The sequence below is a fragment of the Oryctolagus cuniculus genome, chromosome 1, assembly GCF_051225735.1.
Source record: "Oryctolagus cuniculus isolate XC-2025 breed Fujian yellow rabbit chromosome 1, ASM5122573v1, whole genome shotgun sequence".
Lineage (NCBI taxonomy): Eukaryota > Metazoa > Chordata > Mammalia > Lagomorpha > Leporidae > Oryctolagus > Oryctolagus cuniculus.
The window spans coordinates 12,712,629-12,784,717 of record NC_142867.1 but is presented as its reverse complement, the minus strand read 5'-3'; the positions used below and the strand labels follow the sequence as shown (position 1 = coordinate 12,784,717).

Genomic DNA, 72,089 nt, shown 5'->3' with positions numbered 1-72,089 from the left:
AGCTGGCCTGGAAGAGAGGCAACCGGGACAGAATCCGGCGCCCCGACCGGGACTAGAACCCGGTGTGCCGGCGCCGCAAGGCGGAGGATTAGCCTAGTGAGCCGCGGCGCCAGCTACACAAATTCTTTAGACAGTTCTCCCATCAAGAGGTGGGATTTTTTTTTAAAGATTTATTTATTTGAAAATTAGAGTTACACAGAGAGAGGAGAGGCAGAGAGAGAGGTCTTTCATCCGCTGGTTCACTCTCCAATTGGCCGCAACAGCTGGAGCTGCGCCGATCCGAAGCCAGGAGCTTCTTCAGGTCTCCCACACGGGTGCAGGGGCCCTAGGATTTGGGCCATTTTCTACTGCCTCCCCAGGCCACAACAGAGAGCTGGATCAGAAGAGGAGCAGCCAAGACTACAACCGGTGCCCATATGGGATGCTGGTGCTTCAGGCCAGGGCGTTAACGAGCTATACCACAACGCCAGCCCCGAGGTGGGATTTATTTCCCCTTTTCCATCACTGTTTTGACCAAAGATGAATGGGAGAGCAGAGCTATTCCAGTTCTGGATCTAGTCTTTGAGAGTCGATAGCCTAAATCCATTTATGATATCCAGCTGCCCTGTTGCCGAGATCACGTGGAAAGGGCCGAGACTACACGGAGAGGAAGAGGGGTCCGGCTGTATTCAGCTTACTAGCCTTTCCCAGTCAGGGCACCGGCTATGTGAAGCAGCTGTTTGGAATCTCCATACTGACTTGTCTATCAAGCAAATATTAAGTAGCTTCACTCAGTATCATGTGGAGCAGAAAAATCAACAAAGCCTTCCCCAAATTCATGACCTCTAAAACTGTGATATATAATAAAATGGTTGTAGTTTTAAGCCATAAAATTTTGCCGTACTTTATTACTGAAAGGTAACTGGGACCAGTCTGTTTAGAAAAAATTTACGAAACTTGAAAATAAGGGAAAAGGATCATTTTTATGCCTTTTGAATGTTACATGGAGAGCATCATCTAACAACTCTGCCTATGGGTCATTTGAAGTTTTGTGGACAATAACTTAGACTTATTAATTACTATTTGTGAGGTCCCAGACTCAATAGATTTAGGTGTTAATTTATAGAAGGTTAATAAGTTGCAAATTATCTTTATCCAGTGATTTCATTGTGTTGGGAAAGATAATCTCAAAGGGGGCAATTTTATTACCTGTAAGACATTTATCCATATTACATTAAAGCTCGAGTCTTATTCTTGCATGTTTTTCCATTATGGTAGCTCTAAATTTCTTGTATCCTCCTTTGAATCAGCTTCACTATCATGCTAGTTCTCTCTTTAATGAGGTAAAAAAATTTTTTGTTTGTTTGTTTTTTGACAGGCAGAGTGGACAGTGAGAGAGAGAGAGACATAGACTTCCTTTTTGCCGTTGGTTCACCCTCCAATGGCCGCCGCGGCCGGCACGCTGCGGCCGGCGCATTGCGCTGATCCGAAGCCAGGAGCCAGGTGCTTCTCCTGGTCTCCCATGGGGTGCAGGGCCCAAGCACCTGGGCCATCCTCCACTGCACTCCCTGGCCACAGCAGAGAGCTGGCCTGGAAGAGGAGCAACGGGGACAGAATCCAGTGCCCCGACCGGGACTAGAACCCGGTGTGCCGGAGCCACAAGGCGGAGGATTAGCCTAGTGAGCCGCGGCGCCGGCCTGTAAATAAAATTTTGATACATGCTCAAAATATATTTGGAAGAGAATATGTTTTAAGCTTTTTGAAAATTATATCTGGGCAAGATATTATTTATATTAAACATGAATTTTGTAGGGAATTCAATTCTATACATAGATCTATGGAAACAATGTTTTATAAGGAAAGTCATGAGCAAGGTCTGAGTAGTTTATTAGATAAATGTTAAGTGCTAATCGTGGTGTATTAGGTTTCTGTGGCTGCTGCATCAAACCACCACAAATTCTCTTACAGTTCAGGAGGTAGGAGTCTAAAATGGGTTGTAGTACTACATCTCTTCTGGAGGCTCTAGGGGAGAATCTGGTTTTTGTTGTTACTGTTGTTTTTTGGTTTTCATTTTTGTTACTTTCTAGACAAGAGACTGCTTGCATCCTTTAACTTGGGGCCCCACTCTCTGCAAGGCCAGCTATAAAAATCTTCCAATTTCTCTGCATCTGTTGTCACATTTTTCTCTCCCTCCTGCATCCCTCCTTTAAAAACTATGATGGCATTGGGCGCACCAGGATCATCAAGATAGTCTTCTCATCTAAGGAGCCTTAACTTAAACACATCTGCAATCCTTTTGCCAAGTCTTGGGAATTAGGATGTGGATTTTTTTTTTTTTTTTTTTTTGAGGAGTGATTTTTTTCAGCCTGCCACATGTGCAGTGTATGAGTCTTGGAGGTATACAAAATGACTGTTGATAGTATGATGAGAAAACATTTTAAAGTTTAAGTATTTGTTTTATGTACTACTTAAAGATGAAAAAATGAAAAATAGGAGCTGTCAGTGGGTCAACTATGAAGTGTAATTAAAAGGAGAAGCAGCAGTGAAAGTGAGAAATTTAAGGCTCATGCTGTCAGAGTTCCACAGAATAGGTACTTAGGTCTTGACAGTAAGAATGAGTTGTTGGATGGGGCTGATGTTGCTGTGTAGCAGGTTAAGCCACCACCTGCGGCACTGACATCCCATAAGGGCACCTGTTTGAGTCCTGGATGTTCCACTTCTAATCCAGCTCCCTGCTAATGTGCCTGGGGAAGCAGCAGAGGATGGGAAAAGTCCTTGGGCCCCTGCACCAATGTGGGAGACCTGGAAGAAGCTCCTGGTTCCTGGCTTCTGCCTGGCCCAGCTCCAGCTATTGAGGCCATTTAGGGGGTGAACCAGCGGATGGAAGATCTATCTCCATAATTTCCATAAATCTTAAAAAAATGGATTAATTTTACCTTTTTGAAAGGCAGTGATAGAGAGAGAAAGAGAGAGAGAGAGCTTTCATCTGCTGGTTCACTTCCCTAATGGCCACAACTGCTAGAGTTGGAGCAGGCCAAAGCCAGGAGCCTGGAACTCCATCTTGGTCTCCTTAAAGGGTGGCCGGGATCCAAGTACTTGGGCAATCTGTCACTGCCTTCTCAAGTGCATTAGCAGGGAACTGGATTGGAAGCAGAGCAGCCAGGACTTGAACCAGCACTCTGATATGGGGATGCTGGTGTTACAGGTGGCAGCTTAACCTGCTGCACCACAATATTGACTCCTAAGTTGTTCTTTTAATCATAAACCAATATATAGAGACAGAAATGGTGAAATAAAAAGAATTACAAACTAGACATAGGAAATATTATCTTGTCCGCCTGGGTTCTGTTCAAGGAACCTTTAGTATCTGCTTATTTTGATTTCCTGTAGGATCACCAGAACAACCTTGGGGTGGCATCATTCCATTCAAAAATATATCCTTGCTATATGTAATACATTATTGTTAACTCTAGTCACCTTATATATTTACATATATCTAGTCACATTGTGTGTTTTAAAACAGCTAGAAGAGAGGTTTTGGGAATGTTCTCATCACAAATGATGAATGTTTAAATTGATGACTGTGCTAATTACCCTGACTTGGTCATTGTACAATGTGTACACAATGCATACATCTGACAAAAATCATGTTTATAGCCCAGCAGTATGTCTAATGTGTCAACCATAAGCTTCTGGCTATTACTGCTGCTAAGGAAGTGGGGTGAGACAGGAGGGTGAGGAAAATAAGGTCAGTAGTATTGAAGCAAATCCTGGGCAACAGCAGGTACTGCTTAACTCCTTGATCAGGCCCTTGGTCTGAGGCTTACTCAAGTGTGTTTATGGCATAAATTGATCGCCTGTCTTTCCCCTCACCTGTAGTTTATCTTCCAATTTCTAACTTTTTGAGGGGCACTTGGGAAAGCAAAGAGAGATTAAGACTGCTGTAAACTGCTGTACTGGATGGACCTTTGCTGTCTCTCCTTTGAGCAAATCTTGCAAAAAGAAGAAAGACTTGGCTGAACAATTTGTTTTTGTTTTTGTTTTTTAACTTTTGTTTAATAAATATAAATTTCCAAAGTACAACTTTTGGATTATAGCTGCTTTTCCCCCCCATAACCTCCCTCCCACCCACAACCATCCCATCTCCCACTCCCTCTCCCATCCCATTCACATCAAGATTCATTTTCAATTATCTTTATATACAGAAGACCTACTTAGTATTTACCAAGATTTCAACAGTTTGCACCCACACACACAAAGTACAGAGTACTGTTTTAGTAGTAGTAGTTTTACCGTTAATTCACATAGTACAACACACCAAGGACAGAGATCCTACTTGGGGAGTAAGTGCACAGTGACTCCTGTTGTTGATTTAACAATTGACACTCTTATTTATGACGTCAGTAATCACCCAAGGCTCTTGTCATGAGCTGCCAAGGCTATGGAAGCCTCTTGAGTTCACCAACTCCAGTCTTATTTAGACAAGGCCATAGTCAAAGTGGAAGTTCTCTTCTCCCTTCAGAAAAAGATACCTCCTTCTTTGATGGCCCATTTGGCTGAACAATTTGTCCAAATTCCATGAAAAAAAGTTTTGAGGCATCCCATTAACAATGATATAGATGCCTGATGGGATGTTTGAGAACTCAGACACTATTGTTTCCCTCACCATTAGCTGAAATTTAAGTTGGGAAATTTTTGGTTTAGGGTACATGTTTATTATGGGTTTCTTTTGTTCACTCCCTATTGAGTTATGATACTTATAACATAAAACACAAGATCTTTAACTTTCGGGGAGGCTGTAGTTGTCTAATGTGTGAATCAAACCATCCTATGTTTAGCGAGTGAAAACAATAATGATGTATTTTACTAATGAACCAGCAGTTTGGCCAGGACACAATGGAAACAGCTAATTTCCGCTTTGTGAAGCCTTGGAGTGACTCAGTGGTTGGGAGCTAGGATCATCTGAAATTTCATTCACTATCTGGCAGCTGGAGCTACCTGTCAGCAGGAACTCTGTGGACTTTTCTGCCAGACAATGTGTACATGGGCTCTATATGGTTTCTTGCTTTCCACATAGCACAATGGTTAGGTTCCAAGAGCAAGTGTCCCTGAGGGCCCAGTTGCAATGGGTGGGAGGACTATCAACATCACAATGTGAGGAGACTATGTGGAAAGGGATATGCCATTTTTTTGGAAAATACAATGTGACACAGGAGCCAAAATAGGAGACATAGCTTATTAAATTAAGCTAAGAAGCCCCTTGAAACAAAGGGCAAATCTTAGAAGGAAGTATATTTTTACTCCTCCTAAAAACTCACCATGACCAGCAACACCATTGCCTGTGTTCATTATAATGTATGAAGGTAGGACAGAATTGGGATGACTTGGAATCTTTTTGTAATTTGGGAGCTTAAAAATCTTTTGTGAGGATATACCTTGATTTTCATTCTAGCCTCTACCTCCTTGCCCCCAAACCTCCATTCAGCTTGTTGGTGGTTTCTTTTTTTTTTTTTTTTTTAAGATTTATTTTATTTATTTGAAAGACAGAGTTACAGAGAGAGGTAGAGACAGAGAGAGGCCTTCCATCCACTGGTTCACTCCTCAGATGGCCAAGACAGCCAGAGCTGAGCTGATCCAAAGTCAGGAACCAGGAGCTTATTATAGGTCTCCCATGTGGGTGTAGAGGCCCAAGGACTTGGGCCATCTTCTACTGCTTCCCAAGGCCATAACAGAGATCTGGATCAGAAGAGGAGCAGCCAGGACTAGAACTGACACCCATATGGGATGCCAGCGCTTTAGGCCAGGGCTTTTAACCTGCTGTGCCACAGCACCGGCCCTGTGGTTTCTATGCTTATGTCATTCACTCCCAGGAAAATGGTAGCTAAATGTCCATATCTCATGGCTTTGAGGGTAATGATCTAGAAACAGCTTAGCTGGGTAAGGGTGTTTCAGAAGGTTGCATTCACAATATTTGCTGGAGCTCCAGTCATCTGAAAGCTTGGAGGATCTGTGCCCAAGAGGATTCACTTGCATGGCCATTAGCAAGAGGTATCAGTTTTTCTGAGACCTCAGTTTCTTTTCACATGGACATCTCCATTGGGTTTCTTGATTGTGCTCAGACATGGTAACTTCCCATAGTTATCTGAAGAAAGGTTAAAATCACAATGTCTTCTGTGATCTAGCTTCAAAAATCGTGGCTACTTCCTTCCCATTCTATTTGCTAGAAATAAATTTTTAAATGCAGCTCATATTCACAGGGACAAGAATTAGGCTCCACCATATGAAGGGAGGGATATGAAAGAATCTGTGGACTTATTTTAAAACTACTATAGCCTACTTGAAAGCAAACTGCAGACATTTAAACCATGCAATTTTCTGGAAGGATAAGTAGATTCTAATATTATGACACAAATGATTATAAAATACCAGTGATAAAGATAATGTGGTATTGATGTAGGAATATACAGATTGATGTATGGACAGAGTAAGCAGCTAAGCAATAGACCTTAGTATAAATGTGTGTTCAGATGTGATACAGATAACCCCTCAATTCAGTAGATGAAACAAGATTTGAAACAAATTTGTGCTACAGCAGTTGGTTACTTCTTTTGGCAGAAGATTTAAAGAGCTTTATATCATAGTATGTAACAGAAGAAATTCCAGAATGATAAATAGATTTTGTAAAATTTTAACTTATACAGCAGCAAGAATGGGGTAGGCCATAGTGGCATAGGGGGTTAAGCTACCACTTGAGATGTCTACGTCTCATATTCAGGTGACTGGCACTGAGTCCTACCTCTGCTTCTGGTCTACCTTCCTGCTAATGTGACTGGAAGATAGCAGATGATGGTCCAAGTGCTCTGCCACCCACATGGAAGACCAGGATGATGCATTTCATGATTCTTGCCTTTAACCAGGCCTAGCCTTGGCTGTTGTAGGCATTTGGGGAGTGAACCAGTGGATGGAAGACCTCTCTCTCTCCTCCCCTCTGTCTCTGTCACTCTGCCTTTCAAATAAATAAATCCTTTTTTTAAAAAAAAGTGAATATTTGCATGACAGGATGAAATTTCAGAGCTTACATTATAAAATGGAAAAATTACAAAGCAAAAAGTTGAATATTGATTTCCACAATAATAACATATAAGTAAAGTCATTAATAAAGTTTCAAAAATTTTTTTAAATTAATTTGAAAGGCAAAGTTACAGAGGGAAGAGAAACAGAGAAAGAGATATTCTATCCACTGGTTCGCCCCACAGTGGCCATAATGGCTTGGGCTGGGCAAAACTGAAGCGAGAAACCAGGTGCTTCATCTGGGTCTCCTACATGGGTGACAGGGGCCCAAGCACTTGGGCCATCCTCTACTGCTTTTCCAGGCACATTAGCAGAGAGTCAGATCGACAGTGGAGCAGCTGACACTGGAACCAGTACCCATATAGGATGCCGACATTGTAGGCAACAGCTTAACTTGCTGTATCATAGTGCTGGCCCCACAGATTAAAGTGCTGACATAATTACAAAGACTTAAGAATCAACCTTAAAATTCTTTAGCTGTTTTAGGATAATCCATAGAAAATTACAAATGGCTATACAGTGTGTGAAAAGATTAATTTAATAAATGCAAACACAAACCATTGCCAGGTAGAAACCATCAAATTGACAAAGAAGAAAAGAAGATAGCAGGATAAAGAATGAAAAAGGAAAGAAAGAACAAAGATGGGAGGAAAGGAGGAAAAAGAAAGTAGCCAGCCTATGTTGTTGGACATGCTATTATAAGGTTTAAGTTTTTTAAATAGTTTGTGGGAGTATAAATTAATTGTCTGAAATGCCATTTGGCAATGTTTATGTAGAAGTTTAAACTATTTTAACCCTAAGAAAATTATAGTGAATTACATATAAGTATATTTATCACAGTGATACTTCCCCATACCATTGGAAAATTGGTAAGTATCAATAAAGAGAAATGGATGTGGTGTGACAAAATCATGTTCTAAAGGCTGCTTTAGCTTGGCAGAAGACCATGCTACAAGTCAGAGAATGAAGCAGGGAGTGAAGACTCTGCATAATGTAATATGCGCTGTGTCGGCCTGCAGCACAAAGAACCGGGTTTCCTGAAGCAGAGAGTGGGAATGCAGGGACAAGGACGCAAAAAATGGAGCCAAGACAAGTCCTGATCAAGGCTCATTTATTCAACAAATCCAGTAGTATTTAAACATGACCAGTTGTTTACAAGAAGGAGCACAAAAGATTTACATATCAAAAAGGCTTTTAAGATTACAAAGAGTTCTCGATAAGGTGATAAGGTTCTTAATTATTGATTACAAGGGTACAATAAAACACTTAGGTGATAAATGCAGGTTTCAGGTGTGACTGATTATCTATATCATCTCTTGTGAGAGGTTTAGCAGTGAGATAAGGTTCTTCCTGCCTCTTCCAGGAATCTCCTTAGTCTAATTGTCTGTCTCCATCCATATATTTAAGTATAAACAAAGGGAGCCTACCTGTGGCTGCCCACAATGAGCAATGTATAAACTACCCAAATATTATCTGAGGTTTGTTTTAATTGGTGGGGTTAGAGATAATTTTTAACAGTTTGGTTTCTGTATACTTTTATATATTTTATACAATTTTTCTAAAAAGGACATGTGCTCTGTAAATACAAATATGTTATAAATTTAAAGCTATAATGATACATTCGCAAGAATGGAGGAAGGAAGTTCTAACAGTTATGCTAAATCACCATTAATCATCCCTTGTTGAGATTTTTCTACCCTGAATGAGAATACAGTGGAATGAAGATCCATGATTTTGAAGCATCATCAATTACATTTTGAAAAATTACAGTATTTAACAGGTATTTAGGTATTATGGCTCTATAACTTCTCTACTGTAATCTTTCTCACAATAAACATTTTCCAAGACCCAGTTTCTGTAAGAAAGAAAAAGAAGACTTTATGAGTGAAAACGAACAACATCAGTATCTTACAGGAGCTATGTTTGTTATTCTGTGAATATTTGGTGAATGTCTAATATCTGCAAGCTGTATTTAGTTTCATGGAAAGATAACAAAGTTTTTAGACCTCATTGGAATGGATTCATTAATGACTATATTGAGTGTCCGCCTTAGTGAGACACTGTTTTAGGGAGGATAGATTAGTGAATAAAAAATTCAAAAATTCCCATCATGAGTTTAGTCACAAATGATAATTAAATATTTTTAAAAATAATTTTATTTTAAACATAATTATTTTAATTTAAAATAAAATTTCTACTTTCAGTTGCTTACATTGCAGTTTAGAGCTAGAAAGAGGAACTTGGGTATGAGGAAGTAGGAAATTCAGTTTTCAATGGTTTAGCATCAAATCCCTGAGTTTATAATTTTCTAAAGAATGCTTTTCTGTCATTATCATGAGCACAGAAATCCCCACATTTCCTAGTTCAGTAAATGTCCTCTCACTACCCTGTTTAGTGCATCTTTCAGCTTCCTGTTTCTCATGCTGTAGATCAAGGGGTTTAAGACAGGTGACAAAGGTATAAAAGATACCACACAACCCATTTCTGAGTTGTGGCTGGAGCTGGGATGTAGACAGATAAGAACACAACAGCCATATTGGACTAAAACCACAGTCAGAAGAGAAGAGTGGGTATAGAAGGCTCTGTGCTGTCCCTCTGCTGAGTGAATCCTCAAATGGCAGATGCAATACAGATGTGTGAGATGGAGATCAGGGAAGAGTGTATGGGAAGAATAATGAGACTGATGATGAAGATCATGGCTCCTTGCATTCAAGTATCTACACATGCCAACCACAAGAAAGGGAATACTTCAAAATAGAGGTGAGTGATTCTACTGTAGCCACAAAATGGCAGATGGAAAATCAGAAGGATAATCAGAAGTAAGGATAGAATGAAACCAAGGACCAGGACCCATACCAGTTGAGCGCAGAACTGCCATCTCATGATGAGGAATCTGATTGCTACAAACTGATCATAAGCCATGATTCCCAAGAAGATGCTGTCAGTATTGCCTTGAAAGACAAAGAACATCTGTGTGCCACAACCAATGAAAGAGATGGGTATTCTTATAGTTAGGAGATTAACGAATGCTAAGTAAATATTTCAACAGTTTGCACCCATACACACACATACCACATATAAAGTACAGTTTGAGAACAAGTTTTGCAGTTAATTCTCATAGTACAACTCATTAACAGAGGGCCTACATGGGGGGTAAGTGCACAGTGACTTCTGTTGTTCATTTAATAATTAACACTCTTATTTATGACATCAATATAGAAGCCTTTTGTGGCCACAAACTCCATCAGTATTTAGACAAGGCCATAAACAAAGTAGAAGTTCTCTCCTCCCTTCAGAGAAAAGTAAATCCTTCTTTCATGGCCCCTTCTTTCTAGTGGAGTCTCACTCACAGAGATCCTTCTTGTAGGATATTTTCTGCCACAGTATTTGGCTTTCCATGCCTTAATTGCTTTCATGGGCTTTTCAGCCAGACCAGAATGCCTGTGTTACTTAAAGCGACTGTCAGATTCTATGAGTCTGCTGTGTGGATTGCTTCTCATGTTGGACATTCCCTCCTTTTTAATTCTGTCTATTATTACCAGGCACTTGATGCTATTTATGACACTTTAACACTTAATCCTATCTATATGTTCATTTTAACACTTAATATGATCACTTTAACAATTACAATGGCATTTTACAGCTTTACAGTTACAAACTTCCTCCTTCTTATTCCCTCTCATTTTTTACTGTGATCTATTTGCAATTGACTTTATATACAGATGATTAACTCCATTTTAGTAAAGAGTTCAACATATAGTATTGTGGGGAGCAACCGAGACTAGACTAAATTACTGGAACTGCTAAGACTAATTCTATGCATCTGATCTCCCATCATATGGTGCTGAGAGAGAATAAACAAATTCTACACAGCTGCCTCACCAATTCAACTAACAAGCTGCAGGAGCTGATCCTGCGCCTGATTGGAGCAGAGCAGTGTGCTCGGCGTGTGGGCAGCAGAGTTGGAATTGGTGGAAGAGGACTACAAAGGAGGAGAGAGACAACATGCACCAGGAACATCTGAGGAACATCTGAGCAACCCCTGAGAGAGCCGGCCGGCGGTGTGCCGCTCCTCCGCGGAAGCAGGGGGCCGGCAGCAAACCCGGGAGAGCGTCATTCCTCTGCAAGTGGGGGAGCGGCAGCAAACCCGGGAAGGGCCGGGCAAAGAGAACAGCGCAGGGTCCGGTGTCGTTCCTCCGCGAGTTGGGGAGCGACATAGTATGAAGAAAAGAAAAAAAAAAAAAAACTTTGACAGTCAAGATGAGGGCTGTTCAAGTCATTGTTTTTCAAAGTGTTAATTTCACTTCTACAGCTTTCATTTTAGGTGCGCTATTAGTTCTCACAGATCAGGGAGAACATAAGGTATTTGTCCCTTTCGGATTAGCTTATTTCACTAGGTATGATGCTTCGCATTTTTATGCATTTTGTTGCAAATAACCAGATTTCATTTTTAACTGCTGTGTAGTATTCCATGGTGTATATATATCCCATAATTTCTTTATCCTGTCTTCAGTTGATGGGCATTTTGGTTGACTATGTCTTAGCTATTGTGAATTTAGCTGCAATAAACATGGGGGTACAGATAACTCTTTCATATGCTAATTTCATTCCTTTTTGGTAAATTCTCAGCAGTGGGATTGCTGGGTCACATGGTAGGTCTATATTCATATTTCTGAGGTATCTGCATACTGTCTTCCATAGTGGCTTTTATCAGTTTACATTCCCACCAACAGTAGGTTAGGGTACTTTTCCCCCCACATCCTTTTCTGTATGAAAGTCATTCTAACTGGGGTGAGGTGAAATCTTCTTGTGGTTTTGAGTTGCATTTCCCTGATGGCTAGTGATCCTGAACATTTTTTCATGTGTCTGTTGGCCATTTGGATTTCCTCTTTTGAAAAATGTCTGTTTAAGTCCTTTGCCCATTTCTTAACTGGATTGTTTGTTTTGTTGTTGTGGAGATTCTTGATCTCTTTATAGATTCTGGTTATTAATCCTTTATCAGTTGCATAGTATCCAAGTAATTTCTCCCATTCTGTTGGTTGCCTCTTCACTTTCCTGAATGTTTCTTTTGCCATACAGAAGCTTCTCAATTTGATGTAATCCCAATTGTTCATTTTGGCTTTGACTACCTGTGCCTCTGGGGTCTTTTCCAGGAATTCTTTGCATGTGCCAATGCCTTGAAGAGTTTCCCCAAGGTTCTCAATTAATTTGATGGTGTCAGTTGGTAGATTTAGGTCTATAATCCATGTTGAGTGGATTTTTGTGTAAGATGTAAGGTGGGGTCTTGCTTCATACTTTGGCATGTGCAAATCCAATTTTCCCAGCACCATTTGTTGAAGAGACTGTCCTTGCTCCAGGGATGGTTTTAGCTCCTTGGTCAAATATAAGTTGGTGTAAATGCTTGGATCGATTTCTTGTGTTTCTATTCTGTTAAATTTGTTTATCCATCTATTTTTGTACCAGTACCAGGCTATTTTGATTCTAACTGCCTTGTAGCAAGTCTTAAAATCTGTTATTGTGATGCCTCCAGGTTTGTTTTTGTTGTGGAAGATGCTTTAGCTATTTGAGATCTCCTGTGCCTCCAGATGAATTTCAGCATCATTTTTTCTAGATCTGAGAAGAATGTTTTTGGTATTTTGATTGGTATCTAATTGAATATGTAAATTGCTTTCAGAAGAATGGACATTTTGATCATGTTGATTCTTCCAATCCATGAACATGGATGATTTTTCCATTTTTTGGTATATTCTTCTATTTCTTTCTTTAATGTTTGTAATTCTCATCGTAGAGATCTTTGACATCCTTGGTTAAATTTATTCCAAAGTATTTGATTTTTTTTGGTAGCTGTTGAGAATGGGATTCAGCTTAGAAGTTCTTTTTCAGTTGTAGCATTGTCTGTGTATCAAAGGCTGTTGATTTTTGTGTATTGACTTTATATCCTGCTACTTTACCAAACTAGATTCAGTTGAAAGATCCACTGTTCTTGTGTTATCAGCTCACATATGCAGGAGATTTGGCTCAAGTTAGTATAGAGTTAATCTTATGTGTACTAAGCTAATTGAGAATAGAATGGGGCCATCGCTGTGGCATAGTGGGTAAAACTGCCACCTGTGGTGCAAGCATCCCATATGGGTGCTGGTTCAATTCCTGGTTCCACTTCCCATCCAGCTCTCTGCTATGGCCTGGGAAGGCAGCAGAAGATGGCCCAAGTCCTTGAGCCCCTGCACCCATGTGGGAGACCTGGAAAAAGCTCCTGGACCCTGTGTTCAGATTGGCACAGCTCTGGTCATTGCAGCCATTTGGGGAATGAACCAGTGGATGAAAGACCTCTCTCTCTCTCGCTCTCTCTTTCTCGCTCTGTTTCTGCCTCTCTGTAAATCTGCCTTTCAAATAAATAAATAAGTAATTCTTAAAAAAAAAATAGCACTTAGTAAAAAATAAGAATGGGAATTGGGGGGAGGAAGAAGGGTGGGAAGATGGGTACAGTGGGAAGAATCACTATGTTACTAAAGTTGTATTTATGAAATGCATGAAGTGTGTATACCTTAAATAAAAGATTTCTGAGAAAAAAGAAAATGAAGTGTTGGGGCTGGCATTGTACGTAGCAGTAAAGGCACTGCCTTCCACACCAGCATCTCATATAGGCGTTGGTTCAAGACTCAGCTGTTTCACTTCCAATCCAGTTCCCTGCTAATGTGCCTCAGAAAGGAGTGGAAGATGGCCCAAGTGGGAGATCTGGAAGAAGCTCTTGACTCCTGATTTTGGCCTGGCTTAGCCATGGCCAATGAGGCCATCTGGGAAGTGAACCAGCAGGTAGATGATCTCTCTCTGTCTTCCTTTCTCTGTGTAACTCTTTGAAATTAATACATAATTTTTTAAAATGAAGTCTCTTGCCATGAATAAAAGCAAAATTAATTGGTGCCATGTGGGAATTGAGCTCTGGACCTTGATTTTATTTTGTTTTTCAAGAACCATCTAAACTGATAATTCTGGACATCTGAACTTACACATTACCTAACAATAATCTACTGGCCATCAATTGTGAAGTCATAATAATCCTGATTCTATGACTGATAATATTTATTGGCATCAAATTATCTGATATATGGGATATTACATTTTTTCAATAAAAGTAAACCTTTCTGAGGTTTAATTTTTTAAGCATTTTTTGGAGAAATTTAATTTACTTTGAAGAATAACCCAAGAATGATACATACCTTTTGCAAACACTTCAACATAACTATAGCTTATGAGACATTAATAACTAAAGTGAAGTAAATCTTTGAGAGCAAGTTTTACTATTAACTCTCATAATACAACTCTTTGAGGGCAAAGGTCCTGTATGGGAAGTTAGTGCACAGCAACTCCTGTTGTTAATTTAACAATTAACATTCTTATGTATGATGTCAGTGATCACCCAACGCTCTTGACATGAGCTGACTAGGCTATGGAAGCCTTTTGAATCCACGAACTCCTTTAGTATTAGACAAGGCCATAAGCAAATTAGAAGTTCTCTCCTCCCTTCAGAGAAAAGTACATCCTTCTTTGATGGCCACTTCTTTCCACTGGGGTCTCACACACAGAGGTCCTTCATGTAGGACGCTTTTTGCCACAGTGTCTTGGCTTTCCATGCCTGAAATGCTCTCGTGGGCTTTTCAGCCAGATCAGAATGCTGTAAGGGCTGATTCTGAAGTCAGAGTGCTACTTTAAGCAATTGTCATTCTATGAGTCTGCTGTGTGGAATGCTTCCCATGTCGGAGCATTTGCTCTTTTTTAATTCTATCTATTATTATTACCAAACACTTAATCCTATTTTTATGATCACTTTAAAAACTCAATCCTATCCATATGCTCACTTTAACACTTAAAATGCTATTTTTACCACCCAGCTTAAGGGGACTTGGGGTCCCATGGCAAGTTTTTAAACTGTACCCTTAGAAATAAATCCATAGGAATGTATGTAGAGCTATACTGTTTTAATGTTACAAACTTCATACATTTCACAATTACAACTTTAGGAACATGGTGATTCTTCCCACGTGCAGCCCTCCCACCCACTCTCTCAGCCCCCTTCCTCCTCCCTCTCATTCCTACTCTTTTTACTAAAAACATTTTCAATTAACTTTATATACATATGATTATCTCTATGTTAAGTAAAGAGTTCAACAAATGGTATGAAAAAAAATTGTTCCTCTATAGTAAAGACAAGGGCTGTTCAAGTCGTTGCTTCTCAAAATGTTAAATTCATAGATTGCCTTTTAGATGCTCTATTAGTTATCACAGGTCAGGGAGGACATATGGTGTTTGTCCCTTTGGGACTGGCTTATTTCACTAGGTATGATGCTTTGCATTTCCATCCATTTTGTTGCAAATGACCAGATTTCATTTTTAATTGCTGGATGGGAAGTGCAGCAGCTGAGACACTAAGCAGCATTCATATGGGATGCCAGTCACGGACAGAAGCTTTACTGGTTAAACCACAACACCAGCCTCTACATAAGTGTTTCTGTTTTCTTGTGATTTAGTCTTGGTAGGTTGTGTGTTTCTAAGAATTTATCCATTTATTTTATATCGTCCAGTTTGTTGGCATATAACTGTTCATAGTAGTTTCTTGTGATCATTTGTATTTCTGCAATATCAGTTGTAATAGTTTTTGACTGTATGAGTCTTTTGCTTTACCATGATGAAATACCTGAGGCTGAGTAATGTCTAAAGAAAATCAGTTTATTTAGCTCAGAATTCTGGAGGTTCAAGTGGATAGTGCTGTCTTCTGTTGGCTCTGATGAAGGCCTTTGGCTGGATCACAGTGTGGTAGATTCCATCATGGTGGAACGTATGAGAAGAGAAAGCAGTCATATGGCGAGGAGGAAGCAAAAGAGATTCAGGAGTCAGCTTTGCTCCTCTTCTTTTTTAAAGATTTATTTATTTTATTTGAAAGGCAGAGTTACAGAGAGGCAGAGGCAGAGAGAGAGAAAGGTCTTCTGTCTGCTGGTTCACTCACCAAATGGCCACAATGGCCAGAGCCATGCCAATCCAGGAGCCACTGTTCATTTAGCAAGAGCTCTGGTATTTCTCATAGTCTTCCATCTATACCATGCCATTATCATTATCAACTTTCAACATCTAGCTAGGAATTTGGCCCCAGAAATAATGCATTACAACTGTACAACAAATTTTTATTTATCAGATGTTTTCACATGTACTTGATTCTCAGTGCCAAGGTGATTGTCATTTGGTATTATACTACCCTCATTTGGCAACCGAGAATTACTCTTAGGTTCTGATAATTTGAGGGCTGTGCATAAGGTCCTTTGATGTTGAGTATATTGCTCTATTCACTTCTGATGGCTTGGCTTGGGTTCTAGGTCTTCGGTTGCAACTAAATAGTCTCGTGACTATTTTTTTCTAAGATCGATTTTTATTTATTTATTTATTTATTTATTTGACAGGAAGAGTTAGAGAGAGAGAGAGAGAGAGAAAGAAGGGTCTTCGTTCTGTTAGTTCACCCCCCAAATGGCTGCTATGGCTGGCGAGCTGTGCCAATCCGAAGCCAGAAGCCAGGTGCTTCCTCCTGGTCTCCCATGCGGGTGCAGGGCCCAAGCACTTGGGCCGTGCCATCCTCCACTGCCTTCCCGGGCCACAGCAGAGAGCTGGACTGGAAGAGGAGCAACCGGGACAGAACGCCCTGACTGGGACTAGAACCCAGGGTGTTGGCGCCGTAGGTGGAGGATTAGCCTAGTGAGCCGTGGCACAGGCCCAAGATCGATTTATTTATGTGGAAGTCAGAGTAACAGAAAGAGAGGGAAAGAGAGAGAGAGAGAGAGAGAGAGAGAGAGAGAGAGAGAGAAATCTTCCATCTTCTGGTTCACTCCCCAAATGAGCGCAACAGCAGTGGTTGGTCCAGGCTGAAGCCAGGGAAGCCAAAGACAGGAGCCAGGAGTTTCTTCTGGATCTCCCACATGGGTGACAGAGGCTCAAGTACTTGAGCCATCTTCCATCTTCCACTGCTTTCCCCAGGCCAGTAGCAGGGAATTAGAGTCCAAGTGGAGCAGCTGGGGCAAGAACCCTATATGAGATGCCACAGTTGCAGCAACAGGTTTACGTGCTGTGCCACAATGCCAGCCCTAGTCTTGTGACTTTATAAGAGTTCTCCTTACTTTTTCTTTTTCCAAAAATAAGGAAATCAGATCATTATCTTGAAAGGTCCTCTATCTATGACAAGCAGTAAATGGCAAATGACTGATATAAAACTTTGGAAAAAATATTTTATTTTCGATACAAGGCATAATGCCAGCATTTACTGTCAGGTTGATTTGCTTACTGTCTCCCTGGGTTGATAACTATGTTCTTTGTTTAAGTCTACTGAGAGAAAATGGACCAATTAAAATACGGGGTTTGAGTTTTCATAAGCAGATGGCAAAGTAGATCATGGAATTTCATATTTAGAACCATATAATACAAATTATTTTGGGAACTTGTGTGTTGTTGCTTTCAGTGTGACCTGGACTTTATCATAATAGGAGTTGAAGTTCTACTTCCTCCTCTCATTAACTGGATAACTTTGAACAAATCCCTTTATCATTTCCCAAACTTTATCAAATGTGGATTAAAATGACAGCTTCATAGGGATGCTGTTAAAGGATAAAAGTGGTCCTCATTGAAGAGCTTTATATATGAAAATTACTGTGCACATTTAATTGGTTATTACTTGGTTATTCAAAGAGCATTGCCTTTTTCAACTCATCTTAGTGAATGAAACTGGTAAAGGGAATATTTAGTGACCATTGGTATTAAAAACCAGGAAACAATAGAAACAATTGGTTTGAAAACTTGGACAGGAACCAGAAATTGAAACTGGAGTTCTGAGTATTGACATTGGAGCAAGGAATTTGTCAGGAGACCAAGGCTTCAGCTCAATAATTATCCACCTTGTAGATTCATTATTCTGAGCCTTATTAAATGAAGTTATGACCTTGAGGGACATATGTGTGGGCATGATCTAATAATTCTGAAATGACAATGTGTGAACTTGAGGCATAATCATCAGACTAAAAAGTGAAGTTGAATTTCTATTGAGTTAATTCTAATAAGGAGAACACAAGTAACAACTGTAAACAGATTTCTACATACAGCTAAAAAAAAGGTGCCAATTTGTAAACACTGGAATTAATGGTTCAGAGATATTTTCTTGCTTTGTGTATGAAAATAACTTTATTTTGGGTATTTATTTTTTTAAAAGCCATGATATTTACCTTCTTAATGGATCTCTAGATATAAAACACAATATCATTAACGATAGGCTAAATGTTGTACAGCAAATCTCTGGAGCTTATTCATCTCACATTAATGAAAGTTTATACCTGTTGATTAGCAGCTCCCCATTTCTCTGTTGCTCCTGTCCTGGTAACCATGATTCTGTTCTTTGTTTCCGTGAATTTGACTATTTGAGTATTTCATATAAGTGGTGCTATGCAGGATTTCTCTTTCCATGGCTGGCTTCAACCATATTGTTTCATATGGAAGGATTTTTTTCTTTCATTTACATTTTTCTTTTCTTTTCTTTTTTTTTTTTTTTTTTTTTTTTTGACAGGCAGAGTGGACAGTGAGAGAGAGACTGAGAGAAAGGTCTTCCTTTGCCGTTGGTTCACCCCCCAATGGCCGCTACGGCCGGTGTGCTGTGGCTGGTGCACCACACTGATCCAAAGCCAGGAGCCAGGTGCTTCTCCTGGTCTCCCATCTGGGTGCAGGGCCCAAGCACTTGGGCCATCCTCCACTGCACTCTCGGGCCACAGCAGAGAGCTGGACTGGAAGAGGAGCAACTGGGACAGAACCAGTGCCCCAGCTGGGACTAGAATCTGGTGTGCCAGCACCACAGGCGGAGGATTAGCCTATTGCGCCGCGGTGCTGGCCTACATTTCTCTTTTTTTTTAAAATAATTACAGAGAGAGGGAGAGACAGAGAGAAAGGCCTTCCATCCACTGATTCACTCCCAGATGGTTGCAATGGCCAAAGTTGGGCTGATTTGGAGCCAGGAGCTTCTTCCTGGTCTCCCACATGGGTGCAGGGGTGCAAGCTCTTGGGCCATCTTCCACTGCTTTCCCAGGCCATAGCAGAGAGATGGATTGGAAGAGGAGCAGTGGGGGCATGAACCAGTGCCCATATGGGATTCCAGCACCACAGGCAGAGACTTTAGCCTACTGCACCACAGCGCCAGCCCCATTACATTTTGTTTTCAATGGACACATTAAATTTGTACATATTTTTGGAGTACCATGTGATGTTTCTGTATATGCATGTGCTGTATAATGTCTAGCCAGGGTAAACATGCCTATTACTTGAAGTATAATAGTGGTTACCAGAGGCTGTGGAGGCAAGGGATTGGGAAGGATGGAGAAAGGTTGATTAATGAGTACTAAGTTACCATTAGATAGAAGTAAGAGGTTTTGGGGTTCTGTTACACAGTAAGGATGTCTATAGATAATGTTGACATATTGTATATTTCTCCTCTACCCCCTTTTTTTTGACAGGCAGAGTGGACAGTGAGAGAGAGACTGACAGAAAGGTCTTCCTTTTGCCGTTGGTTCACCCTCCAATGGCCGCCACGGCCGGCGCACTGTGGCTGGCGCACCGCGCTGATCTGATGTCAGGAGCCAGGTACTTATCCTGGTCTCCCATGGGGTGCAGGGCCCAAGCACTTGGGCCATCCTCCACTGCACTCCCTGGCCACAGCAGAGAGCTGGCCTGGAAGAGGGGCAACCGGGACAGAATCCAGCACCCCGACTAGGGCTAGAACCCAGTGTGCCGGCGCCGCAAGGCAGAGGATTAGCCTAGTGAGCCACGGTGCCGGCTTTCATATTATATATTTCTCTGGAAAAAGCTAAAAGATAGAATTTTGAATGTTTTCACAATAAAGATGTATAAATGTTTGAGGATATATTTATATGTAATAAATATTTTTTACTCTGACTGAATATTGTATGTTATATACATGTATTGAAACATCATATGGTAGATACCCCATAAATACACATAATTTGTATGTGTCTTGAAAGTTTTTCTTTGATATTATGACATTTTAAAATTTTATTTAAGGTATGCAAGTTTCATGTATTTCATATACACAGATTTAGGAACATAGTGGTACTTCCTACCCGACCCTCCCTCCCATCCATATTTCAACCCTTCTTCCTCTTCCCTCTCCTATTCCCACTCTTAATTTTTATAAAGATCTATTTTCACTATACTTGATACTCATAAGATTAACCCTTCACTAAGTAAAGAGTTCAACAAAGAGTATGAAGAAAAAACACTGTTCCTCAACAGTAGAAGCAAGGGTTGTAAAGAATCACAAAATCTCAAAAGTTCCATTTCATTCCAATACATTACATTTTAGGTATTATATTAGTTACCCTGGATCTAGCAAAACATATGGTCTCTGTCTTTTGGGGACTGGCTTATTTCACTAAATATAATGGTTTCAAGTTTCTTACATTTTATTGTAACAGACAGGATTTTATTTTTTTAATAGCTGAGTTGTACTCCATAGTATTTATATACCATAATTTCTTTATCCAGACATTAGTTCATGGACATTTGGGTTTATTCCATATCTTAACTACTGTGAATTGAGTTGCAATGAATATGGGGGAACAGATAACTCTTTCATATGCTAATTTCATTTCTTTTGGGTAAATCCCCAGGAGTGGAATTGCTAGGTCATATGGTAGGTCTATATTCAGATTTCTTTTTTTTTTTTTTTTTTTGACAGGCAGAGTGGACAGTGAGAGAGAGAGACAGAGAGAGAAAGGTCTTCCTTTGCCGTTGGTTCACCCTCCAATGGCCGCCGCTGCAGCCGGCGCACCGCGCTGATCCTGGCAGGAGCCAGGAGCCAGGTGCTTTTCCTGGTCTCCCATGGGGTGCAGGGCCCAAGCACCTGGGCCATCCTCCACTGCACTCCCTTGTGGGGAGCCATTGCACCGCGCCCTAAAGATGGCGCCAGCTCCTTTCTCCCGGAAGGACTGGCGAGAAACAAACAACTCCTAATAAGGAGATAGCTGAGCTCCCTTCCGGCTTCCGCATTGCTGTACCTATCAATCCTTGCCACTTGGCTGCTTTTGATTGGTGTGCTGATGGCTATAAGAGGGATGGGAGAGGGAAGGAGGCGGAAGAAGAAGCTTGTTCAAGGTTCCTGAATAAACTGCTTGAAGAAGAGTTCGGGTTGCGTCTTCCTTGCTGGTCGAGGGACGCGACAACTGGTGGCCCGTACGGGGAACCATCTCAAACGCGAACTCAGAACTTCCTGCAGTCAGGGCAGCGCTGGTAAGTCCCCCAGGAAAATAAGGTGGGGATCCGCGATAAGAGCGGGAAGTCCTGCGACAATAGCGGGAGGATAGCTCTGCGATTAAAGCAGAGGAAGTTCTGTGACAAAAGCAGAAGGAGCTCTGACCCGTGGCCAGGGAAAGAGTACAATATTTGACGGTGGGTAATTCACAGTCCCATCCAATTTTTCTGGCGCTGAATGTGCTGCTTTGAGAAAACGGTTTGAAACTTAAGCCTAGTACATTGCATAGGTTTTTACGTAACTGCGATACCATTGCACCCTGGTATGGGGTTTCGGGAAGCCTTACTATCCCTTCATGGGACAAACTAGGCAGGGATTTGGATTTTGCATTCGAACAGGGTAATCTCGAAAGGGGAGTGAGACCAATATGGAAGTTAGTGCGAGCATGCCTCGAGGATGAGCGGTGTAGTGAAGCTATTCTGAGCGGTCAAGCTGCCTTGGAGGAGCTTCAGGAAGAGCGCTCCGAGAGAGCTGCCAGTGAAAAAGGGAAAACTTTGAAGGAGAGTCAGAAAAGAACTAGGAAAAAACTGTACCCCGATCTTTCCGAGTTGCGCAGCCCCTCCTTAGTAAGTAGTACTAGTGCAGAAAGTAGCTCAGAAAGCAGCAGTGAGTCTGAAGAGTGTGGTGATAACAAAGAGTCTGGTATAAAGCAAGTACGGGAATTGAATCGGCAAATGAGGATTTCCAAAAATTACAGCCGCTGAGCCATTACTAGGTGCTCCAAATATATTTACGGATGGGTCAAAAACAGGCTGTGGGGTTTATATGGTAGAGGGTAATGACCCGGTATTTCATCAGTTTCAGCCAGGCTCACCTCAAGTTGTGGAATTAAAAATAGTTATTGAAATCCTTAAGCAGTGCTCTTTTGCCTTTAACTTGTTGTCAGATTCCTTATATGTGGTGAACGCATTAAAGATATTGGAAACCGCAGGACCAATTAAACCTTCTAGCCCAATTGTATCCCTAATGTCAGGTGATTGCTCATTGTCTGGATGCATGGGCCGCCTGGGGGAGACCCCAGGTGCTAAAAACTGATATACATCTCAAACCTTTACCACCTTTTGCCAAAAAATGGAGGTTCAACTTGTCCATGGATTGCCGTACAATCCTCAGGGCCAGGGCATAATTGAGCGAGCACACCGCACACTGAAAGAATATCTTTTAAAACAAAAAGGGAGATGCAACAGGCCAGGAGAAAGAGAGAGGAAAAATTCCACAGGTATCTTGACCTAGAGAAAAGTCTTAATTCGATAACCCTTTCCAACTTGATGGGTTTTTCTCTTTACAGTTAATAAAAACTTAAGCAATGGGCTCATACGCTAATAATCAATTCTTTTCTGTGCTGCTGTAGCTAACTTATCTAATGAGAGTTTTCATGTGTCTTGAAGGTTTCGCATTTTTCTATTGCCAGTATGAGTCTTGATTGGAAAAACTGCACCATGAAGCTGTTTACGTTATATCTTTAATGTTTGAGTGAGTACCTAACTTTGATCATATCTAGTCCACAGCCTTGGTTAAACGTACTAATTTTTGACTAAAATGGTTTGACTCTCTGATAGTTTAAATTCTAAACCAAGTCTTTCAACTTTGGGGCTTCCAGTCGGATCCCTGGAACTCTCAAAGGATGGGACTCTAAATTTGTTAAAGTAACAGCTGTTTGAGTCAATTCAAATTATACAAAGTGTATTAAAATGTAGTAAATGATGTCAAATCTATGTTGTATTCATGTTTTTGCTTTTCAGCTAGAGTAGTCTTATAAAACTGAGAGTAAATTCTGTGTATACAAGCCTTTATGTTGTTAACTCAAGTAAGCCAATACAGATTGGTTCAGAAAATTGGGTTAATGCAAACGCCCTTTGGTTTACTTGCTCGATTTTACATTTACATGTCTTTGATATGCTTTAAACTTGTTTCTCTTAAGGATGAAGATCTTTTCAAAGTTGTAAATATGCACTAGTGACTGTTGCTGCCCAAGTGGTGTTATCCTTATGTTACTTAAAAGCATGGAAATGTAATTTTGACTTTTAATTCAGATAATGGTGTGGTATTCATTAATAGCTCAGTGTTTTAAGTTATCCAGGCATCGGTGCTAAGTAAAATATGGAAAACGTATTATGTGTACTTTTAACATCTTAAATTTGATAAGAGACTTTTAAGTTTGCCAGCATGTATTCTCATAGGTTGTCCATACATGATAATTCAAGACTGTAAAAGTAACTACAGGTATAAAGTTTCAGAAGGTGTGAGCAAGTCATGAAAAGTTGTAAAAAGTTTACGATTTTAAAACATTGTTTACAGAGTTTTCTATAAGTTAAATGTTAATGCCAAAATTACACTAACCTAAAGTTGAAGTCTGATCTTCTGTTATAACAATGGGATTTTTAAAATGTGTACTAATGTTATTAATTATCTGGAAATGGTCTCAATTGTAAATCTTAAAATCTGTTGTTGCAAAAACTGTAACGTCTCTTTTTAACAGTGTCTGCTTAATCAGTTACTCTGCCATTTCTAAAGTTAGGTCGTGTAAGCTCTTTTTAACTCTGTTAAATAGTTCTGAGTTATGTGATAATTTCATGTGCTAACTCTTATGTTCAAGGTTTTTGTATTTCTGGTTTACCTAAAAATTCATGTTCTGCCAAGTAAATGTGTACTCTACTGTCTGTTAAGTTATGATTGATAAAAAGTATTAAGTCTTAAAAAGTTATGTTAAATATTATGATCAGATCTGGTCTAAAAGTGTTAAAATCACCCTGACTAAATGTTAAGGAATTCTATTTTGACCAGATACTCTAAGTTCTCTTGGCACCTTTAACAGACTTTCTGAAAATCAAAGTTCTAAATTCTCTGGACTTTTGGTATCTCCAGAGGGCCCCTGGAGATGTCAAAAGATATATCTCTCATCTTGCAGAGATAATAACCAATCGGGCTGTTTAGATTAAAAGTGGTGCCAAGATGTGAAATGATGCTAAACTTCAGCTATAAACATGTTTCTTTCTAGCTGCTCCAGTCTCTGGCTCAGAAGCCAGATCCTTTAAAGAGGGACTGACAAAGTCTAAGAAGCATCCCGTGGTCATGATTTGCATCACCTCAATGTCCAAACCTTAAGCTTTGGCAGATGGATGTTACCCATTTTTCTGAATTTGGTAAACTAAAATGCATACATGTTTCTTTAGATACATGTTCAGGTTTTGTTTTTGCCACCCCGCAATGCGGCGAGGCTGCCAAACATCTCATTGCCTTCAGGCCTTTGCTGTTCTAGGAACCCCTATACAGATAAAAACTGATAATGGCCCAGCGTATACTTCCAACTCTTTTAAGCACTTCTGTACTAACTTCCACATCTCTCTTCACCGGGATTCCTTATAATCCCCAGGGACAAGGTATTGTGGAACGAGCACATGCCACATTAAAAAATTATTTACAAAAAATAAAAAAGGGGGAATACGGGACCATGGCATATTCCCCACAAAAATGGCTATCACATGCTCTTTTCATTTTAAATTTTCTAATACTGGATAATCAAGGGAAATCTGCAGCTCATCGTCACTGGCATCCTGAAACCAAAAGACAACAAGTCTATGTGAAGTGGAAAGACCCTCTAACTTCTCAATGGTATGGACCTGACCCTGTTTTAATATGGGGACGTGGACATGTTTCTATATTCTCGATGGTTACCTGAGCGACTGGTGCGGCAAACAGACAATGTCACAAAGCAGCCTCTCTATCTTCATTATAACATTGCTGATTGGGATCGTTACTGCAGCCGTTATAACCGCCATTTCCATTGCAGCTGTGGGCGCTACAACAGCTGCTATAGCGCTCACAGGGACAGTTCAAACTGCTAATACCCTGAATAATTTAACGGCCTCCGTGGCTGCTGCTTTGGATACTCAGACATCCTTAAATGTACATATAAAGGGAGGCTTGATGATTGTTAATCAGCGTGTGGATTTGGTACAGGAGCAGGTGGATACTCTCTGGCAGCTTGCTCAGCTAGGATGTGAGTGGAAATTTTCAGGGTTGTGTGTGACCTCTGTTCAGTACGATAACATGACTCAGGCAGCAAATTACTCTAAACAGTTGTCTCAGATGCTCTTGCAGAATTGGTCCGCAGAATTTGACTACACCTTGAAGCAACTGTGCCTTGCCGTGGTCACCATGAACTCCACATGTGTGGATGTCTCCTTCACATCTGGATTGTCATCCTGGATCCGCACAGCCGTCTCCAACCTGAAGGAGTGGGTGGGACTTGGAGCTTTGACGGGGTTGCTGTTACTTGTTGTGTTATTTTGCCTGTGGTGTTTGTGCAGGATGAGGACAGCTCATCGGCGGGAATTGGCCATGATAGCTCAAGCCTTTTATGCCCTTGAGGCTGGACAATCGCCGCAAGCATGGCTGGCCTTCCTTGAATGCTAGGCATGGGTGCAGGGTGCGAGGCAAAGCACTGCAGAGAGAACGAGCCATTACGTTCTCTGGAAGGCAAGTCTGTCTGCATGTGGGTTGGCATCCCAGATCCCACCCCCGCGAAAAGGATGCTGTTCCAGGTGGATGCCTGGCAGTGGGGGACAGACCCCTACCTTCTCCTGTAATCCTTAGATGCCTGGTTCTAAAACAAAAAGGGGGAACTGTGGGGAGCCATTGCACCGCGCCCTAAAGATGGCGCCGGCTCCTTTCTCCCGGAAGGACTGGCGAGAAACAAACAACTCCTAATAAGGAGATAGCTGAGCTCCCTTCCGGCTTCCGCATTGCTGTACCTATCAATCCTTGCCACTTGGCTGCTTTTGATTGGTGTGCTGATGGCTATAAGAGGGATGGGAGAGGGAAGGAGGCGGAAGAAGAAGCTTGTTCAAGGTTCCTGAATAAACTGCTTGAAGAAGAGTTCGGGTTGCGTCTTCCTTGCTGGTCGAGGGACGCGACACTCCCTGGCCATAGCAGAGAGCTGGCCTGGAAGAGGGGCAACCGGGACAGAATCCAGCGCCCCAACCGGGACTAGAACCCGGTGTGCCGGCGCCGCAAGGTGGAGGATTAGCCTATTGAGCCACGGCGCCGGCTTATATTCAGATTTCTAAGGTTCTGTCTTCCACAGTGGCTGCACCAGTTTACGTTCCCACCAAGAACGGATTAGGATACCTTTTCCCCCACATCCTCATCAGCATTTGTTGCTTGCTGATATCTACATGAGAGCCATGCTAACTGGGGTGAGATGAAACTTCATTGTGCTTTTGATTTGCATTTCCCTGATGGCTAGTGATTCTGAACAGTTTTTGAGTGTCTGTTGGCCATTTAAAATTCCTCTCTTGAAAAATGCCTGTTCAAGTCTTTTGCCCATTTCTTAACTGGATTATTGGTTTTGTCGTTGTTGAATTTCTTGAGCTCTTTATAGGTTCTGGGTATTAATTCTTTATCAGTTGTGTAGATTGTGAATATTTTTTCTCATTCTGTCTATTGCCTCTTCATTTTGCTGAGTGTTTCTTTTGCAGTGTAGTAGCTTATCAGCTTGATGTAATCCCATTTGTCAATTTTGGCTTTGATTGCCTGTGCTTCTGGGGTCTTTTTCAAGAGTTTTGCCTATGTCAATGTCTTGGATGGTTTCCCCAATGTTTTCTAGTAATTTAATGGTATTGGGTTGTAGATTTAGGTCTTTGATCCACTTGGAATGGATTTTTGTGTAAGGTATAAAGTAGGGGTCTTGTTTCATACTTCTGCATGCAGAGATCCAGTTTTCTCAGGATCATTTGTGGAAGAGACTGACTTTGCTCCAGGGATTGATTTCAGCTCCTTTGTCAAAGATAAGTTGGTTGTAAATGCATGGATTGATTTCTGGAGTTTCTATTCTGTTCCATTAGTCTACACATTTGTTTTTGTGCCAGTACCAGGCTGTTTTGATGATAACTGCCCTGTTGTAGATCTTGAAATCTGGTATCATAATGCCTCTGGATTTGTTTTTGTTGTGTAAGATTGCTTAGGTATTCAGGGTCTCTTGTGTTTCCAAATGAATTTTAACATCATTTTTTGTTGATCTGAGAAGAATGTGGTTGGTATTTTGATTGGGATCGCATTGAATCTGTAAATTGCTTTTGGTGTTATGGACATTTTAATGATATTGATTATTCCAATTCATGAATATGGGAGATGTTTCTTTTTTTTTGTCTTCCCTTTCTTTCTTTAATGTTTTGTAACTTTAATTGAGAGATATTTGACATTCTCAGTTAAATTTATTTCAAGGTATTTAATTTTTTTGGTAGCTATTGTGAATGGGCTTGATCTTAGAAGTTTTTTCTCAGCTGTGGCATTGTCTGTGTATACAAAGGTTATTGATTTTTTTGTTTGTTAATTTTATATCTTGCCACTTTACCAAACTCTTTTATAAGTTCTAACAGTCTCTCAGTGGAGTTGTTTGGATCACCTATATAAATAGAATCATGTCATCTGCAAATAGAGATAGTTTGATTTCCTCATTTCCAATTTGTAGCCCTTTGATTTCTTTTTCTTGTCTAATGGCTCTGGCTAAAACTTTGAGTATAATATTGAATAGCAATGGTGAGAGTGGGCATCCTTGTCTGGTTCTGGATCTTAGTGGGAATGCTTCCAACTTTTTCCCAATCAATAGGATACTGGCCTTGGGTTTGTCATAAATTGCCTTGATTGTGTTGAGGAACATTCTTTCTTTTATTTATTTATTTGACAGGCAGAGTGGACAGTGAGAGAGAGAGACAGAGATAAAGATCTCCTTTTTCCTTTGGTTCACCCCACAATGGCTGTGACCAGTGTGCTGCGGCCGGTGCATCGTGCTGATCCGAAGCCAGGAGCCAGGTGCTTCTCCTGGTCTCCCATGGGGTGCAGGGTCCAAGCACTTGGGTCACCCTCCACTGCACTCCTGGGCCATAGCAGAGAGCTGGACTGGAAGAGGAGCAACTGGGACTAGAACCCAGTGTGCTGGCGCCGCAGGCGGAGGATTAGCCTATTGAGCCACAGTGCCAGCCGGAACGTTCTTTCTATATCCAATTTACTTAATGTTTTCAACTTCTATGCTAGGTCGTGAGCAGAAATCTTGATTGGAAGAGAAGCAACTGCTGGGGCCGGCGCTGTGGTGCAGTGGGTTAAAGCCTTGGCCTGAAGTGCCAGCATCCAAAATGGGCGTTGTTTCTAGTCCCGGCTGCTCCTCTTCCAATCCAGCTCTCTGCTATGGCCTGGGATAGCAGTGGAAGATGGCCCAAGTCCTTGGATCCCTGTACCCATGTGGGAGACCTGGAGAAGTTCCTGGCTCTTGGCTTCAGATCAGTGCAGCTCTAGCCATTGTGGTCTTTTGGGGAGTGAACCAGCAGATGGGAGACCTCTCTCTCCATCTCTACCTCTCTCTGTAACTTTGTCTTTCAAGTAAAATAAAATAAATCTTAAAAAAAAAGAGAAAGAGAGAAGCAGCTGGGACACGAATTGGCACCCAGTTGGGATGCCAGTGTTGCAGGCAGAGGCTTAGCCCACTACACCAAAGTGCTGGCCACAACGTTAACTTTCAAGAAGACAAAAAAGCATTGGAAACTGAGTCTGTGGTCTGGCATTGTGGCGTAGTGGGTTAGGTCACTGCCTGTGACACTGGATAAAGAATAATGAGCAAGCTCAATGAACAAACATAAACACAAATCACAAACATGTCCAAATGATGGCAAGTATTGACCTGAAATTGATCAATGAGATTGATCCTCAATATAACAAGGCTGGAATGGTCCTCTTGGAGACCCATGACTGTCCCTCTCACTTTCAATAATACCCATTCAACTCCAGTAAAGCACCCAATTTGTATTAGACCAACTTCTCAAATGTAGTATGAGAGATTACTCTAGTTGGCATACTGATACAGAATCAAATAACATTAAATCATGGCACTAAAAATCATTTTCTTTGTAATTCTCCTGTAATGTATCAATGTAGACTCATCGATTATTAACAAATGAAGCACTCTGGGGAGGGATGTTGATTATAGGGAAAGCTATGCACATGTGATTTTAAAAAAATCGTAACCACAATAATTTCTTAAGCACATGGTAGAATCTTTTTAAAATATTTATTTATTTATTTGAAATGCAGAGTTACAGAGAGAAAGAGAGGCGGAAAGAGAGAGAGAGAGAGAAGTGAGAGAGAGAGAGAGATCTTCCATCCCATTTGTTCACCTCCTAAATGACTGCAACAACCAGGCCTGAGCCAGGCCAATGTCAGGAGCCAGGAGCTTCTTTCAGATCTTCCATGTGGGTACAGGGGCCCAAGTACTTGGGCCATTTCTGCCGCCTTCCTAGACACATTAATAGGGAGCCAGATCAGAAGAGAGCAGCCAGGAATTGAACTGGTGCCCATATGGGATGCTGGTGCTGCATGCGGTGGCTTTACCCACTATACCACAGTGTTGGCTCCCCATGATAGGATGTTAACCAATTATTAAAAATCTTTTCAACAGTAAGTTTTTTTTTAAAAAAGATTTCTTTATTTATTTTAAAGAGTTAAAGAGAGAGGAGAAGCAGAGAGAGAGAGATCTTCCATCCACTGGTTCACTTCCCAATTAGCTGTAATGGCCAATACTGTGCTGATCCAAAGCCAGGAGCCAGGAGCTTCCTTCAGGTCTCCCACATGGGTAGAGGGGCCCAAAGACTTGCATCTCCTACTGCTTTCCCAGGCCATAGCAGAGAGCTGGATTGGAAGTGGAGCAGCTGGGACTCAAACCGGTGTCCAAATGGGATGCTGGCACTGCAGATGGTGGTTTTACCCACTATGCCATAGCACTGGCCCCAACAGTAAGTTTTTAATAACATAGGAAATGAACATAAATTCAAGTGAAATAGGATACTGTATAATTTTTTTTTTAAAAAAAGAGTTATTTATGTATTTGAAAGTCAGAGCTATAGAGAAAAGGAGAGACAGAGAGAGATCTTCCATATGCTGGTTCACTTTTCAGATGGCCACAATGGCCAGGGCTGGGCTAGGCCTCAGCCAGGAGTGAGGAGCCAGAAGCCTCTTCTGGGTATCCTATGTGGGTGGCAGACACCCAAGCACGTAGGCCATCTTCTGCTGCTTTTCCCAAGCAGAAGAGCTGTATCAACCGGGACATGAACTGGCACCCCTATGAAATGCCAGTGTTGCAGGCAGTGTCTTTACACATTATGCCACAATGCCGGCCCCACAAGGATACTTGTAATTATGATTATGTTAAAAACATACTATATGAGGGCATCAATTGGTAGGTTAACAAAGTGTTATAACAGTTATTTGGTAGTGTGAATGAAGATGATTTTTAAAAACTTTTATCTATTTAAAGACTTTATAGTAATTATGGATTACTTTTATAATGGAGATAATAATTTTTAAAGTTGAGCATAAAATCAAATATCAGGGAGAGTCAGATTACTAGTCTGGATATACAGTTTTTCTTGATTATTGATTTACTGAAAAGGAGGCCTAAACAAGTGGAAAGAGCAATAGGCTTGTCAGCAGAGGACCTTAGCAAATCACGCAACCTCACAGAATGGAGCTGTACTTTTCAGTTGCTACATGAAGACAATTATAGTATCAAACTAGGAAGATTCTGGTTTTGAGGATCCAGTACAGGTGAAAACAATGCATAAATGAATACTTACTATGCAGTGGAAAATATTATTTCTGAGACCAAATTCTTTTTTTTTTTTTTTTTTTTTTTTTTTTTTGACAGGCAGAGTGGACAGTGAGAGAGAGAGACAGAGAGAAAGGTCTTCCTTTGCCGTTGGTTCACCCTCCAATGGCCGCCGCGGCCGGCGCGCTGCGGCCGGCGCACCGCGCTGTTCCGATGGCAGGAGCCAGGAGCCAGGTGCTTTTCCTGGTCTCCCATGGGGTGCAGGGCCCAAGCACTTGGGCCATCCTCCACTGCACTCCCTGGCCACAGCAGAGAGCTGGCCTGGAAGAGGGGCAACCGGGACAGAATCCGGCGCCCCGACCGGGACTAGAACCCGGTGTGCCGGCGCCGCTAGGCGGAGGATTAGCCTAGTGAGCTGCGGCGCCGGCCTGAGACCAAATTCTTGATTCAAACCTGAAAGCTGATGACCATCATGGCGTGTTCTAGATAGGCTGTGGGAAATTCTCTTGTTCTTGGGTGTCATTTGGTCACTTGGCAAGAGGTGATCAGTGCCAAACAATAGCAAAGCCACTGATTAAAACATTGGAACAAATAAGTAATTTTTTCACAGAAGGCATAATGCCAGCATTTATTAACAGTCATTAGGTTGATTTGTTTACTGTCTGCCTGAGTTGATATTCATGACCTGAGAAGAAATGGAACAATTAAAATATGGAATCTGAGTTTTCACAAAGTAGATGGCAAGTTAGGCTCCAAAATTTCATATTTAGAACCATGTAATATACATGAACAGATCATTTTGGGAATGCAGATGCTACCTTCATTGTACCATGGACTTTATCATAACAATAAAGTTGAGTTTCTACTTTCTCCCCTCACTAGATGGCTAACCTTGGGAAAATCTCTTAAAGCTGCCTTGATGTTCCATTTCCCAGTCTATGTCAAATCTGTGTTAAAATTCCAGTTTCATGGGACTGCTGATAAGTGGATAAAAATGATAATCTTTGCAAAGCTCTGTGTATGAAAATGACCATACACATTTGAAATTTCATTACTTTTTACATTGGAAGACAATTGTCATCTGGAAATAAAGTCTCTTTCTACTCGTTTTAATGAATGAAGTCGGTAAAGTGACTAGGATAGCACATTCAACACCATGTCCTCACATGGCAGAAGGGGTGGAAGGGCAAAATGAATCTAAGATATTTTCCTCCAGCCCCTTTATAGGCTTTCCTGTATTCCAGAAGAGCCCTCATTACTTAGCCAATTCCAAAAAAGACTCCATCTTTAATACCACCTCAATGGGGATTATGTTTGTGCATTTTGGAGAGGACACTCAGTCAAACCATGTCAAGCCACATCCCAGGTAGTCCATAAGTATCTTCTTTCAACTGTAAATCCTGTTTCTATCTTTCCACCTAATTTTATCTTTTCAGTACCTTCCAACATACCTCTTTTGGATTATTCCATCCCTTCCCTGAGTAATACAATTTCTCCTTCATTTTTTCTCCTTTTGAATAATGTAATGCTATAAAAGATGAAAATGGGAATTTATTTGGGATTTTTTTTCTGGGTATAACTGCAGAGTGTGCCTGTCCACCTACTCCCTCTCATAATTTTCTTTCTTTTTTTTTTTTTTATTTGACAGCTAGAGTTATAGACAGTGAGAGAGAGAGAGAGAGAAAGGTCTCCCCAAATAGCCGCTACGGCCAACGTGCTGCGTCGATCCGAAGCCAGGAGCCAGGTGCCCCTTCCTGGTCTCCCATACGGGTACAGGAACCCAACCACCTGGGCCATCCTCCACTGCCCTCCCAGGCCACAGCATAGAGCTGGACTGGAAGGGAAGCAACTGGGACTAGAACTTGGTGCCTATATGGGATGCTGGTGCCGCAGGCGGAAGATTAGCAAAGTGAGCCACAGTGCTGGCCCCACCTCTCATAATTTTCTATGACTGAAGTTTTAGAAATCTTTCCTGAGGCTGGTATTGTGGTGCAGCAGGTTATACCACTGCCTACTGATGCCAAGTTCCCATATGGGTGCTGGTTCAAGTCCTACCTGCTTCACTTCTGATCCATTTCCCAGGTAATGCACCTGAGGAAGCAGCAGAAGATGGCCCAAGTCCTTGGGTTCCTGCGCCCATGTGAGAGACTCAGATGGAGTTCCAGGCTCCTGGCTTCAGCCTGGCCCAGTCCTGGTTGTTGTGGCCATCTGGGTAAACTAGCAGATGGAAGATCTCTCCCACTCTGTTTCTCCCTCACTCTGTAACTCTACCTTTCAAATAAATAATCTTTTTTTTTTTTTAAAAAAAAAAAAAGAGAAAAAGAGGGCCAACGCCCGTGGCTCACTTGCAATTTTATGCGAGTTTATGCAAGTAACTTCTTCTTCTTCTTCTTTTTTTCTTTTTTCTTTTTCTTTTTTTTTTTTTTTTTTTTTTTTTTTTTTTTTTTTTTTTTTGGACAGGCAGAGTTAGACAGTGAGAGAGAGACAGAAAGAAAGGTCTTCCTTTTCCGTTGGTTCAACCCCCAAATGGCTGCTACAGCTGGCGCGCTGTGCTGATTCAAAGCCAGGAGCCAGGTGCTTCCTCCTGGTCTCCCATGCGGGTGCAGGGCCCAAGCACTTGGGCCATCCTCCACTGCCTTCCTGGGCCACAGCAGAGAGCTGGACTGGAAGAGGAGCAACAGGGACAGAATCCGGTGCCCCAACCGGGACTAGAACCCGGGGTGCAGCGCTGCAGGTGGAGGATTAGCCAAGTGAGCTGAGGCGCCAGCCCATGCAAGTAACTTCTAGTCATTATTGAAGACTGCAAACTAAATGGGAAAATTACCATTACTGTGATGTTTCTGAATATTACCAAGCAGACTTAAATATTTGTGATCATCAAGAGAACTATTTATTAATCTGTAAAAAACTTAAAAAAATGGTCCAGCTTTACAAATTTATCTTTATTTGAGGGTCTGCTTAAGGCTTATGTGTTCATAGAATTGAATGATTGAAAAACCATAAAAAAATTTAGTATTAGAAATAAATGTTTCAAAAATAATTTAAAGGAAAATGTACCTCTATTAGTAACATTTTAAAAATCTAAAAAACAAAAAGAATTATTTCCAAAGAAAGCTTTGTTCAGTTCCACAAATACAATCAAAGTGACCAGCAATGAAGAATACAAAAGATGGAAAAGAGTACAAAACACATTCATTTTATATCAGGAGCACACAAGATTTTTTTTTTTAATTTTAAGTTATATGCAGATATAGGAACATAGTGATACTTCCCCCCAACTTCAACCCTTCTTTCTTCTCCCATTCCCACTGTTAATTTTTACAAAGATCAGTTTACTTGATGATTGCAAAGTTAACCCTACACTAAGTAAAAGAGTTCAAGAAATAATATGAAGAAAAAAACCCATTGTTTCTCAACAGAAGAGACAAGGGCTTAAACAATTATTGAATCTCAAAATGTCTATTTCACTCCAGTACATTACATTTTAGGTACTCTGTTAGATCAGGGAAAACATATGGTATCTTTTTAGGGCTGGCTTAATTCACAAAGCATGATGGTTTCCAGTTGCATACATCTTGATGAAAATGACAGGATTTCATTTTTTTTTTTTTACAGCTGAGAAGTACTCTGTAGTGTATATATACACCATAATTTCTTTATCCAGTCAACAATTGTGTAGACTCCATTGTATATATATACCATCATTTTTTTAACCAGTCAACAGTTGATGGATATCTGGGTTGATTTCATATCTTAGCTGTTGTGAATTGTACTTCAGTAAACATGGCAGTACTGATAACTGTTTCATATGCTGATTTCTTTTGGTTTGGGTAAATTCCCAGGTGTGGGATGGCTGGATCATATGGCAGGTCTATATTCAGATTTCTGAGGAATCTCCATATTGTGTTCCACAATGGCTCCACCAGCTTACATTCCCACTAACAGTGGATTAGGGTGCCTTTTCTCCCACATCCTCATCAGCATTTGTTGCTTGTTGATTTCTGTATGAGAGCCATGCTAACTGAGGTGAGAAGAAACCTTATTGTGGTTTTGATTCGCATTTCCCAGTGGCTACTGATTCTGAGCATTTTTTTCCAAGTGTCTGTTGGCCATTTGAATTTCCTCTCTTGAAAAATGTCAAGCCCTTTGCCCATTTCTTAACTGGATTGTTTGTTTTGCTGTTGTTGAATTTTTCGAACTCTATAAGTTTTGGATATTAATTCTTTATCAGTTGCATAGATTGCAGATATTTTTCTGCCATTCTGTCTGTTGCCTCTTTGCTGAGTATTTCTTTTGCAATGCAGAGCTTCTCAGCTTGATGTAAACTCATTTGTCAACTTTGGCTTTGATTGCCTGTGCTTCTGGGGTCTTATCCAAGAAGTCTTTGCCTAGGCCAATGTCTTACAGAGTTTCCCCAATGTTCTCTAGTAATTTGATGGTATTGGGTTGTAGATTTAGGTCTGTGATCTATCTTGAATGGATTTTTGTGTAATGTATAAGGAGTATGCAAATTTTATGAGAGACAAGACTTAAACACTCTCCTAAGATGTAATTTATTTCTTGAAAGCTAATGAGCCGGGTTCCAACACTGTGGCTCAGCAGTTAAAGCCACAGCCTGCAGCTCTGGCATCCCATATGGGTGCCGGTTTAAGTCCTGGCTGCTCCGCTTCTGAACCAGCTCCCTGATGTTGTACCTGGGAGGGCAGCAGAAGCTGGCCACAGTGCTTAGGTCCCTGCATCTATGTAGGATAACCAGAGGAAGCTCCTGGCTCTTGGCTTTGGCCTGGCCCAGCCCTGGTCATTGCAGCCATTTGGAGAGTAAACCCGAGGATGGAAGATTGTTCTCTCTCTCTCTTTCTCCCTTTCTCTCTCTGTTTCTCCTTCTGTCTCTCTGTAATGCTACCTCTTAAATAAATAAATAAATCTTAAAAAAAAAAGAAAGCAAATGAGCTGAGTCTAGTAAGTGCTATCCATTGTCATGTGTATTCAAAGACGAATGCTATACTCTTCATTCCCAAAGCATGAGCAACTATTGAAATGCTTCTTTTCCCATCCAGATAAAGTTATAAATACAAATTATATACGTAACTACTAATGAGTCAAACCAATAAAATGGCTATCTCAATGCTAATTTCTCATAGGATTCTGGAATTGGTTGATTGAATGGATCATATTAAGTAAGTAAGTATTATGAGAAGACTGGTTATTACTAAGAGCCTAGATGAAGTGACTTAAGATACATCATGCAAAATGCACCTAACTTTAAAAAAAAGGCTTTAGGTGGTTAGATTTATGAAAGTGCTGTAGTGTATTTTGATTATATGAGAGGATTTTATGTTTCCTCAGGTGCTTTTCTTGGAGCACTGGTTAATTATAGATTGCATAGCTAGAGTTACAAAATAATATAATTTATATCATGTTATCTATAATATATTGTTACAAAATAAGCCATTAAAAAAGTAATGGCTTAAAATAGCAGTCATTTAGTTGCTTCTGATTCTATGGGTCAACACTTTGGGCTGTGCTCTGCTGGTCTTTTCTGGAATTACTAATGTGGTTAAAGTCAACACTGGGGCTGATTGGTCAGGTGTCTCAACCTGTGTCTTCTCTCTGCTCTGTTAGGATGTCATCTTAGCCCTGGCTCTGTTGACATTATAGAATATCAAAGATGTACCCCAATCCTAAGTGTAAGGTCGTACTTATAAAACATCTGTTAATGTCCCATTGGACAGAGCAAGTCATGTAGCTGTCTCTAGAATCATGGGAGGGAATGGCTGTGAGTAGGCGGAAATCAGTGAGGCCATAACTGCAGTGGTCTACCACAGTTGATATTAACTGAGTAGGTTTGGATCTAACTGAATAATTTTCAAAGAAGACTATTAGAGACTCTGACTTCATCCTGTCCTACTTTATATTTTGTTAATGATTTGGACAAAGGAAATGACATATGATTATAATTTTGACCTTGATACTAAGCTATGATGAATAAAATAAACCCCAAAGATGATGTTCATAGTTTGTATTACTTGGCCAAAACCAATAAAATACAATATATCAATGTTAAGTGGGAAGTACTTAATTTATGCTATTAAAATAAATTATGGTCCAGCAGAATTGAAAGTTATATGAAAGTTAGATGGAAGTTTTATTTGATATCAATATTATGAATTTAAAATGATCAAATGAATTAATTAAAATTAAAGTCAAATTAAATTTAAATTAAAAGTTCACAAGTCTTCAAAAGTATCAGTTCTTTAGAACAAAATATCTCTTGTGTGTTATAGCTGTTTTTGGTGAAATTTTTTAGAAAGACATGGAACTAGAGAAAACTAGTTTTTGGAAGGTGACTGCTATGATGAGAGGCTTAAAATATAACCTCCTGGAAGAGGAGTGAGAAATTGGAGACTTAACAGAAGATGCAAAGTCTGTCCTAGCACATTTGAAGAACTGTCATTTAGAGGAGAGCTCTGGATGTTGGAAACAGGACCAGTGGGAGAAAGTTGTTTGTAAATAGACTATAGTTCAAAATAAGATGCAGCACTTCAGCAGCTGGAGTTGTTAGTAAGGAATAGGGCCCTTTATGAGTTCATGATATCTCCTTGGGAGCTCAAGCAAAGTCTACATAACTGCCTGAGATGATGAAAAAGAGATTCTTGGGGAACATAAGATTCAACAATGCCCAATTTATTTCTTTTGTATGTTTTTCACTTATTAGATAAAATAACATATTCTATATTATTATTATCCTTTCCATTATAGAGATGCTCTTTAAGTTATGGACATTGTCATGAGTTTTCATTTTGGTAAAAAAACAAATATGAAAAATGTTCTATTTCCTGTTTCTTACTGCAAAATCTCTTTTATTTATATATGTGCTTTTTGGCCACTTAAGACCTGTTTGGTCAATATCTAAAACATTATGTTATGACGTAGGAAAGAACCTCTGGAATCTTTTAGTTCAGCAGCACCACTTCAGAAATAAGAAAATTAGAATCTACAGATATGGAGAGACTTGCCCAAGGTTATACAAACTCCTATTGGTAGTGCAAGCTCAGAAACAGGAGAGCAGCATTTGTGAAAAGAGCCCAGTTCTTAGATTTCTAAATGCTTGTTTCCTGATCTTGGACATTTAGTTTAATTTTCTGAAAATGAAGATAATGATATTTCCTATGGGTTAAGTGAGAGAACGCTTACCAGTTTATGAGTATATAATAGCTGTTCAGTGTATAATGATTCTCCTTTTTTCATCCATGCTCAGGGCATGAGATTGCCCTATGTAATAGTGTTATTTTCAGAAGTCACATTTGTTTCCTCTGAACTCCCAGAATAATGGACCACCTGTCCAATTTGCTGAGGACATTCCTAGTTATGTATGTCATCCCTGCATACTCATAAATAACATTCCATATCACTTTCTGAAGTGTCTTGATTTAAATAGGTCATATGGTCATCGTATCTAGAACTTTTTCAGTGCCTTCTTAAGAGCATCTTTCAGTTCTTTGTTCCTCATACTGTAGATCAAGGGGTTTAAAATGGGGGTTATAAAAGTGTAGACTACAGAGACCATTCGTCCCATCTCAGGCGAGTAACTGGAACTAGGGGACAAATAAATGAAGCTGGTGCAGCCATACTGCAAAAGGACCACCAAAATATGAGAGGAGCAGGTGGAGAAGGCTCGGTGACGCCCTTCTTTCGACTGTATCCGTAAAATGGCTATCACAATGAAGATGTAGGAGATGGAGATCAGCATGAGGGGGACACTCAGGACAATGAAGCTTATGACGTAGAGGGCAGTCTCATGAATGTGCGTGTCGGCACAAGCCAGGTGCATGACTGCAGGCATGTCGCAGTAAAAGTGATAGATCTCATTGTTGTGGCAGAATGGGAGACCGAAGATTAAAATGGTTAGGGGCAGTGACAGCAGGAAACCCAGCACCAGGGATCCCACAGCCAGCTCCACACACAAGGACCAGCGCATGATGAGGGTGTATCTTAGAGGGTAACAAATGGCTATAAACCGGTCATAAGCCATGACTGCAAGCAGAACACAGTCAGCCCCACCCAAGAAGACAAAGAAAAACATTTGGGTGCCACATCCAGTGATGGAAACAGGAGTTTTGCCCATTGAAAGAAGGTTTGCCAGGGCCAGGGGGGCAATGGAAGATGTATAGAATATTTCCAGAACTGCCAAGTTAGCCAGGAAAAAGTACATGGGGGTGTGAAGGGAGTTGTTGATCTGGACAAGGACTGCAATTGTGGCATTTCCACTGAGGCTGGTTAGGTACATCACCAGGAAGGCCACAAAAATCACCAGTTGGATCTCAGGGTCAAGAGAAAATGGACGAAAGAAGAACTGTATCTTTGTAGTTTTGTTTATTCCTTCCATGGGTTGTATACTGGACCTACTAAAAGGAAAGATGACACCGCATCTCTTTACTGTGATGTTGTCCCAAATCCTCTATGCAATGTGAGAGCACTTTCTAAGGTACCTCAGAAATGATGTGCATACTTTCATTTTAAAACATCAGATGTTATAATTTATGTTTGCCACATCATCATCCTTCATCTTCTAGTCTCTAAGTGCCAAAAATACTCAGTAGTACAGATTTTGATGATCTTTGTTTTAAACCCAGTGCTTAGCACAGTATTTGATATGGAAAGTTTTCCAAGAAGCATTTCCTGAAAGAATTAAAGATAAAAGGAATTATAAGGTTCAAATTTACAAAATGATAAAATAGGATATTAATTCATTACACAAAAGTTGAAATAAAACATTTTAAGACATTTGTTTGGGCCAACATCATGGTTTAAATACAATTGTGCAACTGATGCATTGTGTATTATATCATAAACTGCATTTTTATATATCTCAAAAACTAGAGACCTCTGTTGATTTATTCTGGTTCATCTGCTTTATCTAATTATTCTAAATGTTGATAATTCACCTTCCAAAAGTTCTCATATCTGTTGCTTTAATCCTTTCCCACTGTCCCAATTAGTTTTATTCTTTGTGATCCTGCATTTGGATTCTTGTTATAATTGGTACCTCCTCTCCCATTTCCCTTCTCTTCGCATTATAATCATCCTTCTGTCTATTTTCACGTTATCTTTGTGCTCAGAAATTTTCAGTGCCTTGTTGTTGCTTTAATGTCAACCTTCATATTCCTCAGCCAGTTATTCCAAACTTTCTTGGATTTGACTCTTTTAGTCTAATCCTACCTGTGTTGGGTACCACACAGTCTACTCATTAATCTCTTACCCAGATCTTCTTTCCTGCTTCATATACTTCTGTTATTCCAAGTAGAAACAATATCTCTTTTCTTTTGCCTAATCAAAATTTACACTGTTCAATGTGATACCTTTATTTTAATTTTTTAAATTCATTTAGTTTTCTAAAGATTTATTTATTTTATTTGAAAGGTAGTATCTTCCATCTGCTGGTTCATTCCCCAGATGGCCAAAAAGGCTAGGGCTAGGCCAGGCCAAAGTCAGGGTCCTGGAACTCCATCTGAATCTACCACATGAGTGACAGTGGCCCAAGTACTTGGATCATCTTCTAAGATTTTCCCAGGTGCATTAATGGAGAGTTGAATCAGAAACGGAGCAGCCAGCATTTGAACCGGCACTCCCATATGAGATGCTGTCATTGCAAGTGGCAACTTAACTTGCTGCACCACAATGCCAGCCCTTGTGAACTGTGAGTATATCATATGAAACATTCAGACATTCAACAAAGTTGTTCGCCGACTGCAATAGGAATGGATATTTACTGAGTACTCACTAAGATGTGCACATTGTGCTGACCATTTTACAGGTATCATTTCACTTGAAGTGGCTCTTTAGTCCTAGGCAACTGACCGCCTCATCATTCATAGTTTTTTAGATAAACTGAGGCTTAAGAGTAACTACCTTGTCCAGCTAGTAAATGAAAGACTAGGATTTAATTCCCAGGTCAGTCTGGAATCAAGTATATATCTATCAATAAGATAAACTATACCTCACTATGTACAAGGCTGAATGATAGGTGCCAAAAAGAGATAAAATAATTTAATTCTAATAGTCCAATATTAACAAACAATGTCACTGTAAAAAGATGTGCCAGAGCCGGCTCTGTGGCACAGAGTGTTAAAGCCCCAGCCTGCAGTGCCAGCATTCCATATGGGTGCTGGTTTGAGTTCTGGCTGCTCCTCTTCCGATCCAGCTCTCTGCTATGGCCTGGGAAAGCAGTGGAAGATGGCCCAAGTCCTTGGGCCCCTGCACCCATGTGGGAGACCCAGAAGAAGCTCCTGGCTCCTGGCTTCAGATCAGCTCAGCTCTGGCCATTGTGGTCTTTTGGGGAGTGAAATAGCAGATGGAAGACCTCTCTCTCTCTCTGGCTCTACCTCTCTCTGTAACTCTGTCTTTCAAATAAATAAAAATAATTCTTTAAAAAAAAATGTGCACAGCATTCCTCAGATTGTTACAAAGGCAGTGCCCAATACCCTAATTTGTAATCTCTTTCTTTTCTCCTCCCTCATTTAATCAACAGTATTTATTTAAATAAATCTCCTTTACACACATTATTAAGATCCTTCTCTATTATAAGACATAGCTTTGGTTTCTGGGGAAAGAGGAAGAAGTGTGGAAAAGGAGAGAGGTTTTCAGGCTGGCGCCGCGTATCACTAGGCTAATCCTCTGCCTTGCGGTGCCGGCACACCGGGTTCTAGTCCCGGTTGGGGCGCCGGATTCTGTCCCGGTTGCCCCTCTTCCAGGCCAGCTCTCTGCTGTGGCCAGGGAGTGCAGTGGAGGATGGCCCAAGTGCTTGGGCCCTGCACCCCATGGGAGACCAGGATAAGTACCTGGCTCCTGCCATCGGATCAGTGCAATGCGCCAGCCGCAGCGCACCAGCCGCGGCAGCCATTGGAGGGTGAACCACCGGCAAAGGAAGACCTTTCTCTCTGTTTCTCTCTCTCACTGTCCACTCTGCCTGTCAAAAATAAATAAATAAATAAAAATAAAAAAAAAGAAAAGGAGAGAGGTTTTCAATAATTAGAAAGCTCAGAATAGAATGAGATGTGGTAATAAAAATAATACCAGTCACAGTTTAATGCGGTCATGAAAGGACAATGATCTAGGGGAGCATAGGCGTATTTCTTTCTCCCTCTTTTTTTTATTTTACAGTTATGCCTTTTAAAAAACTGCATGTGATTACCATTATTTTTTTTAATAAATAAAGCAGATTCCCATGTGAAGAGGCTTCTCAGTCATTCCTTTTATAATAGAAATAGATTTTGTCTAATTTTTCAGCCTCCATAAATTTGAAATTTGGGGTGATGGATTTTTTTAAGGTGTATGACCCATTGAGAATACTCATTTCTGTATTTCAGAACTGTTCAGTGTTGAGCTAATTTTATGTGATTTAGAGTGTGATCCCTCGGCCATTTTGAACACACCATTCTCTCTGCCTCTCATCAGTTTTAAGAGCATGGATTTCACAGTATGTAGTCTTCAGTTCCCCTTAAGCCATATAGTAGAAGCACTGGTTCTGAGTAGGAACTGCACTTTGACTTTCTGTGAAAATCAGCATACTTTGCTTCTGTTCCTGGCTAACCTCTCCCCCAAACCCTGTTCATCTTACAGAAAAGAGATTTCATTTCTAATCTAAAATCTGTGTTCTTGGAGGAGATTCATACCTTTTTCTTGACCCATGTGAACTATTGGAGATTTTCTTGAATCCTTTGATAGATATTGAGGATGCAGGAGCTGGTATCAAAGTTTTTCTGTCCTGAAGAGTTCCTCAGGCTGGCATGGGGACCACGTCTATATCCCACATCTCACTGATTCAGGGCACTGTTTTAGAACATTTCTTAAATCAGACCTGATACATGTCAGGTCAACTCTTGGACGGTGGGTATGTTCCGTCCTGCCTTTCATTTTTGTACAAGGTGACATTGGGGTTGGTTTCATCTCTGTAACTTGGAACTTACCTTTGAAGTTGCTCTGGTTGTCAGACTCGAAATTACCACCACATAATGACTTTTAAAATTAACCTGACTAGTGAGTCATTGGTCCCCTGAGATGCCTGAGGTCTGCTTGGGAAGCAAAACTCAACAAGGTGAAATAGAGTGCACCTAAAAGTTAAAATTGCATCAGGATTATTCCACTGGTAGATCTTCTCTAGGGATTTTCAGTGACTTGTTCAAGTTCAATGATGAGATCAGTTTTTATTCGACTTATCTAGAAATGATTTTAAACAGCAAAATTTCTACATACAGCATTACATTTTTAAAAAATATTCCACAGCATCTCCTACTCTTTTTGCTTCTGGGAACTTATTTCCTGCTAATTTTACTTCTATCTCTCTGATACTCTTCTTTGTTAGCTTTGCTGGCTTTTATTTCCCTGACTTTTACTTAGGTTGTGTCTTGGCACTGGGTACTGTATTTTATTCACTTTTTTTAAAAATTTTTTTACAGGCAGAATTAGACAGTGAGAGAGAGAGAGAGAAAGAGAGAAAGGTCTTCCTTCAGTTGGTTCACCCCCAAAATGGCCCCTACAGCCGGCATTCTGTGCTGATCGGAAGCCAGGAGCCAGGTGCTTCCTCCTGGTCTCCCATGCAGGTGCAGGGCCCAAGCACTTGGGCCATCCTCCACTGCCTTCCTGGGCCACAGCAGAGAGCTGGACTGGAAGAGGAGCAACTGGGACTAGAACCTGGCGCCATATGGAATGCCGGTGCAGCAGGTGGAGGATTAGCCAAGTGAGCCATGGCACCGGCCCCCTTATTCACTTTTTTTTTAAAACAGGTGATTCAGAAGAGAGGGAAGAGATGTACAATTTGGGACATGCTCAAGCTGACTTGCCCAAAACGGTAGAGTTAGAAACATACCTGGGGATTCCAATTCAATCCCATCAAGGTGGCATGTACCAATGCCATCTCACTAGTCCCAGTGATCAATTTCTGTTCACAATTGATCATAATGATGGGACTAAGAATCAAAGGGATCACATAAACAAGACTAGTGTCTGAAAATACTAACTGATAGAATAAAAAAGGGAGAGAACGATCCAACATGGGAAGCAAGATACACAGCAGACTCATAGAATGGCAGATGTCCTAAACAGCACTCTGGCCTCAGAATCAGCCCTCAAGGCATTCAGATCCAGTTGAAAAGCCCATTAGAGTATTTCAGGCATGGAAATCTAAGACACTCTGTCAGAAAAAAAAAAAATGACCTAAATGAAAGATCTCCACGAGTGAGATCCCAGTGGAAAGAACAGGTCATCAAAGAAGGAGGTACCTTTCTCTGAAGGGAGGAGAGAACTTCCACTTTGACTATGACCTTGTCTAAATATGATCAGAGTCAGTGAACTCAAAAGGCTTCCGTAGCCTTGGCAACTCATGACAAGAGCCTAGGGTGATTACTGATGCCATAAACAAGAGTGTCAATTTGTTAAGTCAACAACAGGAGTCACTGTGCACTTACTCCTCATCTAGGATCTCTGTCCTTAGTGTGCTGTACATTGAGATTTAATGTTATAACTAGTACTCAAACAATATTTTTCACTTTATGTTTCTGTGTGGGAGCAAACTGTTGAAATCTTTACTTAATATATACTAAACTGATCTTCTGTATATAAAGAGAATTGAAAATGAATCTTGATGTGAATGGAAGGGGAGAGGGAGCGGAAAAAGGGGAGGGTTGTGGGTGGGAGGGAAGATATGGGGGGAGAAAGCCATTGTAATCCATAAGCTGTACTTTGGAAATTTATATTCATTAAATAAAAGTTAATAAATAAATAAATAGGTGATTCAGTTTAGTTGTTTGGCTTTAAATACAAACAATATACTGATAACTTTCAAATGTGTATCTCTAGCCTCATTTTTCCCTGAGCTCCAAATTTGTGTATACATTTGTCTACCTGAAACCTGCATTTGAGACACTAGTGAGAATCTTCAATTTAATATATCTAAAGTAGAATTTTTAAAAATATTTATTTTATTTATTTGAAAGATAGAGTTACAGAGAGACGTAGAGACAGAGAGGCCTTCCTTCTGCTGGTTCACTCCCCAGATGGCCACAAAGGCTGGAGCTGTGCTGATCTGAAGCCAGGAGCCAGGAGCTTCTTCCAGGTCTCCCAAGTGGGTGCAGGGTCCAAGGACTTGGGCCATCTTCCACTGCTTTTCCAGGCCACAGCAAATAACTGGATTGGAATAGGAGAAGCTGGGACTAGAACCGGCGCCCATATGGGATGCCAGCACTTCAGGCCAGGGCTTTATCCCGCTGCGCCACAGCGCTGAACCCTAAAGCAGAATTTTTAATCCATCATATACTTTGGTGTCATGTGTTGGTCCATCCAAATCCTGACAGTAGACTCTCAACAAATGTTTGTTGAAATTGATGAATCCTAGTTCTTCATTCAACTTCATGTGACATATCTGGATAAGTGATTTCTCTTCCAGTGTTCTTTGGAGAAATGAGAAATTATTTAGAGTTGATGCTGCTGTGCTCCTCCCCCTTCAATTTCATTCACCAAAGCACAGAGTTAATAGGAATTTTTGAGGTCACCTAGTGGTTTTCACCTGGGATCCCTAGTATCAAAATGCCCTCAAGATTATTAATGAGGTTTTCAAGGTAATTTTACTACTTCAAAAGACTTAGAGTAGATGAATAGATTTAAAAAAAAAAAAAAAAAAGACCTGGCTCTTTGCAGCGTACAAGAGACTCACTTCACCCATGTGGAAACACATTGACTGAAAGTGAAAGGATGGAAAAGAAACATTTTATGCAACTGAGAAGCAAAATATGGCAGAAGTAACTTGTCAGATAAAACAGGTTTTAAATTATAAACCGTAAAAACAGAAGATGAACATTGTACAATGAAAGCATTAACATCATATGGAATGAGGAAGAGTTGAAAGCTTTTCCTAAAAATGCCGACTTTTGCCATTTATAATCAGCATGGTACTAGAATACCTAGCCAGAACCATTAAGCAAGAGAAAAAAAAAATGTCATTCAAACAGCAAAGGAAAAACTTAAATTGTTTCTGTTTGCAGACAACATGAGCTTATTTATAGAAAACTCAAGGCTTCACTAAAAAACTCCTAGAACTAAGAAATGAGTTTAATAAATTTACAAGGTACAAATTCAACATATTAAAAATAATATCTTTTTTTAAGATTTATTTATTTATTTGAAAGTCAGAATCACACAGAGAGAGGAGAGGCAGAGAGAGAAGGGCCTTCCATCCACTGTTTCACTCCCGAATTGGCTGCAATGGCCGGAGCTGCAACAATCTGAAGCCAGGAGCCAGGAACTTCTTCTGGTTCTCCCACTCAGGTGCAGGGGCCCAAGGACTTCGGCCATCTTCTACTGCTTTCCCAGACCATAGCAGAGAGCTGGATTTGAAGTAGAGCAGCTGGATCTTGAACCGATGTCCATATGGGATGCTGGCGCTTCAGGCCAGGGTGTTAACCCACTGCACCACAGCACTGGCCTAAAAATAATAGCATTTATATAAATTATGATCTCTGAAAAATAAAACAAGGAAACAAACACATTTATACTAGCTATAAAAAATTAAAATACTTAGGAGTAAAGCAAGGGGGTAAAAGATCTCTACATTGAAAATTAAAAAATTGATGAAAGAAATAGAAGACACAAGTACGTGGAAAGTGTTGGGAAAAGCTGAATATCCACCTGCAGAGGAATGAAATTAGACTGCTATCTCTCCTCATAAAAAAAAAAGCCTTAAAATTGATTATAAAATAATCGATTAAAGACTTAAATTTAAGACCGAAAAGTGTGAAACTACTAGAAGAGAACATAGGGAACAATCTCCAGGACATTGTTCAGGTCAATTTCTATGACCTCAAAGGTACAGAACAATAACAAAATCAGACAAATGAAATTACATAAAAGTAAAAAGTTTCTTTAAGGCAAAGGAAACAATCAAGAGAGTATAGAGATACCCTGCAGATTAGGAGAAAATATTTGCAAACTATCCATCACAGAGGGTAATAACCAAAATATAGAAGGAACTCAACTCAATAGCAAAAAAAATTTCAATTTAAAAATTGGCAATAGATTTTAACAGACATTTCTTACATAAAGACACACATATGGCTAATAGATATTTGAGAATATTCTCAACACCAGTAATCATCAGCAAAATGAAAACCAAAATTATAATGAAATATCATCTCACTTCTGTTAGAGTGGCTATTATCAAAATGACAAAAGGTAACAAAACTGTTGGTGAAGATATAGGAAAAAGGAAACTTTGCATACTGTTGATAAGAATGTAAATTAGTACAACTGTTATGGAAAATAGTATGGAGGTTGATGTTTTTCACAAAGAAACCTTTTATTTAATGAACACAAATTTCATAAGTACAACTTTAGGAATATAATGATTCTTCCCACCATACCCACCCTTCCACCTACATTCCCACCCTACCTCCTCTCTCTCCCATTCTGAGTCCCATTCTCCATTAAAAACAAACAAAAACAAACAAACAAAAAAAAAACACAGCCTGTTCCTCAACAGTCAAGACAAGGGCTGTTCAAGTCATTGCTTCTCAAAGTGTCAGTTTCACCTCTACAGATTTCCTTTAAGGTGCTCTGTTAGTTATCAGGGTTATAGTTATAGTTGTCCCTTTAGCAATGGCTTATTTCACTAAGTATGTTTTCCAGATTCATACATTTTGTTGCAAATGACCAGATTCCTTCCTTCCTTCCTTCCTTTCCTTCCTTCCTTCCTTCCTTCCTTCCTTCCTTCCTTCCTTCCTTCCTTCCTTCCTTCCTTCCTTCCTTCCTTCCTTCCTTTCTTTTTACTGTGGTGTAGTATTCCATAGAGTACATATCCCATGATTTCTTTATCCAATCTTCAATTGGATAAAGATTGGATATCCATTCTTCAATTGGGCAATTAGGTAGGTTCCATGTCTTAGCTATTGTGAATTATACCACAATAAACCTGTGGGTGCAGGTAACTCTTTTATTTGCTGATTTCATTTCCCTTGGGTAAATTCCCAGGAGTGGGATGGCTGGGTCATATGGTAGGTCTATATTCAGATTTCTGAGGTTTTTCCAATCTGACTTCCGCAGTGGTTTTACCAGTTTGCATTCCCACCAACAGTAGATTAGGGTACCTTTTTCCCTACATCCTCTCCAGCATTTGTTTTTTGTTGATTTCTGTATGAAAGCCATTCTAACTGGGGTGAGATGGAACCTCAATGTGGTTTTGATTTGCATTTCCCTGATGGCTAGTGATCTTGAACATTTTTTCTTGTGTCTGTGGGTCATTTGGATTTTCTCTTTTGAAAAATTTCTGTTTAAGTCCTTTGCCATTTCTTCACTGGTTTGTTTGTTTTGTTGTTGTGGAGTTTCTCAATGACTTTATATATTCTGATCATTTATCAGTTGCATTGTTTGCAAATAATTTCTCCCATTTTGTTGGTTGCCTCTTCATTTTCCTGAATGTATCTTTTGCAGTACAGAAGCTTCTCAATTTGAAGTAATCTCATTTGTTACTTTTGGCTTTGATTGCCTATGGCTCTGGGGTCTTTTCCAAGAACTCTTTGCCTGTGCCAGTCTCTTGCAGGGTTTCCGAAATGTTCTCGAATAATTTGATGGTATCACATTGTAGGTTTAGGTATTTAATCCATTTTGAGTGTGTGGGGAGCAACTCGGACTAGACTAAGTTACTGGAATTAAGACTTATTCTATGCATCTGTTCTCCCACAATATGGCGCTGAGAGAAAGAGACCAAACAACCTCTACGCAGCTGCCTCATCAGTTTGACAAGCTGCAGGAGCTGATCCTGCTCCTGATTGGAGGAGAGCAGCATGCTCAGTGTGTGGGTAGCAGAGTTGGGATTGGTGGAAGAGGACTATAAAAGAGGAGAGAGACAACATGCACAGGGAACACCTGAAGGAACACCTGAGCAGCCCCCGAGAGAGCCGGCCGGCCGTGTGCCGCTTCTCCACGGAAGTGGGGAAAGTGGCAGGGGGAGCCGCCCTTCCACGGAGGTGGAGGGGTTGGCAGCCAACCCGGGAAGGACCAGCAGCAAACCCAGGAAGGGCCGAGCAGGCAAAAGAACAACGCAGGGTTTAGTGTCGTTCCTCCACAAAGAGGGGGAGCGACAGAGTGGATTTTTGTGTAAGGTGTAAGGTAGGGGTCCTGCTTCATACTTCCGCGAAGGGAAAATCCAGTTTTTTCAGCATCACTTGTTGAAGAGACTGTCTTTACTCAAGGGATTGGTTTTAGCTCCTTGATCAAATATAAGTTGATTGTAGATGCTTGGATTGATTTCTGGCATTTCTGTTCTGTTCCATTGGTCTATCCATTTGCTTTTGTACCAGTATGATCTGTATATAAGGATAATTAAAAATGAATCTTAATGAAGAATGGGATGGGAGAGGGAGTAGGAGGTGGGATGCGTTGGGGTGGAAGGGCGGGTATGGGGGGGAAGAACCACTATATTCCAAAAGCTGTACCTATGAAATTTATATTTATTAAATAAAAGCATACTAAAAAAAGAAGTTCTTTCTCATCCATGGCATTGTCTGTGTATACAAAGGCTGTTGATTTCTGTGTATTGATTTTATATCCTGCTACTTTACTAAACTCTTCTATGAGTTCTATGTAGTTTCATAGTGGAGTGTTTTGGATCTCCTATATATAGAATTATGTCTTCTGCAAATAGGGGTATTTTGACTTCCTCTTTCCCAGTTTGAATCTCTTTTTGATTTTTTGTTTGTTTGTTTGCCTAATGGCACTGGCCAAAACTTCCAGGACTGTATTGAATAGCAACAGTGAGAGTGGACATCTTTGTCAGGTTCCAGATCTCAGTGGGAATGCTTCCAACTTTTCCCCATTCAGTAGGATGCTGGCTGTGTGTTTGTCATAAATTGCTTTGATTGTGTTGAGGAATGTTCCCTCTATACCCAATTTGCTTAGACTTTTCATCATGAAAGTGTATTCTATTTTATCAAATGCTTTCTCTGCATTTGTTGAGGTAATCTTCTGTTTTTTGTTCTTCAATTTGTTAATGTGATGTATCACATTGATTGATTTGTGAATGTTGAACCATATTTGCATACCAGGGATAAATCCCACATGGTCTGAGTGAATGATCTTACTGATTGTTGTTGGATTCAATTGGCCAGAATTTTGTTGAGGATTTTTGCAGCTATGTTCATCAGGGAAATTGGTCTATCGTTCTCTTTCTCTGTTGTGCCTTTGTTCATCAGGGAAATTGGTATATAGTTCTCTTTCTCTGTTGTGTCTTTTTTGAGTTTAGGAATTAAGGTGATGCTGGCTTCAAATAGATTTTGGGATGATTCCCTCCCTTTCAATTGTTTTGAATAACTTGAGAAGAATTGGAGTTAGTTCTTTTTTAAATGTCTGGTAGACTTCAGAAGTGAAGCCACCTGGTTTTGGGCTTTTCTTTGTTGGGAGGGTCTTTATTACTGATTCAATTTCTGTCTTGGTAATGAGTCTGTTTAGGTTTTCTAGGTCTTCATGGCTCAATTTAGGTAGTTTGTATGTGTCCTGGAATCTATCCATTTCTGCTAGGTTTCCCAGCTTGTTGTCATACAGTTCTTTGTAGTAATTTCTGATGATTCCTTTTATTTCTGTGGTATCTGTTATTACATTCACTTTTTCATCTCTAATTTTATTGATTTGTGTCTTCTCTCTCCTTTCTTTTTTTTTTGGTAAGTTGGGCCAATGGTGCGCCAATTTTGTTTATTTAAAAAATAACAGCTCTCCATTTTGCTGATCTTTTGTATTGTTTTTTAGATTTCATTTTCTTGATTTCTTCTCTAATTTTGATCATTTCTTTTCTCTTAATAGTTTTGGGTTTGGTTTGTTCTTGTTTTTCTGGATCCTTGAGATGCATTGATAACTCATTTATTTGGTTCCTTTCCAATTTATTGATGCAGGCACCAATTGTTATAAACTTTCCTCTTAACAGTGCTTTTGCTGTATCCCATAAGTTTTGATATGTTGTGTTGTCATCTTCATTTGTTTCCAGAAATTTTTTGATTTCTTCTATGACCACACTGTTCATTCAGGAAAATATTGTTCAATCTCCACGTGTTTGCATATGTTATAGAGATTCCTGAGTTGCTGATTTCCAGCTTCATTGCACTGTGGTCTGAGAAGATGCATGGTATTTCAATTTTTGAATTTGCTGATACTTGCTTTATGGCCTCGTGTGTGTCAATCCTAGAGAAGGTGCCACACACTGGTGAGAAGAATGTGTATTCTGCAACTGTAGGATGAAAAGTTCTGTAGATATATGTTAGGTCCATTTGTGTTAGGTAAGAAGTCAGATACAAGCTTAGTGTGTGTGACAAAGGCCTAAGGAGACATTTATGTCCAGCATATGCATCTCAAAGTCATCTCAATAACTTTTCAGGGGCAGCCCAGTATTTGCACCCTGCCCTGCCCTTCCTACCTGATAACCTGCCAGGTGGGGGTCCCTGCCCCTTCTGCCTGATAATCTTCCAGGTGCAGCCCAGTATCTGCATTTCAAATATGCATCCTGGCCTGCCCTTCTACCCGATAATCATCCTTCCTCTAAGGCTCCTCTAAGGTGGGGCGATGCCAGCTAGGCTTTCCCCTTTCTGATAACTTCAGGGGAAAACTCAGAAAGGAATTTTTCATATTTACATCCAAAATGTCCTTTGTTCCAAGAGGAGCAGAGGTGGGGAGGCAAGACCCATCCCCTTAAAAATCCCCAGCCTCAACCGGACTGTGCGCTCAGCCCTCTGCCTCACTGCTGAGCCGCCCGCCTGGCCTGCTCAGGTGTACTCTCCACTCAACCATGTAACCTTGCTCTCTCCCAGTCTGAGTGACTGGGCACTCTCTTTTAGGTTCTGTCTGGAGAGGTGCCCCTCCGTTCTTATGGATGTCCCTTCCCTAATAAACCTTGCTATTTTTACTTTACAGTACTCTCCGTCTCACACCTGAATTCTTTCTTGCCTGAAGACAAGAACCCTGCCATTCACCGGTAACATTTGGTCTATAATGTTGATTAACTCTGTTGTTTCCTTGCTGATTTTCTGTCTGGTTGATCTGTTCATTGCTGAAAGGGGGGTATTGAAATCCCCCATTACTATTGTATTTGAGTCTATGTTTCCCTTTAGATGTCTTAGCATTTCTTTTAAATAGCCAGGTGCCCTGTAATTAGGTGCATATACATTTATAATAGTTACATATTCCTGTTGAATTGATTTCTTAATCATTACAAAATGTCCTTTTTCTCTTTTAAAAGTTTTTGTGTTAAACTGTATTTTATCTGATATTAGGATGGCTACACCAGCTCTTTTTTGGTTTCTGTTAGCATGGAATATCTTTTTCCATCCTTTCACTTTCAGTCTGCATGCATGTTTGTTGGTGACATGTATTTCTTGTAGGCAATAAATAGATTTTTTTTTTAAATCCATTCATCTATTTTGTGTGTTTTAACTGGAGAGTTAAGGCCACTTAACGAGGTGACTATTGATAAGCAATGACTTTGCCCTGTCATTTTCCCATAAATATTCCTATTGTTTACTTTGGATTTCTTTGTACTTTTACTGAGAGCTTCCCTTCCTTTACCTTCTTCTATAGTGATGACCATATTTCTGTGTTTCTGTGTGCAGCACATTCTTAAGCATCTTCTGCAGGGCTGGATGGATGCTGAATTAGATATGAACAGCACAAAATGTTATTATATTCTAATTTGATTTTATTTACTCATTGAGCCTGCTGGAGTGACTCCTAACAGCATTACCTATGTGAAGGAAATAGGCCTCCTGGGTAACTAGTTTATAGAATATAGTCATTTAAGAAAAACATTCCATGTTTTAATTAACAATGTCATTCTGCCTTTAAGTCAGCTTTAGGCAGAACCCCACCGACACCTACGGTCTTTCCTTGCCTGTTACCCAAACTGATGAAGCAAGATGAAATATAAATTCAGAAGTCCTGATTTAAAATCCCAGATCAGTCACAAACCAGCTGTGTAAACCTGGAAAAATCAATTTTATTCTTTGAATAGTGCTTTACTCTTCTGAAAAATTGAGGACAGAGATCCTGCATGGGGAGTTAGTACACAGTGACTCCCGTTGTTAATTTAACAGTTAATGCTCTTACATTTGATGTCAGTGACCACTTGAGGCTCTTGACATGAGCTGCCTAGGCTATGGAAGCCTTTTGAATCCACAAACTCCATCAGTATTTGGACAAGGCCCTAAGCAAAGTGGAAGTTCTCTCTTCCCTTTAGAGAAAAGTACATCCTTCTTTGATGGCTGCTTCTTTCCACTGGGGTCTCACTCACAGCGATCCTTCATGTAGCATAGTTTTTGCCACAGTGTCTTTGCTTTCCATGCCTGAAATGCATGGCAATCTTATGGGCTTTTCAGCCAGATAAGGAAGCCTTATGGGCTGATTCTGAGGTTAGAGTGCTGGTTTGGATGTTTGTCATTCTATGAGTCTGCTGTGTGGACTGCTTCCCATGTTGGAACATTTTCTCCTTTTTTACTCTATTATTATTACCAGGTACTTGATCCTATTTATATGATCACTTTTTTTTTTTTTTTTTGACAGGCAGAGTGGACAGTGAGAGAGAGAGACAGAGAGAAAGGTCTTCCTTTGCTGTTGGTTCACCCTCCAATGGCCGCTGCAGCCAGCGTGTTGTGGCTGGTGCACCACGCTGATCCGATGGCAGGAGCCAGGTACTTATCCTGGTCTCCCATGGGGTGCAGGGCCCAAACACTTGGGCCATCCTCCACTGCACTCCCTGGCCACAGCAGAGAGCTGGCCTGGAAGAGGGGAAACCGGGGCAGAATCCGGCGCCCCAACTGAGACTAGAACCCAGTGTACCAGCGCCGTAAGGTGGAGGATTAGCCTAGTGAGCCATGGCGCCAGCTATATGATCACTTTAACACTTAATTTTATCTATATCTTCACTTTAACTCTTAATATGAACACTTAATATGAACAATTAAGATGGCATTTTTACCACCAAGCTTAATTGGATTTGGAATCCCATGACAGGTTTTTAAACTGTACCCTTAGAAGTAAATCCATTGGAATGTATGCAGAGCTACAGAGCTTTACAAACTTCCTCCTCCCTCTCCTATCTCCACTCTTATTTTTTACTGAGATCTATTTTCAGTTGACTTTATACACATATTATTAACTCTGTGTTAAAGAGTTCAACAAATAGTATGACGAAAAAAACTGAAAAAGCAAAGCAAAACAAAATAAAACTGTTTCTCAACAGTCAAGAGAAGGGCAGCTCAGATCATCCCTTCTTGAAATGTCAATTTTGGCCAGCACCGCAGCTCAATAGGCTAAGCCTCTGCCTGAGGCACCAGCACCCCGTGTTCTAGTCCCTGTCGGGGCGCTGGGTTCTGTCCCAGTCGCTCCTCTCCTGTCCAGATCTCTGCTATGGCCCGGGAGTTCAGTGAAGGATGGCCCAAGTCCTTGGGCCCTGCACCCACATGGGAGACCAGGAGAAGCACCTGGCTTTTGGCTTCGGATCAGCACAGTGCGCCAGCCACAGTGCACCGGCCGCGGTGGCCACTGGAGGGTAAACCAACGGTAAAAGGAAGACCTTTCTTTCTGTCTCTCTCACTGTCCACTCTGCCTGTCAAAAGAAAAAAAGAAATGTCAATTTCACTTCTAAAAATTTCGTTTTAGGTGCTCTAAGAGCTAATTAAATAATACAGGTACAACATGCTTAGTGATGGTGACTCATTGATGATTGATGATTATGAAAATTAATATTTATTTTTAATTTTTAATTGACATTAAAATTGTATTTATAGTGCGCATGGTTTTTCATATATGTATACATTATACAATGGCTAAATAAAGTTAATTAACATATATATTATTCAATACACATTTTTGTGGTGATGATATTTAAAATTTATCCTCAGCAATTTTTAAGTTGCAAAAATTTTTATATATTGTATAATATCCTTGACTAGGATCAATATCTGCATTTGTTCCCCACCTTCACAAACCTTTTATTTAAGGAATACAAACTTCATGCATTTCATAAATACAACTTCAGAACATAGTGATTCTTCCCACCATACCCACCTTCCCACCCACACTCCCACCCTTCTTCCTCCTCCCTCTCCTATTCCCATTCTTATTTTTTCTAAGATCTATTTTCAATTAACTTTATATACATGAAATTAGCCCTACATTAAGTAAAGAGTTTAACAAATAGTATGAAAAAAAACTATTCCTCAACAATTGAGACAAAGACTGTTCCAAGAAGTTATTGCATCACTTCCAGTATTGGCTTTTGGTTTTGGAGTATAAGGTTCTTGTCTCTTTGCAGGACCTCCAGTTTTTCTCTCTCTACCCTGCCTCTTCATGGAGTCTTTCAGGAGACTCCTTATAGGTCATTACCCTTTATTCTGCCTCCTATCAAATTATCCTCCTTAGGAATCTCTGGAGGAGTGCCCATCTGCTATGGATGCCCTCCCCCATTAAACCTAACATAATGGTGAACAGTTTCCAGTGGACTTCTTGTCCCTGACACATCGGCCCCTAGCCCACAGTCACCCCTGGGACCTGTCAGGCAGCTGCCTGAAATTTTTGTTTCAGAGGCAGTCCCAAGTAACTCACTGTTGACTAGGGCATTATTGGCCTAAGGTGTTCTTTGGATAAAAAGAAAAGTAGACTCAAATTCAATTAGAATATAAAAGTATGTCTTGGGTAAATAACAATCTCAAGCATGAGAATTTGGTTCAGCTGTAACTGGACATTGGGTTTAAGGGAATTTCTCTCTTTTAAGTCTAGGAAGATCACTGCCTTTAAAAAAATATTGCTTTGTAACTTGCCAAACTTGTTTTGCAACTTGGTTTAGCAGGTTTCTGATGAAATAGCAATGGGTAATCCATGCTTGTTATGCGCCCCCCCCACCCTTAGGTTGATTTTGCAATTTCTAGTTTAATGTCACTGATTTATAGATAGGCTTTTATAAAACGAAGTAGAATTTGATATAAATGTAACTTTGACCTTAATTCAGATAGAGGTATGATATCAGCATCTTCAGTCATCTATGTATGATTGATAAATGTAAATTGGGTAAAGCAAATGAGATAAATGTGTCTAAAGGTAAACTTTGGCACTCTTAGCACCTTATATTCTATCGAAAAATTATTTGGGTTTGCCAACATGTTTTCATAAATTGTCTATGAAAATAGTTCAACACTGCTTGCAAGTAACTAAGATTGAAATTTGATGTGTTATCTTATTTAGAAAATGTTGTCTTCTATTAGTCTATTCTTTTTTGACACAGAACCGGCATCTGATCCTCCATTAAAGCAATGAGGTATTTGCAATGCATTTATGTTAGTAAATATTTTGAAATAGTCTTAAAAATCTGTTTAAAAAGTACAGCATCTCCTTTATAATAGTTTTGCTTAATTGGTGACTTGAGAAGCCACCTATTACTGGAGCCCTGTCTGGACTGCTTTCCCAATGATGCCCTTTTCAGTATGAAGCAGCCAGAGCAATCACTGCCCAGTCCCCCTAACATTTGTTAGGACCCATTCTTCTTGGGGAGGGGGTGAAGAGTCAGATAGGTTAATAGGTGGTCAAGGGGATACCAGTGGAATTTGGGGTGTAGAATGCTTGCTTCCCCCCAGAAGGTTACTTTAGCAAGAACAAAATATCCACCCTCCTTCTTTAGGAATTTCCAAATTTACCATGAGAATAAGAGGTGATTTCATCCTCCTGAGCTCACGTTTATAGTGAAAACAAGTTACCTATCCCACCCTTCTGGAAGGTTTTTTGTTTTTATCAAGAGGAAGCCAGACAGGATAAAGGATTGTAAATCAGGTCTTTTGTTAGGTTTGTCCCAGCTTTTGACTGACAGTGTCATCCCCAGAGTTGCACTTAAAAACCTTACTGCCACCAGCCTGTTTGGGTTTTTTCCTTTCTTGGAAGCCCTACTCCATGTTGCTCTGTCTGGAGTTTTTTGACCATAATAAATCTTGCTTTTTAAATCAAATCAAAACAAAACAAAGTCATTGCATCTCTAAGTGTGAATTTCACTGCTATAGGTTACCTTCTAGGTGCTGTATTAGTTAGGGAGAACATCTGGTATTTGTCCTTTTGGGACTGGCTTCTTTCACTAAGTATGATATTTTCCAGTTTCATCCATTTTGTTGCAAATGTCTGGATTTCATTTTTTTTACCACTGTGTAGTATTCCATGGTGTACATATCCCATAATTTCTTTATCCAGTCTTCAGTTGACAGACATTAGGGATGATTCCATGTCTTAGCTATTGTGAATTTAGCTAAAATAAACATGGGGATACAGATAAGTCTTTCATATGCTGATTTCATTTCCCTTGGGTAAATTCCCTGGAGTGGGATGGCTGGGTCATATGGTAGGTCTATATTCAGATTTCTGAGGTATCTCCATACTGTCTTCCACAGTGGCTATTGGCATTAGTACCAGCAATTTCCTTTGTAAGGAATGTGATAAGGTCTTAGTATTTGATTAGTGAATAAAGGAGTTCACAATGGTTCACATTCTGCAGTCAATTACTATTAGCTATCTGCTGCGTGCTTGACAGCACACCAGAAGATGCTATGCAATGCATAGTAAATTTAGCTACTTTCGTTGCTGACCTGTTTCAGTTGGGCTTGAGCAACAAGACACAATAGAGATAACTGCTGTAATTGGCACGGATACAAAGCCACCGCAGGGCATTGAGCATGGAATGATTTTAAGGAGTGTGGGAGAAGGTGAGTGCATCAGAATATGGCATTATTTTACAGATGTTACTTGGCTAAAATAAGAAGGATTATGAGAATGTATCTAGGTACACAAATCTCTTCTTGGATAAGTTAAAATTGTCTGTCTTCCTAAACTTGAAGATAAAAAAGTTAAGCAATGATTAAAATACAGCTAAGTGGAGTAGCAATTAAACTAGCTTAGAGTATTGTGTCCCCAAACAATTCCTGTTTGTGTGCCAACGTTGACCCACAGGGGATGGTCAAGTTGAAGCCAAGTTGGGCTCTTGGGGTTTTATTGAACCAAAGGAGGTAGAGGATTCTCCAAAAATGAGATGCGAAGGAGTGGGAGTTGAGAGAGAATCCACCATTCTGATTCGTGAATTTCAAAGTCCCATGTTCTTCCTCTTTAGAGAAGTAGCAGAGAAGGATTAATGGTTTCTAAATGAAAGTTGCTTTCTTAAAGCTTCTGCTCAATGTTTCCCAAGATATTCAGAAGAGAATTTTACTTTGGGCGTCACTCAACCTCAGGTAAGGCTGTGAGCAAGGACAGTAAAGGGAAGATCAGGCTGATGACACTGCTGTGGGATCCAGACCATGGACCAGTGAATGCTGCTGACCTTGGGATTTCTTGACCCTGTGAGGGGGTTGCTGGTGTGGAGTTACAATTGATTTGGACTATTAGTTTAAGCTCTGGGAGCTAACATTCACACCAGTGATACTGATAACAAATTAGTCTTCAAAGGTGATGTTCCACTACTGAGGATGAGTGAGGAAGGCTAAGTCTGTCCCTAGAAATATGACCAGTTTCCTAGGTGGCCCAAGAGTGGTGAGAAACAGTTGCTCACTCTCCCTTGTAAGAGGGTTACATACTTTGTTGGGAGATTCAGAAATTATAGTATAATCTACCCAGTATCCAAATTATGCACCTTCATTCTAGCTGATATTTGAAGCTCAATAAATACTTGTCAAATGAGCTCATTCACAAACAGCTCTGTCAGCACCCTGTAAGGGAGGAAAGGTAAAGGAGAAATGTAGCAAAGATCTTTTTGAAAAGAAAAAGCACTCTCTGTGGATGTATTTCTTTTTAACTTTTATTTAATAAACATAAATTTCCAAAGTACAGCTTTTGGATTACAGTGACTTCCCCCCCATAATCTCCTTCCTACCCGCAACCCTCCCATCCCCCGCTCCTTCTCCCATCCCATTCACATGTGGATGTATTTTTTTTAAAGATTTATTTATTATATATTTGAACGTTGGAGTTACAGAGAGAGAGGGAGAGACACAGAGAGAGGCCTTCCATTCACCAATTCACTCTCCAGATGGTTACAACTGCCAGGGCTGGGCCAGGCTAAAGCTAGGAGCCAGGAGCTTTTTCCAGGTCTCCCATGTGGAGAGTAGGTTCCAAGCATGTGGGTCATCCTCTGCTGCTTTCCCAGACCATTAGCAGGGAGCTGGATCAGAAGTGGAGCATCTGGACACAAACCAGTACCCGTAAGTGATACCGGCATTACAGACAGTGGCTTTACCCCCTTCACTACAATACAAGCCCCTATGTGGATGTTTACCACGTGTTAGGATGCAGAAGAAGTATGGCATGCAGCATTCCTGCAGGTATATATTTCCAAGATAAAAAGAAACCTGGAAGTTTCTATTAACTACCAAGGAATTTAGTAGCAGCCAAAGAGCAATGAAGAAGACAATAGAAGGGAATACAGTGAAATCTAACATATTGTCACTTTTATCCTTTTGAGAAGACCTGAGGACAGGAGAAAACCCAGAAATTGAGAGTGGGGATATTTCTCATTCACTCATTAGTGTCTTGAATGATGACACAAAATAATAATTTTTTATTTGGATAACATATCTATTATGATTTGAATAGTCCTAAAATATATGGGAATAAATACAATAAATCTCTAGCTACAATGAAGTAAAAAGCAATAGAATAATAGTTCAATAGAGATAATAATAGTTCAATAGAGATGAATGACATTCAAAGCTAAGCAATTGAATCTAAGACTTAATTATGGGCTTTCTAGCAGAAATGGAAACATCAACCATGTTGTGGTCATGGTCAAGTGGGATGGCATGTATTCTTTTTTTTTTTTTTTTTTTTTGACAGGCAGAGTGGACAGTGAGAGAGAGAGAGAGAGAGAGAAAGGTCTTCCTTTGCCGTTGGTTCACCCTCCAATGGCCGCCGCGGCCGGCGCACTGCGGCTGGCGCACCGCGCTGATCCGATGGCAGGAGCCAGGATCCAGGTGCTTTTCCTGGTCTCCCATGGGGTGCAGGACCCAAGCACTTGGGCCATCCTCCACTGCACTCCCTGGCCACAGCAGAGAGCTGGCCTGGAAGAGGGGCAACCGGGACAGAATCCGGCGCCCCAACCAGGACTAGAACCTGGTGTGCCGGCGCCGCTAGGCGGAGGATTAGCCTAGTGAGCCGCGGCGCCGGCGGCATGTATTCTCACCTAAAAGAGAATGTGTCTTGGTGAGGGTGGTAGAAAGTGTTGAGAACTCAGGCAAACAACCCTTGAGTAACCAATATGCTTATAACTGCCAATGTAACCAATATGCTTATAACTAACAATGAAATTCATGTCATTTAAAAATATTTTTATTTTAAAAATATTTATTTATTTGAAAGGTGGAGTGATAAAGAGAGAGAGAGAGAGAGAGAGAGAGAGAAGAGGGAGAGGGAGAGAGAGAGAGAGATGGAGAGGGACAGGGAGAGGGGGGAGAGAGAGAGAGAGAGAGAGGAATCTTCCATCCACTGGTTTACTCCCTAAATGCCTGCAATAGCTGAGGCTAGGCCAGGTGGAAGTCAGGAGCCAAGAAATTCATCTGGGTCTCCCACATTGGTGACAGGAACCCAAGTACTTGGACCATCATGTACTGCCTCTCAGCATATTAGCAGGAAGCTGATTGGAAGCACAGAATAGATGAAGCTTGAACCACACTCTCTGACATGTGGTGTGGGCATCCCAAGTGGCAGCTTCACATACTGTACCAGAACACCTGCTACTCATTTTACTATTTAAGCATTCCAGATAGGTGTCACATAGAGAGTCTTTCATTATTCTGAAACCTACTTGAAAACTGATTGATGTTTAAAGAAAATTTGATGTGATGTTGAAAGGAAATGTGTTCATCAAATTTGCAGCTGATAGTGGAGAGTTATCAGTTATTTGTTAGAGTAAAAAATTGGAATTCTCCACAAGGTCTCAATGGACTGGAATGGTGAGCCAAACCTAAATGGTTGGTTTTAAGAAGAGGTAAGGATAAAGAAAAAGTGGGAAAGGAGGGAAGGATGGAAGGAAGGGCAAATATACAGCAACAAGCCTGGCAATAATCAAGAGCATGCTATGTCTGAAAATGAACAGGCATAGGCAAACAGAGCTAGCCCAGTCTTGCACTACATCATCATCAGTTACACAGGTTTTGTTTTGCAGTATCTGTATGTTAGTCCTGGCTCTGATAATTACAGTGTTTGTCACTTCAGTTTTCTTTCTTCTCAAATGGGAATTTAAAAAATCAATATCATTTTATAACTAAAAGGTAAAGACACATCCTTTTTATAAATATTTTATTTAATAAATATAAATTTCATTGGTATAACTTTTGGATTATAGTGGTTCTTCCTCCCATACCTGCCCTCCCTCTCCCACTCCTGTCCCACCTCCTATTCCCTCTTCCATCCCATTCTTTATTAAGATTCATTTTTAATTATATACAGAAGACCAACTCTATTCTAAGTAAATACATATTCTTTACAGAAAATTCAAAAAAAGAGAAAAGCACAAAAATGGCAATATTCTGTTTTTCTCAAAATCCAAATTATATGTTTATAGTTTCTTTTTCAGTTTGAAGATAGAATTGCTTTCATCAAACCTTGTATATTATATAACTATATTCCTAAAGTTGTACTTTTGAAATTTGTATTTCTTAAAAAATAAATTAAAAAAACACATATATTATAAACACCTCATTGTACTTCTTAATTATACCTCTTAATTATGACAATTTTAATGAAAATCTAATAGATGATCAAATGAATTTTCCTTTTTTAAAAAAGATTTATTTATTTATTTGAAAGTCAGAATTACACAGAGAGAGAGGAGAGGCAGAGAGTGAGAGAGGTTCTCCATCTGATGGTTCACTCCCCAATTGGCCACAATGGCTGGATCTGTGCTGATATGAAGCCAGGAGCCTTCCGGGTCTCCCACGTGGGTGCAGGGTCCCAAGCACTTGGGCCATCTTCTACTGCTTTCCCAGGCCATAGCAGAGAGCTGGATCGAAAGTGGAGCAGCCAGGTCTCAAACTGGCACCCATATGGGATGCCGGCACTTTAGGCCAGGGCATTAACATGCTGTGCCACAGCACCAGCCCTCAAATGAATATTCCAAAAGAGACTAGAATGGCACCTTTTATGAAGTATTTGCTGTATTTCCTTTTTGAAAACTAAATCATACTGCATATATCTTTATGCATTTGACTCCATATTCCAAACTGTTTCCTTAGGATCTTTTTTTGAGTGTCAGAGCACATTTGATGCATATAACATTTAAAAATTCTTCTACAAAATTGTTGATCATTTTCTTCAAAAAGGATATGTACCCATAGTATCTGAGTACTACACTGAAGAGTATCTTTTCTATTTTAAAATACTGAGTAGGAGACATTGATCTATAAATCTCCCTCACTAAATCTTCAGTATTCACATCAGTGTGTAATTACATAGTACTAGGCACTGTTCTCAGTCCTGGGCATTAGTGAGGGTCAGAACGCAATCAGTTCCTTCCCTCGTGGGGTTCAAAATCTGTGGAGGGGACAGCCATAAACAAGTGAACACAAAAGTATACACATCACTGTAAGAGTGATGGGGGTCCCTGTTGGAGACAGTTGTTCCCTGTCTAGTGGCTGATTTTTCCCTGTAGTGTGTGATTCATAGAGACAAATCTGGGGGCAAGTGTGTGCAGGGCAACCTCATTCACCCTCCTAGAAAGAGAGGTGGGAAGTGTGTGCTCCTGGTGCTGCACCCCCAGAGAAGGAATTTAAATCTTCAGGAACAACATACTCTCAGAAGCATGCAGACGGAATTTGTGTGAGGTGGGCCCATCTGTATTCTAACTCTTCTACTCACATATGGCTCTGGCAACACCTCTGCAACTATCATATGATAACACAGAGGTAGAGCATTCAGAAAGGGGAAGAAAACTTTTACCTGCAATTTTGTCAGGAATCAGTCTTACCAGACACTTGCCAGCAAGTATTTAAGGAAAAAACTAAATGAGCAGAGACGCTAAGTTTGCATTGTGTGCTGGAAAACAACAATGTTCAAACAAGGTTATCATGTTGGCAAAGGTCATGACACATTTTTGGACATCAGTAAAGCAAAAATAAGCCAAAACATATTTTTTGGGGGGGAAGTGACCTTGTTAGATTTATTGTAACTTAGGGTGAAAGTGTTTTTTTCCCTACTGTAGTATGTGAAATGCTGTTACAACTGAATGTTGCTGTCACCCCAAATCTCAGTACTTGTCCCAAATTTGTATGTTGTGGCTCTAATTCTCCAATGTGATAGTGTAAAGAGGTGGGACCTTTGGCAGGTAATTAGGTCTCTATGAGTTCATGAAGGCGATGGTCCTATGAAGGAGTTGGTGCTCCTACAAGAAGAGAAAAAAATACCCCAGCTTCCTTTTTCTGCCATGAGACAATGTAGTGACCTGCAAACCAGAATGAGAATTCTCATTAAGAACCAGATCTGCAGGACTTTGTATTTGGACTTTCCTGCCTGAGAAATGTGAGCAAATGTGAGCAATAAATGTCTGAAGTTCAAGCCACCCAGACTATGGTATTTTGATGTAGTATTCCAAATTAATACAAGTGCTTTCTCATGGGAGTAAGATCAGTTGTAGGTTTTTGCTTCTACAGGTGTGTGTTCACATGTATGTATGTGTGTATATGTGTTTGGTTTGTATTTGTGTGTACCTGGAATACATTGTTTTGGATACACTATAAACTTGTCCTGAAAATCATTCAGACTAATCATTGGCAGTGGGAAGAAACTTGGAGGAAGAGCTAGGAGAGATTTTTCCCCTTTAGTCATGCAAATGATCATTGATGAAATTTGTGTGTTAGTATCTGTGGGCTGGTGTTTAAAGTCGGGATAATTACAGGAGTAAGTACAAAATTAAGGGTACCTATAAGGGACGATGCAGCACTCAAAAGATAGCAATGGTGGGAAGTTGTTCAATCCTTAGTCCTGAAGTGGCAAGATGAAGGAATGCTGTTCCTGGAATCCAATAAAACAGTGGAAGATGGGTTGCTTACCCAGAACTGTAGTGATAAAATTGTGGCAGAGACAAGAGGGTATGGTGTGGTGTGTGTGGGAGGGGAACAGATGCCTTTTGTCTCTTTATGCTTCTCATTATCCTCCTGACTGTATTTTCCATTGGTCAAACCCACTCAGAAGCCACAGGATGAGAGAGCCTAGCTGATGCTGTCCTTAGAGACCAGTGTCCTGTGGAGTAGAGTAGGGCAGAGTGAATCTGGGATGTAATCAGAGAATAACCAGTGAAACTTTCCTTTGGCAAATCACTAAGAGGAAGCACACTCTATAAATGCTGGGAATGGAGTATCCAGAGAGTTAGGAAGAAAGCTTGGATGGAATAGTATGACTGACATCACAGGTGAGGAATTTTAAGGAAAGGGAGGAAACCAACAGTCTCAAATTCAATCAATATCAAGTTAAAATATCTATCTGATTCAGCAATTTGGAAGTCATTGGTGACATTCATTAAAATCCATTATGCTCATCATCCTAAATACATAGGACACCTATTAAGACTTAAACTGAAAAAAAACAAAAAGACTTAAACTGAGCAATGAATATACCACTCATGGTAACTTTGAAATTAACATTACATCATTGACATATTTGCAGAATTGGAAATTTGGGAGTTAATGGGTCAAAATAGGCTCAGGTAGTAAATGGATATGATGTGAACCTGATTGACTATGCTAATGAAAGAATAGGAAATAGCTCTATTGGGAAATACATAGATAGGGAGATATTAGATGATGACATAAGATTGAGGGCAGCTACTTGTTTACCATGAGAGATAAAGCTGCTGTGGGAGCATAGGCAGATGCTGGCAAATGAGGGAATAAGTTGTGGAGTTAGATCCCAGAGGAAGCAGGAAGGGCTGAGACCACTGGGAACATTGGCTGTGCATAGCAGAAGGAAGATATATTTCCGCAGAGGCATATGGGACTGTTTTGTTGATATATGGGTAGTCAGAGAATGTATTATAGGTCCATAGCTAGTGGGAATAATGAGTTGTCTCCAGGTAGCTTGTCACTTTCTCTGTGATATTGAAGCTAGGACATCACTGAGTGAGGATGCAGCAGAAGAGAAGATTTGAGGAGTCCAGGGAAACATGCAATAGTTTTGGTGGACCAGAAAAGGAAGCTGACTAAGAGGACTGTGGCAAGAGTCAACAGAATTTGGTGATTTTTAGTCATGTTTAGCCCAGGATAGAAACAGTGGACATTATAGAAGGTAACAGATTTCAGAAATTCAACTAATCAAGAGTGGTGACCATTGGAGAAACATTAATGGAAGAGAATGACCACAGGTATAGTTTTACAGGACATGAAGAAAGCTTAAAGGAAGCTTATTTGCTGGAGCTGGAGGTATCAGTGCAGTCTTGAAGAAGGGGAAAAAGAGTATACTAATAATTATTGCTAACATTTATAGATCAGTTTCCAAGGGCTGGACACATTTGATCTCAACCACCTTAAGAGTTGTTTCCTATTATTATCTTTATCATAACCACCTTAAGAGTTGTTTATTATTAGTTACAGACGAAGGTCGAAGCAAAAAGGTTCAAGAAGTTTCTCAATATCATACCATTTGTCAATCAAACCAGAGATTAGAACCTGGACAACCAGGCAAATGATCAAGGAAGCAGAGGGGTTTGTCGTCTGGGAATGCTCTATCGTGGTATAAAATTTTGCTGCTGACTTGAAGTTATGTTTGTACACCCACTATCTAATTATTCACAATAGTAGGAAGGTAGAAACCATTCAAAGTTACGTGAGTACATGAATGTTTATGCAAAGTGTGACATTCATATATTACCCAGCCAAAAAAAAAAAGCTTGTGATATTGACAAATGCTATGGACATGAATGGACCTTCAAACCAGCATGTTTTATGAAATAAACCAAACACAGAAGCACAAATATTGTATGATTCCCTTTATATGAAGTACTTAAAATGAACAAATTCATAGATATGGAGTGAAAGAGAGATCTCTTGGAGGTAGGAAGAACGGATAATTAGGAGTTACATAATCTGTACAGAATTTTTTTGTTGAGAATGATAAAAAAGTGTGCCAGTAAGGGGTGGTGACTGCACAACATTGTGAATATATTTAATGTTACTGAAGTATATACTCATGGATGGTTAAAATGATAAATATGATGCATGTTTATGTGTATTTTGTCACAATAAAAAAGATTTCAGTAGTAAACTCTTCGTGGGTAATTTGGACAGAAAAGCTATAGTAGATGTGAGTTGCTGAATTCAGACTGGAGGTAAAGATACTAAGGAGATGAAGGAAGGGTGAGGCCAGGAGTTGGATAACCTTGCAGCAGCAGCAGCAGCCTCTCTTCCTGCTGTTTGTCTACCCTCAGGGGCAGCACCTGTGCCATCAGCAGGCCTCATGCATGGAACACACGGAGGACACCAACCACACTGGACCCATCCACTTCCACTTCCGCCCCTTCTCCAAACTTCCTGAGGTACAGCTGTTGATTTTTGTGGCCTTCCTGGCTATGTACCTGGTCAGCATCAGTGGCAATGTGTCCATTTTCCTCACCATCTGGGTCAGTTGTTGTCTCCACACTCCCATGTATTTCTTCCTGGCAAACCTGGCGGCGCTGGAGACCTTCTATTCTTCCACCATTGCCCCCCTGACTCTGGCCAGCATCCTGGCTGCAGAGAGCACCCTGGTCTCCCTGCCTGGCTGTGGAGCCCAGATGTTCTTCTTCATCTTCCTGGGCAGCGCTGACTGCATTCTGCTGGCTGTCATGGCCTATGACCGGTTTGTGGCCATCTGTCACCCTTTGCATTATAGCCTCATCATGAGCTGGAGGCTGTGTGTCCGGCTGGCTCTGGGGTCTCTGTTGCTGGGGTTCGTCTTGGCCATGCAGCTGACTGTGCTCATCTTCCAGCTCCCCTTCTGCAGCAGCAAGGAAATCAGCCTGTTCTACTGTGATGTCCTCCCTGTCATGAGACTGGCCTGTGCGGACACGCGGGTCCATGAGGCCACTCTGTTTGTGGTCAGCGTCATCGTCCTCACCGTCCCCTTCTTGCTCATCACTCTGTCCTACGTCTTCATCGTGGCTGCCATCCTGAAGATCCGCTCTGCAGAGGGGAGGCGCAAGGCCTTCTCCACTTGCTCCTCCCACCTGACTGTGGTCCTTCTCCAGTATGGATGTACAAGCCTCATCTACTTGTGCCCCAGTTCCAGCTACTCTCCTGAGAGGGGCCAGGTAGTGTCTGTGGTCTACACATTCATTACCCCATTGCTGAACCCTTTGATCTACAGCATGAGGAACAGAGAGCTTAAGGATGCTTTGAAGAGAGTAATGATGAGGTTCTTGCTACTGTAACCTCCCTGAGCTCCTCTGAGTGTTCCTCTACAACACCTCTGGGTAGAATGAAATGAGTAGGCTATTGGGAAGATAAAGAGGGAAGAGCTAAACATCACTGGTTTTATATTGTTATTTTTCCTGCTTACATAATTTTCAAAAAATCATTTTTTTTTTCAGATTCAGATCTTCATTTACAGGACAGGGATTAAAATCCTTGCAGTATCTAAATTCTGGGGGTAGTTATGAGGATTAAAACATATGTTAGGTGAAAACTCTTTGCAACTTTTAATGGTAAATATAGCAGTGAATGTCATTTCATTCTTCATCATCCATTTAAAGTCTGTGACCTGTCTTAGATTTATCTCCAGATGTATTTTTAGGTTGTCAGTAGACCCAAATATTACACTTCCAAGCAGGGAAAAACAGGAGTAAGAGCAAGTTGAATTGGTGTCATCTCAGCCACTATCTCATGATCCCCATTGTATAACTGTTGAGTTTGTGCCATTTTGTATTTTTCATCTTTGATCTATTTTTTAATCTTTTATCTTAATTTCTCTTCTGGAACAAAGTGTTTTGGAAAGTTCTAGAGTTTAAAAGTTTTGATAGCTTCTATTTTTCTATCTTTACACTGCATCTAGTCTGTCTTGCGTATCAGGCTCTGACTATACCACTATGCCTCTAAAATGCTGTCCCTGTCCTTGTTCATTACCCTCCCTAAACACTCTTGCTTATTTTTTTCTCCTCATTCTGTGCTATGATCCATCTCCAGGTCTTTGGGCATACAAGGAGAAGTAACATGAGCATTTCTGAAGGAAGGAACAGAATGCACACCAAAAACAGGGAATCCTCTCCTTGGGTCCTCTCCCTCTTATGCATACCTCATAGTCTATGGTTCTGTCTTTGCCTAAGTATGCATAATATAGAACAATTGTTTTGTTCACTGAGGTTCTCTAGGTAGGAGGGGAGAATGTTGGTATAAATCTGGATTCAGCTAAAACAAAGCTACTTTTGTGAAGATAAATACCAACTAGACAGTGAGAAGAGAGAGTGTCATTAACATGGCATGAGAAGTCTGAGTAGAATAATAAACATATTCATGGTTGTCATTTGTCTCAGGGCAATGGCATAGGCTCATAGATGGTTTACCATGTTTTTGTAGGATAGAGGAAGTTAATTGAACTACTCATTGACCATGTAGTGATTTATTCATTAACAACATTCAACAATACAATAAACAAGTATTTATTGAATCTCAATATGTCTTATGAGCTCACTTGTGGTCAGTACTTCAGAAAGTATAGATGTAAGTAAGAAGCAGATCCCACCTGGAGAAAATGTCGAGTGTGATTTAAGAAATCAGATCAGAGCAGGTGTTTTGCCTACTGGTTAAGATGTTGGTTAAGGGGCCAGCACTGTGGTGCAGCAGGTTAATGCCCTGGCCTGAAGTGCCAGCATCCCATGTGGGCACTGGTTCTAGTCCTGGCTGCTCCTCTTGCGATCCAGCTCTCTGCTATGGCCTGGGAAAGCAGTAGAAGATGGCCCAAGTGCTTGGGCCCCTGCAGCCACGTGGGAGACCTGGAAGAAGTTCCTGGCTCCTGGCTTTGGATCGGCGTAGCTCTGGTCATTGTGGCTAATTGGGGAGTGAACCATCGGATGGAAGACCTCTCTCTCTCTCTCTCTCTCTCTCTCTCTCTGCCTCTCTTCTCTCTGTGCAACTCTATGATGTCGCTCCCCGTCTTCGTGGAGGAACGACACAGGACCCTGCGTTGTTCTTTCGTCTGCTCGGCCCTCCCCGGGTTTGCTGCTGGTTCTTCCGGGTTGGCTACCGTCCCTTCCACCTCCGTTGAAGGGCGGTTCCCCCTGCCACATTCCCCACTTCCGCGGGGGAGCGGCACACCACCAGCCGGCTCTCTCGGGGGCTGCACAGGTGTTCCTTCAGATAGATGTTCCCCTTAGATGTTCCTGGTGCATGTTGTCTCTCTCCTCCTTTATAGTCTTCTTCCACCAATCCCAACTCTGCTACCCACACGCCGAGTACGCTGCTCTCCTCCAATCAGGAGCAGGTCCTACAGTTTATTGGTTGAACTGGAGGCAGCTGTGTAGAAGCTGTTTTCTCCTCTCCCAGCGCCATATTGTGGGAGAGCAGATGCATAGAATAAGTCTTAATTCCAGTAACTTAGTCTAGTCCGAGTTGCTCCTCACACTCTGACTTTCGAATAAATAAATAAAAAAAGAAAAGGTGTTGGTTAATATTCCTACATCCACTGTCCGGGTACCTGGTTCAATGCTGAGCTTCAGCTCCTGAATATACTTCCTGGTGACTCAAGTACGTGTCTTCCTGCCACCTCTTTGGGATACCTGAGTTGAGTTCCTGACTCCTGGCTTTGACCTGGCCCAGTCCTTTCCTCCATGGGTGTTTGAGAAGTGAACCTACCTATGAATTTGCTCTCTCTCTTTGGCTGTGTCTCTTTGTCTCTCAAATAGAAAAAATCAAAAGGAAAGAGAATTAAACCTACATTACACCTGGAACCAACTGATACAATACTAGGAGACATCAGAGGAGGTCAAGTGAAAGGAAGCAAAACAACTGTGGTGGGGGAAGGGAGGGTGTTTGAGCTGTGCTGTGAGAGGTCCCCTGGTCTTAAAGTGTGCATGGAGAAGCAGAAGGAGCATTTTTGAGGAGGGAACTGGAATGCCACAAGAACAATGAATCTTCTCCTTGGGAATTTATTTTCTGATTTGGAAAATTTTAAAAATTGTATACTTTTTGAAATCCTATCACATTCCCTTAAGGCAAAACCTATGACCAGAATTCATATAAGAAACTACAATTTTGTCTTCTTTTGAAAGACATATACTTTGAAAGGAACATCTTTGGTTCTTTCCTAGACACTTGCTTCCTGTCATAAGTTCTACTTTACTATTCTACTAATTCATTATCTGTCAGACACCAGTCCTTTGAAAATTAGATGTTTAGGGGCTTAGCTTAGCTGTGCTGTGGCTTAGCGGGTAAAGCCACCGTCTGCGGTGCTGGCATCCCATTTGGGTGCCGGTTCATCTGTCAGATGAACTCCTTGATTTGTAGCGTGAGGAAGAGCTCAAGGATGCTGTAAAAAAAGCAGTTGAAAGATTCTTCCTTCTCGGACACATTGAATATTTCTGGATATTGCCAGTCAAACAGCTGTTCCTACTGCTTGAACTATATACAAATCTAGAAGTTAGGGGAAATGAGATACCGAAGTGTCAGAAATTGTTGCAAGATCTCTTTCTCTCCTGTTGTTCCTATGTGTCCAAGTTTTGTCTGTGAAGCCACAACTTCTCTCTTTTTCTCTAAGACCTGCCTCCTTGTGGGGCCTGCTGGAAGGGTCAACAGGTGAGGTTTAGACAGATAAGCATTTTGTTAATGGCAGCATCTGGTCTCAAATGATCTGCATCTACATTTTAAAAAAAATATTTATTTACTTGAAAGAGTTACACAGAGGGAGAAGGAGAGAAAGAGAGAGAGAGAGATGTCTTCCATCTGCTGGTTCACTCCCCATTTGGCTGCAACAGCTGGAGCTGAATGGATCTGAAGCCAGGCGCAAGGAGTTTCTTCCAGGTCTCCCAAGCAAGTGCAGGGCCCCAAGGACTTGGCCATCTTTTTCTTTTTCCAGAGATTTGTTTATTTATTTATTATTTTAAAGTCAGAGTTACACAGAGAGAGGAGAGGGAGAGAGAGAGACAGAGACAGAGACAGAGAGGTCTTCCATCTGCTTGTTCACTCCCTAGTTGGCTGCAACGGCTGGAGCTGTGCTGATCCAAAGCCAGGAGCCAAGGTCTTCTTCCGGGTCTCCCATGTGAGTGCAGAGGCCCAAGGACTTGGGCCATCTTTTACTGCTTTCCCAGGCCATACCAGAGAGCTGGATTAGACGTGGAACAGCTAGAACTAGAACCAGCGCCCTTATGGGATGATGGCACTGCAGGCGGCAGCTTTACCCACTTCGCCACAGCGCCGGCCCCCTGCATTTACTTTTGATTCCATTGCTCCCTGGAAACAAAAATCAATTTTTTTGCTTCTCCTAAAATTTGTTTATTTTGTTGAGTTGGCTGCTAGCTAAGATGACAAGAGTGCTAAGTTCTAGAGCACAAAGACCTCAGAATTCTTCAATGCTTCTGAAAGGGAGCTACCAGAAGAAATTGTATCATTTCGTCTTCTGGAACAGTATAGATCAACATTTCTTGAAGAGCTGGCTTACTATCAAATCCTTCCTTCCCTAGATGACCTGAAAAACATTTCATGGATAAAGGGGAGGCAAATTGACAATTCCACTTTCCTCTTGAAGACTCATAAGATCTGGGAAGTTCTAGAGTGCAGCCATATTTGTAGGGCCATGGCTTTCCGAAACATATGACCATGTGAACTCTTTCATTCTTTACATCTGTAATTTAACCCAGTGGAGACAATCTTCTGGAAACACTTTTAGGGAAATAGTTTTGTAAATGATCAATAGATAGCTTCAGGGAAGTGGTACCATAAATGCTCTTTGCCTTATAGTGGGGTTATATATGAATAAAGTCTTCATACAGTAAAAATATCATTAATCAAAAATGAATTTGGTATGCATAGCTTGCAGAATATTATAGCTTATCAACTCAGTATCTGAGGAGTATAGGTTGTTTGCCTTGGTGAACACCAGGCTGACTGGGTG

At 40.6% G+C, this 72,089-nt stretch overlaps 3 protein-coding genes across 3 annotated transcripts; 2 read left to right on the top strand and 1 right to left on the bottom strand.

The window, feature by feature from the left end:
- Positions 1–21,191: 21,191 nt before the first annotated feature.
- LOC149128299 (uncharacterized) lies at positions 21,192–26,269 on the top strand. The gene is made up of 2 exons (XM_089308589.1): positions 21,192–21,369; positions 22,780–26,269. The coding sequence occupies exon 2, from the start codon at positions 25,028–25,030 to the stop codon at positions 25,805–25,807; it is 780 nt and encodes a 259-aa protein (XP_089164715.1). The 5' UTR covers positions 21,192–21,369; positions 22,780–25,027; the 3' UTR covers positions 25,808–26,269.
- A 7,133-nt stretch (positions 26,270–33,402) lies between these two features.
- On the bottom strand, positions 33,403–41,946 carry LOC100355681 (olfactory receptor 10V1). The gene has a single exon (XM_070064231.2). The coding sequence runs from the start codon at positions 39,370–39,372 to the stop codon at positions 38,443–38,445; it is 930 nt and encodes a 309-aa protein (XP_069920332.1). The 5' UTR covers positions 39,373–41,946; the 3' UTR covers positions 33,403–38,442.
- A 15,555-nt stretch (positions 41,947–57,501) lies between these two features.
- On the top strand, positions 57,502–69,534 carry LOC100349897 (olfactory receptor 10V1-like). The gene is made up of 3 exons (XM_089308584.1): positions 57,502–57,745; positions 66,439–66,546; positions 66,979–69,534. The coding sequence occupies exons 2-3, from the start codon at positions 66,472–66,474 to the stop codon at positions 67,417–67,419; spliced, it is 516 nt and encodes a 171-aa protein (XP_089164710.1). The 5' UTR covers positions 57,502–57,745; positions 66,439–66,471; the 3' UTR covers positions 67,420–69,534.
- Positions 69,535–72,089: the final 2,555 nt, after the last annotated feature.

Excerpts from the sequence above, each read along its gene's own strand:
- LOC149128299 (XM_089308589.1), top strand. The coding sequence starts at position 25,028 with ATGGGGACGTGGACATGTTTCTATATTCTCGATGGTTACCTGAGCGAC.
- LOC100355681 (XM_070064231.2), bottom strand. The coding sequence starts at position 39,372 with ATGGAAGGAATAAACAAAACTACAAAGATACAGTTCTTCTTTCGTCCA.
- LOC100349897 (XM_089308584.1), top strand. The coding sequence starts at position 66,472 with ATGGAACACACGGAGGACACCAACCACACTGGACCCATCCACTTCCAC. Across the intron at positions 66,547-66,978 it reads CCTTCTCCAAACTTCCTGAG|CTCCCCTTCTGCAGCAGCAA; the intron begins GTACAGCTGTTG and ends CTCATCTTCCAG.